Below are 72,089 nucleotides of genomic sequence, written 5' to 3' on the forward strand. Positions count from 1 at the left end.
ACAATTGTTAACCCCACCCCGCGATCAACGTGAACCCGAAGCGTGGCGAGCGCAGCGAGGGGCGGCGGTACGCGTCCTATGACCTTTTCATACCCCCACTATCCACGTCGGCGTGGAGTTGAGAATAGAATAGTGTGGCGAGCCCGAAGCGTGGCGAGCGCAGCGAGCCCTGCGAGGGGACGCGGATACCTGTGAAGCCCGCGAAGGGACGCGTTTACCTGTGAAGGTATCCGCGTCCGCTCGCTGCGCTCGCCACGCTTCGGGCTCGGTGGCTCGCCACACTATTCTATTCTCAACTCCACGCCGACGTGGATAGTGGGGGTATGAAAAGGTCGTAGGACGCGTACCGCCGCCCCTTGCGGGCTCGCTGCGTTTCGGGTTGACGTTGATCGTGGGGTGGCGTTAACAATTGTGGGGGCCATTTCACACTTCAGGGTGCCTATTTGGCCTCTGTGGGCCATTTAACATTGTTTCCTATGGAAAAATCGTGTCAATTGAGGCATTGAACAGTAAAATCGGGTCAATTGAGAAATTTAACATTGATCCCTATGGGAAATCGCGGGCATCACGTCGCACCCGATTTTTAGTGCATTCAATGGCCGCGATGCCCGCGATTTTTTTACCTGCGATGCCCACGATCAAAATCGTGGGCGCCGTGCTAGGTAAAGAGTACCAAAAAAACAACTATTTTTATATCTTTTTTTTTTTTTGTCTTGGTAAAAATGAAGATTGTATTACATGTCCTCAGGATTTTGGCTCATCTAATAAGTATGAGCTTGTGTCTTTAAATAGAAAGGGGTCTTCCAGAGGTAGTTCTGCTTTAGAAGGGGTCGCAGGTGAGCTGTCCACAAACATGTCCGGGATGTCTTTTCCAAAATATATCTTACTGTTTGCAGCGATGGCTTGGTACTTAATCAGTTGCAGATATTCAGGGGTTAATTTCAGCTGCAGCAAAAAAAGGGCAAACAAATTAGTGTGTAGGCCAGGCATTCCAAACCACGGTCCTCAAGGCACACCAACAGTGCAGGTTTTGTAGATATCCAGGCTTGAGCACAGGTGACTTAATTAGTATATGAGGGATTATTGTTAAACCATCTGTGCTGAAGCCTGGATATCACTAAACCTGCACTGTTGGTGTGCCTTGAGGACAGTGGTTGGGAATGCCTGATGTAGGTGAATGGTAACATCATGGATAGCAAAGCAGGAAAAGCAATGACTGAAATCTGGGGGAAGGACAGGAGAGAACCTTTTAAAATGATGTCCTCTTGGCCACATTACCACTGACGCTACCCGCAGAGGGGTTCCAGATGGCTGACCTGCAGTCGGGATTCCGGCAGTCATTACACCGACATCGTAATCCCGACAGACGGGCTGCGGCTATTCTCCCTCTCGGGGGTCCACGATACCCATAGAGGAAGAATAGATCAGGTGGCAAGAGTAGGGAGCCACTGTGCCCGCAGCGAGCCCGCAAGGGGCTTCGTTGCGCTCGCCCTGCTGTCTGAGTCCCGGCAGTCGGTATTGCAATGTTGGACTAATGACTGTCGGAATCCTGACTGTCTGTTTTATACCACCCCCCCTGCAGAGCTGCAACTTAGTGGGTCCATTTGCCCAACTGGACAAAACACTATTACTATACAAAAATTAGGGGTTCCGGACTTCTGAGGCGCGGTATTATTTGACAAGAGTGTAAGGCGTCGGAGTCTCAGTCACTGTTGTCGCCACCTTGAATATTCACTCCCAATATGTTCCCGATACACAGAAAGGACCAAATAAAAGAGGAAACCAACTGTTACATATCATTCCATATGGTTCAACAAAGCTCAAGATGAACACACTGGGAAGGAGAGATAGATGGGCGTACGCCACTCACGGTATCAATGGCGGAGTATAGGCACGTAGCGTGATCTTTATAGTATTAATCCTCTGATGTTTGTCTATTCAATCCACCTTTTGTTCTCCCAGTGTGTGTACATAAAAAATAAAAAATATATTTGTGTAGATTAGTTTTATTAGTGGAATGTCCTTTTAAGCGGACAAGACTGGATTTTATTCCTTTTTATGAGCGTACCTCACTCACCATGTGAAAGGTGGGGGTACACCTATAAAGGTTTCTTTTTAAATGTGACGAAAAAGTGGATTTTGGTCCTACCTGTAAAATCCTTTTTTCTGAATCCATGGTGGACACTGGGACAGTGGGGTGTGGGTGGAGCTTCAGCTACAGGCACCAAGGAGATTATATTTCTTTGAGTGCAGCCCAGGCTCCTCCTCCTCCACGCCCCCTACAGGCTTCAGTTTGTTCAACAGCTAGCCATAAAGGAACAGGAAGAGAAAGAGAAAAAGGAAACCATGCAACCAGAAGGAGGAAAAAAGGTTTCCGAAGGAACCCCCCTATTGCCAGCACTGTGCGTGAGGGTGGGCGCCCAGTGTCCACCATGGATTCAGAAAAAAGGATTTTACAGGTAGGACCAAAATCCACTTTTTTCTATCATACCAATGGTGGTCACTGGGACAGTGGGACGTCCCAAAGCTGTCCCTTTACGGGAGGGAACGCACCTGAGCTGCACTGAGGACACGGAGCCCAAAAGCAGAAACTGCTGTGGCGAACGTGTCAAATTGGTAAAAACTAAGGAAAGTATGTGACCAAGAGGCCACATGACACAGCTGCTCTGCAGAGGTCTCCTGCCGAGCCACCCAACTGGGTTCTCCTGCATGAGTAGAATAGGCCTGAAGAGACCAAGGAGACAAATACGCCTGTTTGATAGAGAGGTGCCGCCAGCGGGCCCAAGTTTGCTATAACTTCAGGCCGCATCATACACCACAAAACAAAGCATTTGAATGCGCATGGCCGCATCAAACAACACAAGTATTAGAATTGCTGATGTCTGTAGTTCGTCCAACGGAGCCATAGAGCTCTGACAACAGTTAAAGAACACAGTTCTGGAGAGTCCTCTGAGGGAGAAAAGGCTGGGGGTACGATTTCCTGATACATATGAAATCGAGCAATAACTTTAGGTAGGAACTCCATGCGGATACAGAGAACCGCCTTATCAGGACAAAAACCCCGATAAGGAGAAGCGTGTGATAGACTTTTCCAAGAGAGCCACTTAAAACCACAGGATCCAGGGGGTCCAATGGAGAGTGCTGGAAGGCCGACAATACTAATCGCAGGCCCCCAGGCTAGATAGGTGGCACAAAGGAAGTCTGTATATGACGCAATTTCTTGAAAAAAAGGTCTGGGTCGGAATCCTTTTGGCTCGCCCGCCTTGAAAGAGGACGGAAATTGATGAACCCTGTACCTTGAAGAAGGCTAATCTCAAGGCCAGATCCAGACTGAACTGTAAAAAGCCAATGCCCTAGACAAATAGAAGTCTTGTGGCTCAAATCCCGTAACTGAACACCAATGGTAAATGGTTTGCCACACCCGATAATAAATTCGGGATGAGGATGGCATTCTTGCCGCGATCACGGTCGTGACCACCACAGGAGGAAGACCCTTAGTCCTCAGGAGTTCTATGTCAAGAGCCACGCCGGTAAAGCCAACCTGGGAATATCCGGGTGCAGGCACAGACTCTACAACAGCACCTCAAGGGAAGCCACTGAGGAGGCTCCACAGAAATGTCGAGGAGGTCTACAAACCAAGCCCTCTGAGGCCAGTATGGGGCCAGGAGAAAAACCACTGCTGATCTGTGATGCTGAAGCCTGCGATTAAATCACAAGGCCATTAGGTCTATCTGTGGGAGGCCCCAGTGATCTATTAACAACTGGAAATTGTCCTTGTAGAGAGCCCACTCGCCTGACTGAATGTGTCGGCTGAGAAACTCAGCTAAACCATTTTCCACTTCTGGGATGTGTACCACAGACAGTGCAAGAAGATGGTGGTCTGCCCAGTAAAGGATCAGAAGCACACTCTCATGGCGGCCATGCTCCCAGTCTCACCCTGGTGAATGATATACGCCACTGCCATGGCGTTGCTCAGCTGGCCTCTCTCTGTCTCGGACAGAACCAGGTGAAGGGCACAGCTCAGCGCCCGAAAAGGGCTAGGAGCTCCATAATGTTTATGTTGAAGCTTGGCTTATTCTCTAAACACCCAAGCCTGCAAGGAGAAGCTACAGAGGAACGCTTCCTAACCTCTAAGACTCGCATTGGTCATTTCAAGTGTACAGTCTTGAATGGAGAACTGACTTCCCTTCCAAAGGATTGGAGGAATAAAACCACCAAAGAAGCAGCTTTTGGGGTTTCGAGGTCTATTGGAGAATGGTTCCAATGGCGGAGCATCTCCAGTTGCAGAGGTGTGTAGTGTAGCCTGGAAAATTCTGTAATTTCACAACAGAATACCAGCTTCCCCAGGACCGTTCTGCATCGGTAAATATATACTCTGCAATGCTTGAGGAGGGCACTGAGGAAGAGCACCACCAGGTGAATCATAGTTTGTGGAGGGACCATGCTGGACTTCTTTATTAGCCAGCCATGGCATTGAAAACAGTTCTAAGGTCAGTTTGTCTGTGAAGAGTCTCTGGAGACCATGCTAAGATTAGTAGGTTGTCCAGATATGGCAATAGATGGCTCGCAAGAACCCTGCCATGATGACTATGACCTTGTTAAAAACTCACGGGTCCGTTGACAGTGCCAAAGGCAAGGCCGTGAATAGATAATGGTGATCCTGGACCGCAAAATGAAGGAACTGCTACAAACTACCACATCCTGAAAGCTGCTTCGGGTTGCGGATGGGCCGTAAGAACTGTCCAGCTCTTTCACGAGGAACAGAATAAAAAACTGTGCCACACTGAGGGGAATGTACCAGTATAATGGTGTCCACTGACAGAAGTGACTGTATCTACTGAGTACGCATGCACTATGTGCATTGAACCAGGTACTCTGAGTATGAGTTGTGGCCCATTACCTGGCCATGACGCCTGGTAATCAGAACCAGTCTATTTGATAGACTGAAAACTAACCCCAAAGCAAATGCTCTAGAATAGGATTTACTGTACTTCCACTAGGTGGAGAGATCAGCAATAAGGCACAGTTATTGTAAACGTTTCTCCCTCTAGGGAGGAAAGTCCGAACCTTAGGTAGCAGGACCAATGTTTACAAAGCAGACTAGACACTATAGGGAGACCCAATACCATCTTGAATTTTTCTGCTGCTCCCAGTGGAGATGGGAAAAAGTGTATAGAGGCATCCCAAGCATTATAGCCAAAGGGGCCTTAAGTGCCTGCCCAAGTCCTAACCGCTGGGACTGAATCGCTGCATCCTGGCAAAGCATATATTAGTAATGCTCACCCAAAGGGACCAACTGTCCCTTGTAAGTAACTACGGAATGGGCAGTTTATCGTCCAACTAAAAAGTAGCATACCACATGTGTGACATGTCCTTTTATATTTTACTATGTGCAACATAGGAACATATAATCCACAATGCAACACAAGTATTACTCTGTGTAGTCAACAGAGCAGACTAGCATAGCCATAGTACATCACATACTCTGTGTACTCTAGGACAGCAGTATACCTCATCTGCAGTACATCATATATTACTTGTGCACTACAGGATAGCAGTGAACTTTTGACCCTTTGCTGCTGAATATGTTTATACAAATATTCAGTAGAATTCACAGCAGCACAGGCAGGGTAAGCAGACTGCCTCAATAAGCCCCTGTCCTATGCTATCCATCCCTATATGGGGGAGGAACAGAGGACTGTAAGACTGACAGGTATATACTGTGTATAAGAACAGTTTACCAGCCCACTAAGATAAGCATGTGGCTTGCAGTCAGGCATGAACTGTGTATAACAGTATGCCAGTACACTTAGGTAAGCGTGTGGCTTGCAAACAGGCATGTGCTGTGTATAAGAACAGTACACCAGTACACTTAGGTAAGCATCTGGCTTGCAGATAGGCATGTACTGTGTATAAGAACAGTATACCTGTACACTAGGTAAGCATGTGGCTTGCAGTCAGGTATGAACTGTGTATAGCAGTATGCTAGTACCCTTAGGTAAGCATGTGGCTTGCAGACAGGTATATACTGTGTATAAGAACAGTATACCAGTACACTTAGGTAAGCATGTGGCTTGCAGACAGGCACGTACTGTGTATAAGAACAGTACACCAGCACACTTAGGTAAGCCTGTGGCTTGCAGACAGGTATATTCTGTGTATAAGAACAGTATACCAGTACACTTAGGTAAGCATGTGGCTTGCAGACAGGCACGTACTGTGTATAAGAACAGTACACCAGCACACTTAGGTAAGCCTGTGGCTTGCAGACAGGTATATACTGTGTATAAGAACAGTAGACCAGTACACTTAGGTAAGCATGTGGCTTGCAGACAGGCACGTACTGTGTATAAGAACAGTACACCAGCACACTTAGGTAAGCCTGTGGCTTGTAATCAGGCTGCCTTTGTGCTTTAGTTTGTACATTAAGAGTAGGCGGGAGAACGTTTGCTGAGAAGCCTGTTCTCTAATGCCCCTTTCAGACCGCACTTTTAAAACGGTAAATTGCCGTTTTTTTACCGTTTTAAAACGGTAATGTGTGCGGTCTGAAAGGTCCAGTCCCACTTAACCGGTTAGAAAATGCCGTTTTTTCTAACCGGTTAAAATGCAGGGTCCTACCCGTTTCTGAACCGGTATTTTAGCCAAAAAATCGGCTCAGAAACGGTATTTAGGACCCAGCCAATGAGCTGGGTCCTAAATTCAGCCCAGTGAATACTTAATGAGCTCATTAATGAGCTCATTAAGTATTCACAGCACTGGAGCCCCCCGCGCGCGTGTCTACACCCCCCGCGCGCGTGTCGACGCCCCCCCGCGCGTGTCGACGGCCCCCCGCGTGTCGACCCCCCCCGCGCGTGTCGACGGCCCCCCCGTGTCGACTTACCCCGTGCCGGTATCTCCGTTGTGGTTCCCGGCACTGCAGCTCAGTATGCTCGGAAAGCACTTATGAAAAAAGTGTCTTTCAGAAAATGGCTGCCCCCATACGGAAGACAGTTTTTTTAAACTGGGTTTCCTATGGGGCAGCCATTTTCTGGAAGACACTTTTTTCATAAGTGCTTTCCGAGCATACTGAGCTGCAGTCCACAACGGAGGTACCGGCATGGGGTAAGTCGACACGGGGGGGGGGGCGCCGACACGCGGGGGTGGGGGTGGGGGGGGGTGGGGGGGCGTCGACACGCGCGGGGGGGCGTCGACATGCGCGGGGGGGCGTCGACATGCGCTCGGTCGACACGCGAGGGGGGGGGGAAGCTGCATGGAGGGGAGTGCTGAAGGCTGCACTGGCTTTGACCCTGTATTTGGAAAGTTTCCAAAAACGGGTCTGCCAGTGTCAAAAAATCGGCACTTAAACGGTAATATACCGTTTAAGTGCTGCGGTCTGAAAGGGGTTTTATCTGGCAGACCCGTTTTTGGAAACGTTTCCAAATACAGGGTCAAAGCCAGTTATGCGGTCTGAAAGCAGCATAATATGCCGCCCCAGATTGGGAAGGAGACCTACAGGATCTGTATTCCTGTGGTCTCTCATCCAAGAACAAACCAGGCCCAACACTGCTTAGCTGTGAGGTTGGGCCAATCCTGGGATCTGAACCCAGTACTGTTTGTCTGCTTTGCCAAGCAGAGATGCTTTTTTCTTTTACATTAGTTAAAAGCCTCTAGGACCCGACACCAACACAAAGGAGTGAGGTGGGGAACAGTGTAACCTGACACCAGGTCAGCGTGACAGAGGGTGCAGAAACTATCACTTCACTCCTCAGGCAAATACTGAGGTAAAAGTTTCACACATATATACACACACTGCTGAGAATACAGCAGGAAGTGTAAAGGCAACACACCAACCCTGTACACACACTGAGATAGTGTGGTAGCAGGGAATGCAAGCCTGGTCCCTGACTGTAAGGTCTGGAGGAGGCCGGGTGCCCTTCTCTCTGCTTGCTCTGACTTGCACCTGAGCAGCATCTCTCATGCTGAGAGGGGGAGGGGGAGAGAAGGCTCCCCTGGCGGGAAAAACCGAGTAGGCAGCCGCCAGGGGGGTTGGGGCGGAGAAAATGGGGAAGCTCCGTCCCCTCCTGGAACCCCAGGGACTGCTGGATCCCCATTCAGCTGAAAATCCCTGGTGGTCTAGTGGGACGCGGAAACGACCGGGTGCCACTGCCAGGACCGCCGGGAGCGCACCAACTCCCGGCGATATAGCCGCTTAAGTGTACCACCTCGCCGGAAGAGTGACTCGCATGCTACAGCAAGCAGTTCCTCCCGGCGCCACGTTCCCTCAGCGCACCTTACTGAGGAGGTGAGGAGGCTCCACTTATCTGACCCCTGCACCGGGAAAACGGTTCCCGGCGCCGCGTGCTACCAGCGTGCTAGAGCCCGGAGGAGTCAGCTTACCTGATCCGGCCGCGGCATGTCCCGGTGTGTTGCCAAGAGGGACGGCTGGCAGGCCTGGCCATGAAGGTCAGCGAGCCGGCCCGGACCAGGAGAGCAGCCTGGTATATTGCACAGGCTTGCTCCAGTAAAAAGAAGAAAATAAAAATAAAAAGAAATTGAAGTACAATCACAGGGCTGAACACAGCCCTTCCTTGGACATCCTGTGCCATGAGGCACCAAGAAAAAACTGAAGCCTGTAGGGGGCGTGGAGGAGGAGGAGCCTGGGCTGCACTCAAAGAAATATAATCTCCTTGGTGCCTGTAGCTGAAGCTCCACCCACACCCCACTGTCCCAGTGACCACCATTGGTATGATAGAAAAATTTTGTATTTTATTTGGTCCTTTCCGTGTATCGGTAACATATTGGGAGTGAATATTCAAGGTGGCGACAACAGTGACTGAGACTCCGACGCCTTACACTCTTGTCAAATAATACCGCGCCTCAGAAGTCCGGAACCCCTAATTTTTGTATTGTATGGTCTGTGAATTGTTATTGGGTGATAACTGTGGGATAGTACAGACTAGAGGCTGCGACAGCGCCAGCAGGTAGCCAGTTCCTATATATTTTTTCTTGTGTATATTGGAAAACACTATTACTGTATATAGGATTAATACTTGATGCTTCAGGAGAATGGGTGGTATACAACGGTAATACATGGGAAGAGCATGAAGAGAAATATTTGCTGGGGAGTATGCAGACAGAGGATGGGAGAGTAACAGAACAGGCAGTAAGTAGACAGAGAGGGATAATAGCAGTTCCCTCCCCCCACATTTGTGCTGCCCAGAAACACCCATTTCACAGGAAGATAGGGCCACTTTACCATCTGACAGATAAACCAGTTTTTCACCTTGTCTGTGTACATATGCCTGGCACAATGCATGCACAGATAGCAAATACCCTGAAGTGGTACAGTGCATGCTCAGATAGATACCCACAAATGGCACGGTGCATGCATAGATAGCAGCAAGTGGTATGGAGCATTTGCACGGTAGCTCCTAGTTTTAGGAGGGGGCTGCATTGGCTGCAACCCAGCACGCTTGGGTTGCACAAAAAAAGCAGGAAATGGTTTCCTACAGGAAGCCAGCTCTCTGCTTATTGCAGCCTTGTCTAGCAGTCTGAGAGGGAGGAGACACCTCCTAATGAGACTGTCTGTAACTGGCAGGTAAGACTTCCAATGGGAAGTCGCTGCCAGTCACAGTGATGCCAGTGCAGTCACGGAGTGCATCTGGCTCACTAACACTGATTGGGGTGGTGGATTTTACTTACTGCAATCCTGTACCCCATTGATAACCTCCGACACTAGTTGGCAGAAAACCACAAGACCCCATTTACATGCTGCTGTTTACACTGGAATGTTGTTAATTGTTCATATTCTACATAGACATTTGATGACAATAAAGATTATTATTATTTGGAATGTGCCCGGGGTGTGCATAGAGGAATAATGAGGACATACTATAACAGGCGTATGTAGATATCGGACCTCATCCTGATTCTGATGCATCTGCAGCTGCCGGTCAGGCTGACAGGGTTTTTTTTGCATCCGTTAGCATTTGTATTGGGACTGACACAGACTCCAGGCTGGGTGCAAACAGTCCATCTGAACCAAATCCCACAAAGGGGATCAACTCCATGTGTCTGCATTGTTGCTGTCATGTTACACACATCTCACCGAAAGAGAGATCCATTTATCTGTCCATTTACAGACTGTTAATTTCATCTGCCCTATCAGTCTCTGTCCCTGAGCGTGTGCATGGAATGACACATACACGGTTTGCAGATATCTGCCAGGCCAAGAGTGCGTATAGAGGAAGAATACTTAGCAGTAAAAAACCAGAGGAGGATAGACAGAAACTGAATTATATAGAAGAGTGTAATAGCAGGCAGTATGTGTAGAGTGCAGAGAGGGAGATTTGTGACATTACCCTATTGAATTATATAGAAGAGTGTAATAGCAGGCAGTACGTGTAGAGTGCAGAGAGGGAGATTTGTGACATTACCCTATTGGCTTCGGTTAATCTATGCGCTGTGTAAAACTCTGCATCAGCTTTTGCCTTCTCCCGAGCCAGGAAAGCAGAGTCTGCAGAACAAAAATAATGTGAAAAGATTAGAGAACAGTAATACAATTAAAATATACTTTTTTCTTGACACAAATCACAAATTTTTAATACAAACATCCAAACCCCCCACTCTTTCATGTATAGTAGATACCTACTATGCTACAAACTATGCCCATAGGCTTGCATAACAGAACACACACAAATTTAATGAACAAGAGAAAGTAGTCTGTTCTATGCAGCCAGGAGTAGTGTACCCCACACGGAGACTACGTACCCTCAATCTCTGATATCGTCTTCTCAGTTTCTTTCTCCATAACTTTCTGACCATATTTGATCTCTGAAACTTGGGCCACTTTCTCTGCCTCTGTGTTTGGAGGAGAGAGGGAAAGATTAGCATACACCAACCATTACTGCTGTGAGGGGAACTGTCTGGAAACGTTGGGCTAATTCAGATATGCATGTAAACCCAGCATAGGTTTGGAGTTAGGTTAGGGTCAAAGGTTAGTATCAGGGCCAGGGATTGTGTATTAGGGTGAGTAGGCTGCCATGGTTACACACAATGTGCAGGGCTGAAACTAGGATCTCTGGCGAATGTCTGTGTGCATGTATATGTGTGGTAGGGAATATAGATTGTAAGCTCCACTGGGGCAGGGACTGATGTGAATGTTCAACTATACTCTTTAAAGCGCTGCGGAATCTGTGTGCGCTATATAAGAAACTGTTCATAAATAAATAAATAATTGAACTAGGCAGAAAACAAACTGTCTTTTATAGTGTAAGAGAGTGTCCATAACTGTGACAGGGTATTAGCCTGAAGCTTTCATAGTGCCGTGCTTTATATCACCCACCAATCAGAGCCTTTTTCCTCTCTGTCTCCGCTTCCTTCTCCACCACCTTCTGCTTCTGGGCAGCGATGAGCAGCTTGGTCTTCTCACTCTCCCTACAGATCAGACACTGACATGAGAAGAGCATAGTGGAGGTAGCAGTAGTTATAATGCACACATACTATTGGTTTTTTCCTAGAGAAGCCCTGAGTAAACTTTCCTTTATTCCTACTAAAGGAAATAACATGAATCAACCCTCAAAATTAAATAAGTTCTGCCAAATCATTTATTGCAGCAGAAATAAAAATACCCTACAGTACTTCTATCTCTATAGCCCCTTTCACACCGCACTTATGACCCGGGTTATTGCCGGGTTGCTAACGTCACGACCCGGGTCAAGGTGCAGTGTGAAAGCACCAAACCTTATAACCTAGGTGGAGCAACCCAGCAGTTCAATGCTTCTACCTGTCAATCAAACAAGTGTTACCTTGTTTTAGTAATATACTCCCCGTTTTTAAGAAAGCATCATCGGCTACTGCAGCGGCTGGATGTACTCTGAGCCAGCTGCCCTCTTTCTGTAATAATAGATGAGAAAGTTTTAGGCCTATCATACCCAGCTTCTGCCCCCAATCTGCTGTTACTAAGCACGTGGAATGTGCCGTGGTCTGTGCCATAAGAAGGGTGCCACATATCTGTCTCACAACATACAATGGACCATTTGAATATAGATTTTTCATACTCTGTTAAAGTGTGCCACCTAGTGGTGAAAAGTGTTCATCTGCATCATTCACTTTTAGTAATAAAACTAATGTACAAATGTGAATGGACATTTATCTTACTCTCTGCTTGAGAGTAAAATACGCTTTTTAATCTCTTTATATTTCACCAACCCTACTCTCATGTCTCTTTGGACCCCAGGGGCCTGTGATAGCAGTGATCTGCAGCCCAGACTCTGGCATACTGTATATTTGGTAATATAACTAAAAAAAAAAAAAAAAAAAAAACAACCTGCTAGGACTATTATCACTATAAAATAACATGCACGAAAGTGAAGTCACTGTAATCATTGTGAGTGATAAGGTCCGATCTTACATCAGCTCGTAGTTTCTGCGGATTGTTTCTGGGATATTTGGCTTTGTTACTCTGACAGCCTGGGGAGCATGAAAAAAACCAAAAAAGTAATTTAACAAGTATTAATTATTTATTAACTATAAAATACAACCACAACACAGAGCGTTTAAGAAAGAAGGAGAAGAAGTTTTATAAATATATATTCATTTAGATCAGTGGTTCCCAACCTTTTTTCTCTCCCGTACCCCTTGATTAGGCTTTTCATTGATAAGTACCCCCTCTCATTTTGAAATATGGACAGTACTTAGCGGTATGCGGATCCTTATATTAAGGAGGAGCGGAGGAGTAGTATACAGCAAGGAATCATGCCCTTCTGTGTCTAGACACTGGTTGTGTATTATCTCCAGGATTCCCACTAACACCGGTAGGATTAATGCCGCTGCTTCGTCCACCTTTGTCAGTGCTGGGCAGATGACTGCTGATGTCTGAGGGCAGCATGGGAAGCTCCCAGTGGATTGCTGGTCAGGCATATGACACAACATGGTTTGTCTCCATGGCAATGGGTCTTCTTCAGCCATCAAAAGACCTTTTCATCGTCCGCCATTACCAATATTATTTTCAAGTACCCCCAACTGGTCTGCAGAGTACCCCCAGGGGTACTAGTACCCCAGGTTGGGAACCACTGATTTAGATAATGATAAATATACAATTGTACGAGCAATGCAGTGTTGTATATATTTCTGTATCTGATAGGGTATAACTGGGCAGCTACAGGGCACTGGTGCATACTGTAGGCAAAGTGCTGTGAGAGGGTGATAAGGGCAGTGCCACTGTTATGGCCCCTATACATGGGGTGATTTCAGGACTTTTTCTAAGCGATCTGATTAGATTCCCCCTTTAGTCCCTACATTGCTCTGTGTGTAGGGGCCATAGCGATGTGTGGCCCCGCGCGCCGCTATTGCCCAGCAATTATTATCCAGCATGCTGGAAGAGAGTCTAGTTACATTGCCGGAGAACACTGGCCCCTGACAGATCACTCAGCACACAGCGCTGACAATCAGCTGTGTGCTGAGCAATCTTGCTGAGTGACTTACATTGCTCAGATCACTCAGCAAAATCTCCCCATGTGTAGGCCCCATTACATACTGTACATTAATTACACTACTAATCTACGTTACCTTTTGCCACTAGAAACATTAGTGATGTCACATAACTGTTCTATTAACTTAAACAGAACTAATAAATACATTCAATATGAGCAGAGGGATGTAGTCAAACGGTTGATATCAAAATATCGACAGTTAAGGTGTCATCATTGTTAAAATGTCAACATTCTCATAATTCCCAAAAGGTCAAAAAGTTGATATTGTCAGATTGCAGACATTAGGGGTAGTCTGCGGGGATGGGGGATAAGCATAGGCACTAGAGGGAGAATTGGGGTCAGGGAAAGCAGAGAAATACTCACCGAATCAGAATCTGACCCGGAAGTTATAGTCACATGACTAACGGGACCCGGAAGCTACCGTTGCTGCCACTGGGATATGGTAAGTCACCTCTGGGCCACTTTTTACATGACAACGGTCGATATTATGAATGTCAACATTTCATGCAACGCTGCAGCATGTCCCAGAGAGCTCCTTAAGTTACGGTTTCTGGTATTCCTCATAGTAATGGCTTAGCTTGTTCCTGAGTCGGAGCCACCAATATAACAATTAAACTGCAGTACCAACAGCTTCCCTACAGAGGGGGCACCACCTGAGTGCTATACTGGGGAGCAGGAGCTACCTAGTAGAAGACATCTGAAGGCCCATACCTGAATGATTAGTCCAGGAGCCATGGAGTTGAGGTCTAGCTGGAGGGCCAGCTTGAGGTTCTCATCTATCTGGTCTGTGGAGGGGATAGCACAACCAAGTCAGAGACGTAAACACCTCGTAAGAGAACAATCACATTACACAGGAAACCGTATTACTATATAGGTTGGACCATAAAACACAAAGCCCCAACACTGCGCGTGCACATTACAAGCCAAAGCTACAAGTGTGGTTTGTACAACAGCAAACTTCCCTGCCTACAGGTCTCTTGTCCCAGCTTTCCTACACTGTAATGAAGTGGTTCTCAAATCCAATCCTCTAGTACCACCAACATGTTGTGCTAGGTTTACACGCTGTGGCTGTCGCTGTGGCTCCCCATTACAGAGTAAATAAACAAATAAGCAAAGCAGGAAACAGAGAATTAAGATGCGTGCACACAGAATGATGCCGGAAGCAATCAGACATCGTTCACGACTGTATCAAATCGCTCATCGTGCGTAAACACGGAACGATTTCATACACTTCACAAAAGATTGTCTATGATCTTCCTGCATGCATGGAAGCTCATAGACCATTGTTAACGATCGGCGGGTACACACATCGATAACGATGCATGGAACGAATTGAACGATTGGTCGTTCCCATTGATCAGGAGCGCCAACATTGTCATTTAAATGATTCACTGTGAACACACCTTTACAGTTGAATATAACAGAGGACAAGTACAGAGTACATAACCATAGCTGCATATGCAGATGCCACAGACGTAAGTATCAGTGTGGCAGAAAACGTCAGGATTTGGTGCCATAGAAGATAGTTTACGTAAGAGAAGGAAAAGTGCATGTGGGAAGAGGGCCCTGCTCGTGAGAGCTTTCATTCTAAAGAATTTGTAAGTAATGGAAATGACCCCTTATATGGGAGTAAACGAGATAGACACAAGAACAAGATATATAGAGCAATAGGCTTAAAGGAGAGATACAAACACAACAGAAACATAAAGGGGGGAAAAAGGGTGACTTAATAGCATGGATGAAAGACAGTGAGACTTGTATAGAACGAATAAAGAGAGAGACAGGAAGAGATAGGGGCCAGATGCACAATGATTAACAACCAACCAATCAGCTCCTGCCTGACATTTTTCAAACTCAGCCTGTGACATCAGTTAGGAGCGGATTGGCTGACTGTTTATCGCTCTCCATTTTATCACTTTTTGAAGCTTAGTACATCTGTCTATAGATTGTAAGCTTGCGAGCAGGGCCCTCCTACATTTTGACTGTCTGTAAATACCCTGTTTTGTTGTATCACTGTCCCCTATGTAAAGCGCAACGGAATATGCTGCGCTATATAAGAAACTGTTAATAAATAAATAAATAAATAAATCTGTCCCAGGGACAGAATAAAGGAGAAAGTATAACAATTAGCTTTATATGAGAATACTGCAGCCTAAAAAAAGAAACATGCACTTTCTCTGCCAGCAACCACAATTATTTTCCCTCATGTATCAAGTGTTCCAACTTCCCTTAGACCAGGCATAGCCTACTTCACCTCGCCAACCATTGTAAAACTACAAACCCCAGTATGCCCTGCTAGATTGTGTAACTTCACAGCTAACAGCTAGAGAGTCGCTGATTGGCTAAGCCTGGATTATACTGTAAGCACATATATTGACACCGTAATCTTGCCTTTAAATGTATGCAATTGTATGTAAATGGTTTGTGGTATGTACAGTGCCGTGAGGGGCAAGCATCACAAGGTTGACAATAATTAGTTCAAAAGTGTCTAGTTCGACTCCAAAACATCAACATGGGTAAAACAGTTGTCATGAGTTTTTCACGATAGAGCACTATTAGTGTATCGCTTAGCTCACCACTTTACTGTTCCCAATCATAGTCAACGTGAATGTAAGATATAAAAAAAAAAGCTTAAAAAATAAAAAGGTGTAGAAATAAAAAAATTGTGGAATACCAATGCCGTTAGTTTAGACCAGGGGTGCTCAAACTATTTTGCTCTGGGACCCTGTCAGACAATAAAAATTATTACAGGACCCCAGCAAGTTACTACTTAATGGCTGCCACCTGTGTGGTCAGTGAAGTGACTGCTTTTGTGACAGAGTCAGTGGGTAATGGGGGGGGGGGGAATGGAAAAAGGTGACAGGGGGATGAAAGAGGGAAGCAGTGGGTGTTTACTCAATGAGTTCCCCCTCCACAGACACATTAGCCTGAAGATAAGCCGTGACCCCATGCTGAGGTGGTCAGGACCCACAGTTTGAGAGCCGCTGGTTTAGACCTTTTGCTTGTGTCAATCTATTGACCTCTGTGATTAAGGTCAGTGTTTTATAAATGAATGATGACATTATTTGTGTGTCTTTATTTGTGAAAATATGGCAATTATTATATAAAACAGGGAATTAAATTTTTCTTAGGTAGTGTAAAAAAATCCATAAATACAGTTAATAACCTAGCCATAATTTTGGCATGAACACCGTATACATTATGGGCACAGGATGTAGAGGTGCAGTTAGGCATTGAGGCAAATTGCCATTTAGCTGATAAAAGCCAAAAGCTTTCTACAAGCAGACAGATCAATGCCAGAAATGGCATGGTAGGAGTGTGCAGATACAATATTTTGTTATGACTACACTAAATTCAGTTTGATAGATTTTACACATACTTTGAATGAGATTGCACTGTGCAGCACTAAGGCAAACAGTGGAACGAGGCCTAATGTCACAGCATACACAAGGGAACAGGTACTTACCAAATAGTTCTATGTACACCTCCTGCAGGGTGTGGACACTGCAGAACTGGTTCAGCTCATGGTGGATCTTGTTGAAGATTAAAGCTTTATCATAATCTGCAGTGTAGTTCTTCACTATATCATACACTAGGGGGCACAACATAGAAAGTAAAGTTACAATTTACTAGAATACAAAATAAACAACAAAGAAGAATGTACTGTAAGACCAAATGAACAAAGGTGTGACCAGTCCTTGCGGAGCAGAGGTAATGTACACGAGAACTGAAGCTTCATGGCTTGTCAGCAATTTTTGTGCCCATGCGTCAGTCATGTGCCAATCATCAGTGCTACCCACGTCTCCTTGCCAACTCCCTGCTGGGTAACACTAATATACTGAGCAATATTGTCAGATAAGCACCAACACTGCTACAATGCTGCCAGATCCCCACAGACAGAAAGACATTCTATCTAACTCCAACATGGTCTAATCATATAATTTGAACATATGTCATGACCATTTAGTCAATATTTTATCCTTCCTGTACACAATGCCCGAGAATCTTTACTATATGTTCCATTAAACCTGAGGGTAACTCCATTCTGTCATTCTGATATTCTGATGACTGGGGGGGGGGGGGGGTAGTAACTATTCTAAGGTGACTTACCTGCATTAGATATAAGAAAATTCACCACTTCTATTCGGTCAAAATATATCATGACACCACCGCTAGGAAAAACAAACATAGTGTTACCTAACATACAACAGATACTACACTCAAAAACAAATATACATTAGTGAGTTACATAAACATTATGGGGCCCATACATCTGCGATAAATTGTGACAATCCTCCGTTCTCAAGATGATTGTCATAATTTATCGGTGTGGGCTCTTCTGGGGGCTTCAGCACATGCCTGGGGTACACTGTATTTAAGGAGGTTCACACCTCCCCAGGAATCCCCGGCATGAGCTGACTAGCTAGGGTGGCTGAATGCTTCAGTCGGGGACCCATGAGGTGTCCCCCCTGACTAGCATTACCTCCCAGGCTAGCTGAGCCCAGTGCTGATTTATAAAATATGAGGAACCCCTAGTCATTATGTCCCCCATATTTTGGGAACCTGTGCTGGATCTAAGAGTCCGGTGCTGGATCCCAAAACAGAGGGGATCCCCACTCATTTTCTCCCCCATGTTCATGCAGCACCACTGACAACAAGTGACAGTTAAAAAGACAATCGATTGAGGTGATGTATGCAAAAAGAGGGAATTGGGCCTTGCTCCAAGGAGCTTACAGTTTAGAGCAGGCATTGCCAAACTTTGGTCCCCAGCTGTTGTGAAAATACACATCCCAGCATGCCTTGCCATAGTTTTAGCATTCCTTAATAGCAAAACTGTGGCAAGGCATGATGGGTCTTTCTGTCTCTCTCAGGTATATCTCCGATGTTCATATTAATATAATCCTCATACTTTACACTACCAGACTTCCCAGCCACAGAGGTACGGTATTGATTATGTAAAAATTCAGATGGTACTACTCCCTACCCCCTAAGACTCCACCCACACCAAAAGGTATAATCAAGCTGTGATAAACACCAGCCCACTACCCCCTAATACACAGATTTTCTATTGGGGAACAGACTTTTAAAAAAAATAAAAAATGTAATGGGTGAAATTCCCATCCCTGCAATAGAGAAATGATACAGTAGAGAAATGATGGACAGAATCTGGTTGCTATGGGCAATATCACCTCTTTACCAGGTAAATACTAAAGATTGCACCAATGAAAGGTGATATTGCCCATAGCAACCAGATTCTGTCAATCATTTCTCTATTGCATAATAGAAAATGATAGTCATGATTTGATTGGTTGCTATGGGCAATATCACCTCTTCATTGGTACATTTTTAGACGTTTTAGTAAATTTACCCTTTAGGAGCTTATGCAAGTTTAGAGTGAAGCAATATAAGTATTAATTTACTCTTTGACAAACCATGCATACAGGGTAAATACTGGATGCTTTTGCATGCAGCCCATATACTTGGCAGCTTTGAACTTACATTGGAATCTAGAGCTGGGGTAGGACTAGGGTTCCCACCTTATCCCTTTAATTCCGGACACATTAATTACACAGGTTCTGTGGCAGTTTAAAACCAGGTGAAATGCAGTCTTGAAGTCAGCCAGCCACAGAACCTGTGTAATTAATATGGGTCCGGAATAACTAACTGTGCATCAGCCTCCTAATGGGCATACTATACAACATGCTGCTGCCAGTGAGCTTCATTCACTTAAATCCATCTACATTGTGCTATGTGCACTAATAAGTAAGAAAATAGCTTGAGTTCTTCCCTGCCCCAGTTGTCATAGGAGAACATATTTACTGCAGTACACTATCAAGCCGATAGCTTGACTTAAAATAATTTGGGTTCCCATCATATATCATGCGTAGGCTTGCCTTAATATCACTATAATCTGGGGCACCTATGATTTACACAGATACTGCGGCTACTTAAAACCAGGAAAAATCAAGGCTTGAGATTTCCCATCCACAGAACCTGTGTAATTGATTGATGTCCTGGATTAAAGGGATATTATGGCAATCCTACTATGATGTACAAATGAAAGAGGCCTATGAGATAGTATAGCGCATAGAGGTCCAGAGGGTCTGGGTTATTGAATATGCCCCTATGGTTAGACATTGTTAGCGCCTCAGAGCAGGGCCCTCTTCCCCCTTGTTGTCAAAGCCCCTTTCTCCTCACATTTCACTTAGTGCTCTCTCCTACTCGGGACCATCTGTGCCTGCATACTCCTGCTGGTAATGGCTCATCTCTACCTATGACCGCCAGCTGTTAGTAGTACGCTGATTACTCCCTTGCTACATACATCTAAGTTGTAATGTGTCTTTAATTGTGGTAATCTTTGTTACCTGTACTCAATTTTTGTTATTTACTGTAATGTTAAGTTCTGTCTCCATGTACTGTTCTATTGTATGCCCTTTGTACAGCGCTGCAAAACACTTGTGGCACCTTATAAATAAAATGTAATAATAAAGTGACCTAAAAGGTGCTTCTTTTGACAACAAAAGTGTACATGCTAGATACATAAATGCAGCAGGGACCCAGTGATGTCAGTGAATGATATTGTTCAGTGTGTATGCACAATATCGTTTGCCCGGGAGTTCAAGGGTTAATAGTTGATATCACTCATAAACACCACAGTCAAGAAGGCCCAGCAGCGGCTATTCTTCCTGAGACAACTCAGGAAATTCGGCTTCCCACAAGAGCAAATTCGTATCTTCTACACGGCAATCGTGGAATCTGTCCTTTGCTCCTCGATCACAATTTGGTATGGAGGGGCACATGAGTCAGACAAATGCAAAGGGTGGTGAAGACAGCAGAGAAGACCATTGGTGCTGGCCTCCCCCCCCCCCCATACAGGAACTACACTCAGCTAGGGTAAAGATGCGCGCAGAAAAGATCGTGACAGACAAGCTCCACCCTGGACACAACCTATTTGTCATTCTCCCATTGGGTAGACGCTTTAGGTAGATCCCTGCAAAGTCATCCAGATCCGCGAGAAGCTTTTTTCCCGACAGCTACCCGCCATTTAAACCACATATGACAAACTAACGCTTACTGAAATGTCCACCTATGCGCGTCTAACTATGCTTATCATTGAAATGTAATAACCCCCACTGTATGTATGGAAAAAAGTTGAAATGTCTTGTATGTCTTGCCTCCCCTTGTGTCCCATGCTTGTAACTGCTCCGTAATCTGCAAAAAATTCCTAGTACACGCGAGTATACATGGCCAATAAAGTTGATTCTGATGGAGCGACTCGTCTAGAGCACAAGTTCTCAAAGTCGGTCCTCAGTGCATGTTTTGCAGGTCTCCTCACAGAGCCACAAGTCAAATAATTTGCTCCACCTGTGGATCTTTTAAAATGTGTCAGTGAGTAACGATTGCACCTGTGCACCTGGTGGGTGACCTGGAAAACGTGAACTGTTTGGGGTTCTGAGGACCGAGTTTAAGAACCCCTGGTCTGGAGTGTATGCACCTATAGTCACATGGGATTAAGGCAAACATCCCCTATAATTTTTTAATGGCTTACATGGACAAGCACCTCAGCCGCGCAGCACTGAAGAACACAACACAAGGACACATTTAGGGGATATATTTAGTTTGTGACAGATTCAGGGGAACTTTACCTTGTACCACACGGAACATTCTTCACCTCGTCGGTCTGTAATGTGCTCTGAAAGACAGATGGATCATTGTTGTAACTCAATATTTACTTTAGCAACTGTAACCAACCTTATCACTATTATCAATAAGCTGTTAACACAATGTGAAATAAATCACACTGGCCATATACAGTATAACGTGAAGAAGCAGAACAGAGCTTTGGCAGGGCTCAACACTGCACAGTTAAGGTCTATTTGTAACTTCACCAGTCCATGAACAAGGACAGCTTGCATGACTACAAACATTGTGCAGATAGAAAGGTCTAACATCAAAAGAAAAAGAAGTTGAATTATTTCTAATGTTAACTTTATGCAAGATTTATTTGAATAACTTGGGTATAGCTGTTCGAAACGGACATCCATGTAGTTATGACGAGTACCATGCCGTAATATACTCAGATAATAAGACGAATAAGATGTGTCCAGCTCTCCTATGCTAAAACCTTAACTGCAATCCCCTGCCTAGCTATGGCCAGTTGGCTAAATACACTAGCACACCTTCCAAAAAAGCTATAAGCTATTGATACTGGGCCTAGACTGTACACAAGCCAGAATGAACCCTTGTGAGGTTACCTTGCACCACAGTATCTTCATCAATGCCTGTCTCTCTGCAGAACAGTGCAATCCAATACATATGGCCCCAGAGCCCTGCAATGTCCACCCTGCACCTAGACCTTGGAGAGCCAACGTGTGCACTCTCTATGGGAGCAGACACATAGGGCCTGATTCAGGTTTGCTTCGTAAGCTGCAAACATCACAGCTTACAGAGACCCTGAGGCACAACCCCCCCCCCCCACGCCTACACCCATTGGTCCCATGCGAGGGGATGTGTAACGAAAACACACCCCCTCACATGCCTCGGCGACCGTCAAATGATTTCTCCTGCCTTCGCAGATAGAAGTCAGTGAAAACTCTTTTATTTGCGTGCGCGTGGAGGTAGACTTCACAGGAGGTCAGCCGCCATGCCCCCGGCCCACCAGCGTACCCATGGGAACGCCCAGCATTTTCATGGGGACGCCAATAAAACGCTGGGCCTTCCCATGGGCTATCCCGTCCTCAGCGCCGTCTACCCCTCCCAGCTGCGAATGGCCCGACGAGTGTGTAACGAGGGACCGAATTCGGGATCACTGCGAGTGATCCATAATCGCCCCACAGTGCCTGTATTTCATTATTAATACATGCATAACTAAAACACATATTGACCAATAATACGCGCAACACAAGCTACGTATGTGCTTACCCATTTACATGTCGAAAAACAAAACATACATAGGGAACATAAATTTATCCTATGTAACACTTGCTAACATGCCTAATACAAAGCAAACCTTTACGTGTTGTGTAGAGGATGAATATAGTAGCAGATGGGGTACAGCATTACCTACCTGTACGGATTTGAAGGACGTTATAAATGGGATCATTAAGTGAAAACCAGGTCCACTTGTTGAAGTAAGCAGCGCTCCCCCCCTGCAAGAGTAAGATTAGTGTATTACTGCTGGCCGCTATCTGTACACTGACAGCTGCTAATGAAATTAAGCATAATAGTGTAATTTATACAAGTGTCTCCTGCTTAGCAATCATTACTGCAAGACTAATGCCATTACTCAATTTTGCTCATTTTAGCTCTCGTAAAAAGGTCCGTACACATAAGACGATCCCCATGGCTGCAGCATGGCCCTCGTTAACGACCCGGTCCCTCGTCCATACATGCAATGACGACAGAGCGGGCTGTTAATGACCCACAGCAGCATGTATAGTCCAGCAGTGGGTGCGCACACACTGGCTGATAAATGACCGATATCGGCCACAAGAACTAAAATGATCGTCATCGGTCATTATATCGTGCAGTGATGCTCGCTCCTGAGGGTCGTTATCAACACGCTTCATCGTAGGTACCCCCCCCAAAAAAACGCTCATCTTCCACCAGGATCAGCAAGTGTTTGCACCCCGCTGGTTCCCCGTGGAATTGGCGGCTGCGGGGATTGTTAGGTGTGTATGCACCTTTAGTGTCAAAATGAAGTGCAGGGAGCGGTTGTACAAGCCCCCCAAATGGTTTGAGAGACAGAAGATATGGCTGGTGTGGTGCAATCATTAGCGTAAATTACAGAGAACGCTGAATTGGGGTAAATGTAGCACTAATGCCCATATAGTAGCTTATTTTAAGAAAAATAATCTGTTCTTTGTTATACACCATGCCAAATTTGGGACAATCACGACCAGAACTGCTAATCTATTCCTGACCAGATATGTTTGGTCCGGAGTCCAACTCTGACTTGGATATTCACCTAATCACTGATTATGTTGGGTCACTAGTCACCAAACCTCACTTTCTATTCATCCACTGTGACCATCAAAGGACTGGATTGGTGCCATCTTGGCCTACCCTTAAGCAGCCAATTTGGCTGCACATTCAGTAGCCTGGCAGCTACGTAGAACATCTACATTGGCAAGTGAAGGCTATAAAATGATAAAACAAGAAGCCAGTTCTGTTTCTAGTATCTTTCATTTCAGTAACCTTGAGATGATCTGTTAATATTGCCATTCGTTATTCTAGTTAAAGGAAACTATCATTTCGGTTCAGTGGTTAACAAACCAGTTGCTACATCTTTCCATTTCGTTTGCCTGCAAACCTTCTAAAGCTATGAATTATGTTCGTTCTTTAGTGAATGTAGGTCAAGTAATTAAGAGCATCGAGGATTCACGTATCGTCTTCAATACTTTTCAGCCTCTCTGGTGACAATGCTGTTATTTTAGTTTTGTTTGAGAACATGTAAATGAGGGCATATAATTATAGCATTTTATGGAACGTGTTGCATGTTGTGCCAGACAAAAAACTTAGAGCTGAGCCAATATCCTGCCGGATCTAGGCAATAAATCTATTCCCTTCACTGTTCGTGACACCTGGCTGTTAAAGAAGGATATTAACCCTTTCAATTAAAGTCAAGAGCCTTATTCTTCTGTATTTCTCTCCAAAATCTTTATAGCCTCAAAACAAAATCTCTTGGATGGCCTTGATTTAAACACAAAGGGGGAAATTTACGTAGATGTGAAATACACTGCACAGGTCATGTTGCTATGGGCAACCAATCAGAAGCTTCTTCTTATTTCTTTTTCACCCTCTAGAACAGTGGTAGCCAACCCTAGCCCTCGAGAGCTACCAACAGTTCACATTTTCCAGACAACCTAGCTGCTGCACAGCTGCACTCATTAATCACTGACACATTTTAAAAGATACACAGGTGGAGCTAATTAGCTCACTTGTGATTCTGGGAGACCTGCAAAACATGCACTGTTGCTAGCTCTCGAGGACTAGGGTTGGCTACCCCAGCTCTAGAAGATAGTAGACAGGATCTGATTGGTTGCAAATAGCAACATGACTTGTGAAGTGTATTTCACATCTTAGTAAATTTCCCCCAAAACCTCTTTCAATATACCATATATACTTGAGTATAAGCCTACTTTTTCAGAACATTTTTTTATGCTGAAAAAGCCCCCTCTCGGCTTATACTCGAGTGAGGGTCCCACTTGAGTCAATAAGTTTTCCCAGTTTTTTTGTTGTGAAATTAGGTGCCTCGGCTTATATTCGGGTCGACTTATACTCGAATATATACGGTAATTACATTTAAAAGCACAGAACATAGCGGACCTAAAGGGGTGTACACCCGGACACAGGCACAGGCAATTTTGACTAAGTCCAAAGGTGATTTGACTAGGCCGATTTGGCCACGGGGCAAATGCGTGGCTTAGTCAAAATTGCCTCGCCTGCACCGTCTATCCTGCTGGGCGATAGCGACGCCGTGGGGCCGGGCATCGCTATCGTTTGCAGCGTACACACGGTGCCGTTCTGGCTAACTTGCTAGGCAATTTTTACTATTTACTCAAAATCACCTGGCCAAATCTCACCATGTGTACACTGCTTAAATTGTTCTAAAGGACAATAGAAATAACTAAACAAGAGAAATTAATGCATTAAGCAAAAAAATGCACAAAACAGCACATCAAAAACTATAAGTAAACTGAAACACCGTAATTTAAAAAACAAAGCAGCTAAAATGTAGGTGTAACAGCCCATTCTGCTTTATTACACTCCAACAATAAGCCATATGGAATGGGTGCTAATTTGGCAAAGGGGCCTATATTTTGGCAATTTTGCAGCAGGATTTAAAGAGGCAGTTTGTTTAACGGGGCAAAGTAGGCAAGGTTTTACCTTTATGTAATATGTAATATATATATATATATATATATATATATATATATATATATATATATATATATATATATATATATATATATATATATATATATATACACACAGAACAGAAACAGAGTGCGCTTAAAGGTGCAAGTACACAACTTTTTCCACAATATAAAAGTTTAATAAAAGCCAACAACACGGGCATTAGATGACTTGATTATCAAAGCTGTAATTGCTCTTATTGCCGTGTCTCAAATTGACTGAACACAGATAATTAAAGTGGATAATGATAATACACCAAATGACAGAGCTCTTGTCAATGTTTGTGGTACATTTTTCAAATATCCCACTCAATTATAGATGCCAGCAGCACAATTCATTCAAAAATCCAATAAGACAGGGTAACCGGAAGCATGCTACACTGTATTCAAACTGCCGAATAGTTTGAATACAGTGTAGCATGCTTCCGGTTACCCTGTCTTATTGGATTTTTGAATGAATTGTGCTGCTGGCATCTATAATTGAGTGGGATATTTGAAAAATGTACCACAAACATTGACAAGAGCTCTGTCATTTGGTGTATTATCATTATCCACTTTAATTATCTGTGTTCAGTCAATTTGAGACACGGCAATAAGAGCAATTACAGCTTTGATAATCAAGTCATCTAATGCCCCTGATGAAGTCACGTGGTTGACGAAACGCGTTGGGCCTGCTGTTGTACTGAATTACCACAGATTCTGTCAAAATTGATTCCAATATATGACCGTACTATCACTGTATTTTTTATGAGCCGTGTTGTTGGCTTTTATTAAACTTTTATATTGTGGAAAAAGATGTGTACTTGCACCTTTAAGCGCACTCTGTTTCTGTTCTGTATCTCTATTTGTTTTGGGTCTCAGCTAACGGGGGACTCTCAGAGTTGCTGCTGTTCTCGATTGGGCGCGGATCTTTGGGTACCTCTGTCATATATATATATATATATATATATAAAGAAAGCACTTACCCAACCTTGCAGCAGGATAAGAGACAGACCAGCACTCAGTAAATAGGTGAAAAAATACGTGTATTGAAGTTGTATTACAGCATGGTAACAATAGGTTATTACAACATCACAGCTGTAACAACCTATTGTTACCATGCTGTAATACAACTTCAATACACGTATTTTTTCACCTATTTACTGAGTGCTGGTCTGTCTCTTATCCTGCTGCAAGGTTGGGTAAGTGCTTTCTTTATGTACTATATTGGATCCTGCACCAAAAACGTCTTTATCAGCTACAGAGTGCCGTTTTGGGAACCCCTTACTATATATATATATATATATATATATATATATATATATATATATATATATATATATATATATATATATATATATATATATATATATATAGCACTGTGAACCACTGTTGGTTCGCAGTGCTATATTTGTTATTCATTTGTACCATGAGGACGGTGTTTATTCCCGAAAGTACTCGGTTTCTCAATACAAGTTTTTGAAAAAATGGTTGTGGAGTGCCTGCCTTTGGTATACAATGGACTTGTAGTGCACCTGACCTAGTTGGCGTTTTCAGTGGAGTGCCGGCATATTGCAAGATTATATATACTTCCCTGTGCTCTTTATTTCATATGCATTTGAATTTTTTTCACTTTTTGGTGCTATATTTAAACTGCGTGTTTTTCTGATTGCAGACCGCAAGCTGACTACAGTGACCCCCCGCAGCTGAAGTTGCCGCTTGGTGCCTCCCGGAATGCGTCCAGATCTGTGACAGCTGACCGGATGTGACGCTCTTCAGTATGTGCAAAGCGGTGACGATTGAGCTGCAGGAGTATTCTTATGGAGTCCAGCTCTGGCGTGCAGGTATTTATGGGAGTATGTTTCTTGTGTTTCTTGTTCTTAGCTTGACAACGGAATAAACCCCGAAACGTTGCTAACAGTACCCAGTGTCTGTTATCCTTCTCAGCAAGTCCGAGTGTGTGCCGCCCGTTCCCCAAATATTACTTGGCCCCAGTACCTATATATAATAATGTACATGCCTCATATTTAGTATGTCTTACCTGTAGTAGACTCCAACATGTCCCTCTTCTATTTTGTGTATGGCTGACAGCAGGGAAGCCGCAGTAAAGGCAACCCCAAGGGCAGCTAATGCTCCAATATGGGACATCCTCACAGTCCTGTAAAAAAAAAAAAAAAAAAACACAACCAATGAAATGGCTGCTCAGAAAGGGTAAGCATGGCCAGCTCTACTATTAGGCAGATGCCTAGGGTGCTAGGATCTGAGGGGACGGGGCTGGGTTCAGCCCCAGTCGCTTAAACAAAGTAAGGGATAACTCAGAATCTGAGAGATACATCCTCATTAAACTTAGTGCAGACAGCGGCTGTTGTTAAACTTCTAAGATGCTACCTACAACTATTGGCCAACATGGTCAAAATGTCGACATGGGTTTTGTAAAAAAAAAAAATGACTTGTTCATACTTTACCATCCACTTGGGCATAGAGTGAAGGCCCCCATGCACTTGTCCTAAGGACATGTTCCCCCAGCAGCTCCCCAAGAGGACTCACATATGAACTGGCACATTATGTGCCATCTCCACATGCGATTTATCGCATGTAATATTGTTTTTTGTGTGTCTAAGTCAACAAAGGTCAACATGGACCACGCTCGACAAACTATTATAAATCTAAAGGCCCCCATACACTTCTCCGATTTGGGCCTGATTTCACCCAATTCCGTGGTCTCGTGTGCATCGGAGGTCGGGGAGCTGCCCGCATGGATGGTAAAATATGAATGTTGTTTTTTAACAAAACCCATGTTGAATGTTTGACGGTCAACCTAGACACTGTAGATCATAATGACTGGATACCTTTTCCCCTGAGGCTTGGAAAAAGATACTGGTGTGGGCAGGGGTGCAGGGAACAATAGGCTAAAGTGTTGTCTAGGGTGCCAAGAAACCTTGCACCGACCCTGAGGGTTAGACTGAAGCACAATATTCTCTATACTTCCTCTTGTATATTATATTTCTAGTATATTTTGTATACAAGTGGAACAATGTGATTAAAGACAGGACAGCCACCCACACTTGTATATTCGGCATTGACCTTTGTATGGTTCACAAACCCATTTAAGGCAAACCTTTGTATTAGTGAAAGCACTCCTTATGGATATACTATATTCTCGTATCTTCTTGCAGAATACAGATGTAGGTGTTCAATCCATGCAGAAAATATGATAGAAGTAAAATGATAGTTTGTGATGTGTTAGCTAGAATGTAAAGAGGCAGGAACTACAGTTTACCCAGAATATGTATTAACATTGAACCAGACACTCCACATGGTGTGTAATCAGGCCAGTTAGTCGCTGAGCTAAACAGCTGTAGGGGAGATGACTGGTGGCGTGGATGCCAGTGTTCAGAATACTGACACTGGCATCCCGATATAGGAAATTCCAAAAGGAGTCAGGCAAGTATAGCTACCCCCCCATGCAGCCTAACCCCCCCTGACCCTAATCCTTCCCGCTAGTGCCTAACCCCCATACCCCACCAGTCAGGGGTTAGTTAGTAGACTATTGACTGACAGGTTCAGTTCAGCTGAATGTGGCAGGTGCGGTTCAGCACTAGGAGAGGTGTGTGCTGAGGGTGTCAGCGGCAAAACAGCACTGGGGGTGGATTGGATGGTAAGTGGAACCCCACCTTCCCCCTTCATTTTCCTATGCACCCCTAGTGCTAAGCTGATACTGACAATGTCAGTCCAGTCCATTTCACCTCCAGTGTTTAGCTGCCCCTAAGCCAGGTAGATCAGGCAAATCAGAATAGGCTATACTTAAAGGGGCATACACACATTGAGATTTTAGCCTATTTTCTAAGCCAGTGGTTCTCTAACTGTGAGTCCTGACCCCAAAGTGGGTCCCGAACTTCTCAGCATGGGGTCGCGACTCCATGTTACTGACCATCAGGCTGATGACTTTTCGAATCTCAGTCAGTGATTCAAGGAGTCTAAAAAATCAGTTGAATTGCCTGTTACTTCAGGCTCCTCCCATAATGTTGTGCCACCACAATGCTGCCATGTATGTGCTGTCTGCTGACTACCCATGTGATGACCTTCTGCAGTAACTTGCTGGGGTCCTATAATTATTTTTATTGTCTGATGGGGTCCCAGAGCAAAATAGTTTGAGGACCCCTGTTCTAAGCTAACTGTCTAGATCACTTAGAAATGAAGCACAAATTGATAGTGTGTACACTCCATAGCGATGCTTGGTCCTGTATGTCACTATCGCTGGCTCAGATCTTGTGTGCATGCAGTCAAAATCTAGTTAGATGGCTTAGCAAGTGTACAGAAACAGCGATGGCGACCTACTATTTAAAATAAGCTTTTATTCTTTTTGCTGGTACACATCATTACATGTGTATGGGCAATCTAGACACCAGGAAGTTGAGGTGAATTCGCCTATATATATTAAATAGCTTAACCCAAAACGTAAGCACAAATCTCAACCCCTTTACCTTCCTGCCCACTGACATAAAGCACTTAACAGTATCTGGTCTTACCCCTAAAGCCCACACAGAAAATTCCCATATGCTGTAACACACACAGGCATCACAAGAGACCCACGCACTGCAATGGAACAGACACCGACCTCACCCGCTCCCCACGAAAAACGAGGACAACACAGTCAGGTAATGACCCCGCGGCCCCCAGCACCGCCGCTTACAAGCTACTGACCTGTCTGGACCTAATCTTCCACCTGCTCTTGCTACTTCCTGGAGTCGCTCGCACGGACGTCATCACGATGCGCATTGACGAGGCAGCGGCCATTCTCGTCATGGGCACGCCCTTGCCCTGAGACTGACTTCCAGTCCCCAGCAGGCGGCGCCACAGGCTGCTGGATTTGGATTCGAAAATGGAGGGGAATAGTCGCTGGCAGCTGCTTTTGCAGGTAATAGTACTGCATGTGTCTGTGCTGCTAATAAGTCAGGTTTGTATAAGCTGCGGCAAAAGGATGCGCAGAGGGTGTGTGCCTCCCCTGTCTGTCACTTAAATGCATTGAAAAACTTTTTTTGTATGCTAAACTTAAATATTACATATATGTAATCAAAGTATCAACACAAAACGAGTCCCCAACAAACACTGCATCATCTGACTTATTTATTTATTTATTGACAGTTTCTTATATAACGCACACAGATTTTGCAGCGCTTTACAGAGAGTAGTTGAACATTCACATCAGTCCCTGCCCCAGTGGAGCTTACAATCTATATTCCCTAACACACATATACACGCACACAGACAGTCTAGGGTTAATTTTGTTGGGAGCCAATTGACCTACCAGTATATTTTTGGATTGTGGGAGGAAACCGGAGTACCCGGAGGAAACTCACGCAAGTACGGGGAGAATATACAAACTCCGCACAGTTAGGGCCATGGTGGGAATCGAACCCATGACCTCAGTGCTGTGAGGCAGTAATCAGGGGCGGATTTAGGGATGAGGGCGCCCCTAGGCACAACAATAATGTTTACTAAGTAGGACAGTTTATAGGGGCAGTATCTGCATGTCCTATCCATTTACACTCTGTTTAAGATGGAAAATAGTACAATACAGTGGATATTTTGCAGTTATTGGTACATTTTGGGCTGACAGTACTATCACAGGCATCCAAGTGCCGCCCCCAAATATGTGCCGCCCCTAGGCCGGTGCCTCACGTGCCTAATGGGAAATTCGGCTCTGGCAGTAATGCTAACCATTACACCATCCGTACTGCGCCTGACTTGACTATAATATTTAATAATAGTAGTGATTTTATTTATATAGTGCTTTTCTCCCGCAGTATGTAATGCTCGCCGTACATTAGACCAGGCATGTTCAAACTGTGGTCCTCCAACTGTTGTAAAACTACACATCCCAACATGCTTTGCTATCGTTTTAGCATTCCCTAACAAAACTGTGGCAAGGCATGATGGGAATTGAAGTTTCACAACAGCTGGAGGACCATAGTTTGGACATGCCTGCATTAGACCAACTTTTATCCAACTACTGTAGTCGGTTGGAAGTAATAAAAATCTGGTACTGGATGGGAGCAAATGTAATTCATAATTCAGTAATTTGCTCCCAAAATCTGGAAACGGACAATACCTGTCATTCAGACAAGGCACTGTAGTTGAGTTTTTTTGATTTAAACAATTTGACTGAATGTTTTAGCCAATTTTCCTGGGTTTGTGAGGAATTTGATTGTTATTTGCTCCCATACTGTACCAGATTATCAGTCCAACCAACTAGTTGGATGACAGTTGGTCTAGTGTATGGTCAACATAAATCACTTTACATACAGTAAAAATATGGTACATAGTGCACATAGGCAGCATTAGAATTAAAACCGAAGTGAAAAACGTACAGCAATAATTAGGAACAGCTAAGCCTAAAGAGCACAATATGCATACTGCAGGTTTGGTGCTGGAATTTGCTTAATAACTCCTACGGATTATATATTACACCTATGAAAGGTATTAGGTGAGGCAGCCATCTTGGGTGCACTGTTTAGGATACACCCAGAAGATGACACAAAGGGCCTGATTCAGATCTGTTTGGTAGGCTGTGTTTTCGCAGCCCAGTGAACAGGAAACGCCCAAATAAATGACTGTTCTGTGAACATTGGGACAGTTGGGAGGTATGACATAACTGTTACATCTCTGTCTTTTTTTTCTCTATCCATAAGCATACCAGGTGAGGCTGACATTTTGGGTGCACTATGAATCTTGGCACTATGAAGGTTATGCTAGATCAACATGTAGCCATAGGTGTTTTTTTTCCACAATGCAACCTAGGCACTTGCCTAGGGCCCAGCAGTTCCTAAAGGGCCCCCTAAAGATATCCTAGCCATCCAAAATGTTCCCAGAGGGAGCATTTTGCATCTATCGTATGACATCATGCAGGGGCGGATTGGGAATTAAAACCAGCCCGGGAAATATCTAGAAGGAGGAGTGTTGTTGTGCGCCGGAGGCGCGGCCAAAGTTTTTTTTTTTTGGGGGGGGGCGGCTATCAATATGGGGGTGTGGTCTATTTCAACGAGGTCACGCCCAATTTTTGCAGCTGTGAGGGCATGGCTAGTGGCTCTCTAAGCTGCTGGCTATGTCCCTAGCCCCTCAGGCTGCAGAATAGGCGCATGCGTACAGCGTTTATTCTGCAGCCTGTGGGGCTGGGGAGATAGAGACGGGGGGGGGGGGGGGGGGGGGGTGACAGGAGTTCTCCCAACACAGTAGAGTGGCAGGGTGGAAGAGGATGCAGGGAGGGGGGGACGGAGGGTGGCATAGAATGCTGGGAGGGGAGATGCAGAGTGGCTGAGAACGAAGGGAGTGAGGACTTACACAGGGTGGCACAGGACGCAGAGTGTGAGGGGGGCATGGTGGCACAGGATGCAGGGTAGGAGGGGGAATGCAGAGTGGCAGGGGATGCAGGGAGGGGAGTCACAAAGTGGTGGAGGATGCAGGGAGGGGAGACAGTGATGCCCATTATACATATGCCACACACCGTGATGCTCATTATACATATGCCACACACCGTGATGCCCATTATACATATGCCAAACACCGTGATGCTCATTATACATATGCCTCACACCGTGATGCCCATTATACATATGCCACACACCGTGATGCTCATTATACATATGCCGCACACCGTGATGCCCATTATACATATGCCAAACACCGTGATGATCATTATACATATGCCTGACACCGTGATGCCCATTATACATATGCCAAACACTGTGATGCTCATTATACATATGCCACATACCGTGATGCCCATTATACATATGCCAAACACTGTGATGCTCATTATTCATATGCCACACACCGTGATGCCCATTATACATATGCCAAACACCGTGATGCTCATTATACATATGCCACACACCATGATACACATATACTGTATACACACTAAGCACAGTGGGAATACTATGCATGACAGTAGCACTGGGCACAGTGGGGATGGCAGTAGCAATTTGCACAGCCGGATGGCAGCAGATATGGGCACAGCGGGGATGGTAGCAGCACTGGGCACAGTGGAAACACTGGGGATGGGACTATCACCAGGCAGAATGGGAACACTATGTATGGCAGAAGCAATAGGCACAGCGAGGATGGTAGTAGCACTTGGCACAGCAGGGTTGGCAGCAGCACTGATCACAGCAGGGATGGCAGCAGCACTGAGCACAGTGAGGATTGAAGTAGACCGGGCACAGTGGGAATGGGAGCAACACTGTGCACAATAGGGAACAATGGAGCTGTATATGTCAGAGCAGGGGGGAGCCCTGTCAGTGGGCGGGCAGCGCAGTCACACAGCAGCATGTACCTGACAGCCATGTTCCAGGAGGAGGGAACCTGCCACTCGGTGCTGGTTACAGAGGAGGAGGAGTGCGGGGGCACTGTTCAGCGGTGTGACCTGATGCTGCTGCTGAGAGCCCGCAGTCATGCTGCGCCTCGTCCCGCTCTTCTGTCCTCAGTCTCTCCACCAATAGGCAAGTGGCGCCGGCCCAGAAGCATTGTAGGCAGCGGGAGGCAGCCCAGGCTAGCTCCGCAAAGGGTCTTGGGAGGAGCTGCGCATGTGCAGCAGCCCTCCCGCGGCCATATTAGATTTGGGCAAAACCACTGTGGTCTCGGCCGCGAACAGCTTAGATTGCGTTTGTGCGGTCCGCGGCCCTCACAGGGGGGAGAGCAGCCAATTTCAATAGGTTAGGGTCCGGCCCACCGGGAAATGGCCCGGTTTCCCGGTGGGCCAATCCGCCCCTGACATCATGTCATCACATGGACCAGCCCACACTCCCAAAGTCCCTTTAATATATTAAACATTTGGACACACAACATGGTTTCATACAATATATATGGGCTGTCAGTTTACTTTAAAAGTGACACAGGTAATAAGTGGTTAGTAGTGTTCATTCTAGCACCCGCCATCTTTGAAAACCCATGCAGTTCCTCTTCCTTGCCTGTGGTGTCGCTGTCTGCTGTGGTGTTTCTAGCACAGGTTTGGTTTGCATATCAGTGCTGATATACAGACCTCACTGTGCTAGAAGCACAACAGCAGACAGCGACACCCCAGGCAGGGAAGAGGAACTGCATGGGTTTTCAAAGATAGCGGGTGCTAGAATGAACACTAGTTATGGTATAACTTACCGACAGTCGGGATTCCTAGTCTTTTCTCCAACATCGGAATCCCGACTGTCAGGAGCCCGACAGGGGGGGGGGTAAACTAATTGAAGCCCCTTGTGGGCTCGCCATGCTGCAGGCTTGATGGCGAGCTGCGCTGTAAGTCAGGATTCCGACTCTCGGGCTCCTGACAGTCGGGATTCCAGTGTCGGAGAAATGACAGTCGGAATCAGACTGCCGGTGAGTCACCCCACACCCATAATAAGCATACTTCAGATTTGTATGCAATGCCAGTGTTCACACAACTGAGCATTTATCGTTAGACTGTGCACGCGCAAAGGTACTTTATCGATGCCGCCTGCAATCAGCAGCAAAAATACAGTGCTATGGTTTGTTTGAGGTGGGCCCCAAAGAGGTGTCTTGTCTAGGGCCCCATGAAGTCTAAATCTGTCTCTGCCTGTAGCACATATCACTCACGGAGGAACCATCTGAGGCAGCCACCTGGGGCACACTGTGTAGGTAGGTGCAGGTAAGTGCAGGTATAGCATACAGTGGGGATACAGTGGGGACGCCGAGATAAGTTAAAAGAAAGCAGGTGATGATCAGAGGTAGGAATACGGAGTTGAAGAAATCGGAAATATCCCAACTGTACAGGAAGACCAGATCAAGCGAGTTTCCATTCACATGATAATGTGCGGAGGTCTACTGGGAGAGATCATGTGAGGATATGAGGGTACTTGTTTAGTTTCACGGCTGCAGCTCGTGCCACTCTAGCTATGAATCTTGGCAGCTTGCCAGACTGCCTTAAGCTATGCTTTGAGCGTAGCGACTGTTTGAATTCTGGCAGCTTGCCAGCTGCTTAGTGTTTAGTTTCGGGACGGCAGCGCGTGCCGCCTTCTGTAATGTACGTTATCAGCGTTGTACGCTGACTTCTCCAAGGCAGCCCAGCGCTGCTACTCCTAACCTCCTGTGAAGCCTAGTGAGTGCCTCACACAGCGCTTGTACCCACATTATATCCTCTCTCCTGTGGAGAGGGGATCATGCGGGTGCCGGCAGAGAGGCACTTCATCTTTGTGATACGTAGGAGCGTCTCAGACACTCCAGCAATGAGACTCCTGCATCTGAGTCCTTCAGATTCACAAGAGATGAATTATTTTATTTTATATTCTTTCTTAGTACTGTTTGAAGTGAATGTGGTGGTGGGTTTAGTTGATGATCTTCCTTTATTTTAACATGCTTTACATTTTAAGCAGAAGTGAAAGCTTTTCAACTTCTCCCCTTCTTCTTTGTATGATGGATTGATGGAACTGATAACAGTGGCGTAACTACCGAGGGTGCAGGGGGTGCAGCTGCTATGGGGCCCGGGGTGTCTCGGGGGCCCGCAGCTCCCCCTGCACTCAGTAGTTACACCAGAGCAACAAAGTGTCAGTGACACTCAAGAGGCACCTGACGCTGCTCTCCCCGTGCAGCGCGCACCGCGCAGTGAGTGATCGGCACCAGCAGGAAGGTGAGGTAAGCACTGGGGGGGAGGAGGACGATATGGCGTCTGCAGTGAAGGAGGACCAGGGGTGCTGGACTGAGCCGAGCGGAGCGCGGGAGGAGACTACAACAGGAAAGGAGGAGAGTAAGTGATTTGAAATCAGGGCAGTGCAGCAGCACGGACGGGACTCCAGCACTCACGACAAGAGTTTGAGGCCCCCGGCGTCCACTGACTGCAGGAGTGGACTTGCTGAGCGCTGGTGTCCCGTCCGGGCTGCTGCCGCTGCCCTGATATTGCGGCAAATCCTTTTTCATGCCCAAAGCGGCATGGGGGGCGGTGGGGTTTTCTTAGGCAATAAATGTGACATCTTATTTATTTTATTGCATTATTGCACAATTATATTTTAGATCTCTACCCCTCAATGTATCTCTCTTCCCATCATTCTCCTTTCTTTCTCTCCCTGTCACTATACTTCCTTCTCTCTTTCTCTCTCTCTCCCCATCGCTGTCGCTCCTTTCCTCTCTCCCCATCGCTATCGCTCCTTCTCCCTCTCCCATCACTTTGCTCCTTCCCTCTCTCTAGCCATCACTGTTGCTCCTTCCCTCTCTCCTATCGCTGTCGCTCCATATCTCTCATGACATTGGCACGTATTTAATGCTGTGGGCGAGCTGCGACAGCGAGCAGAGCTTCCTGCTCGCTGTCACCACTCACCCTGTCAGTATTCAATGCAGCCCCCCCCCCCCAATACGCCAATTCCCCCTCACTCCATTTTTTGAGCGAGGGGGAATTGGCGTATGCGGCTACAGAAGCAGCGAGACTCGCTGCTAAATACAGTGAGTTTTCTGCATTAGCCGCAGGTCTCGCTGTTTTGGGGAATTGTTGCCGTCCTGTGATGGCGAGGATTTCCCCAGAACGTTGAATAGAGCGAGTGGCCGGTGCGGGGGTTAAACAGCGAGGATCGCTGGTTTTCTGCAATCCTCGCTGTTTAACCCCCTCGCCGGCCGCATTGAATACCTGCCATTGTCCCTGGGGGGGGGCCCTTTCAGTATTTTGCTATGGTGCCCATTAAGTTCTAGTTACGCCCCTGACTGGTAACCAATTCTTTTTTGAGGTTCCGGGCTTTCTTATAGATAATGCGTGGTCTGTCTTGGAGAGCGTAAACATACACTAACAAGTTTTTTCTTACAGGTGCTTTTTTCTCCTGCTTTCTCCGCTGTTCCTAATTATCTCTCATCTTACAATATTTTCTAGCGCTCATTCCCCACAATGCATGTTTATTATACCTATTGAGCTGCTTTTTCAAAGTTTTTAGCGCAAGTGAATTTTCCCTATTGCATTTACCCTGCACAGAAACAAAATAACTCACCCAAATCTAAATCTCTTTTCACAAGTTACATCTGTCCCTCCTGCACAGCACATGGTTTTGTCCATTTGAGAAGGAATTTGCCTTTGCGAGTGAATTAGAATATGGGCTATTATTTGGAAGGCAGCGATTATAGAGGGTATAGTGATGGTGCTTTCTTCTGGGCTTCAATAAAACTCCCATCTTTGTACATTTACCCCAGAGTATTGGGGGGTGTTGTCACATAAACAAGTCACCACGTTGCTCAGCCCACGGACCTGCCTAAGCCACCTCTACCCTGCTTTCTTGCAGCTGCTTTAAATCTAATAACTGTGACAATACTATTGGAATACAGGTTCGAAGCTAGCCCAATTGTTCCTAGTGTTCATTCTAGCACCTGCTACCTTTGAAAACCCATGCAGTTCCTCTTCCCTGCCTTGGGTGTCGCTGTCTGCTGTAGTGCTTCTAGCACAGTGTGGTCTGTATATCAGCACTGATATGCAAACCAGACCTGTGCTAGAAACACCACAGCAGACAGCGACACCCCAGGCAGGGAATAGGAACTGCATGGGATTTCAAAGGTAGCGGGTGCTAGAATGAACACTATTTCCATTCCCAGCTGTAATTGTACTAAATCGTTCTGTTTACCCTGTGCTGTCCTATTGTTAGCCGTATGTAAGGCGCTACAGAACACTTGTGCCCTATAAATAAAGTGCAATAAAAATAAGGAAAAATTTTAATTTTTATAATTTTTTTACTTCACAATGTACTCATTATTCTTGATATAAAGGGTTTCCACCAGAAGACATTTTTAATTCATCCCCTTGTTTTATAATTAATTTCACATAGCAATTTTCTCATCAACGGGGGGGTAGATGGATCAGCGGGGTAGATGGACAACCAGTAATTCTGACTCCTCCTGATTGGATCAGCTGCAGATCTCTTCCAATCGGAAGCCTCAATCACGGAATACATAGTAAGCAGAAGTTTCAATCTCCAGCACTGGTTTCAAAGCCAATACTGACAGTGCTCTCCTTTCCCAGCTGTCAGTGCTTGATGTACTGTACGTGGCTGTAGTCCAGTAACGGTTGGTTCCCCGGGCCAGAACTGCTGCCAGAGATTCACATGGCGGCGGGAGATACTGTCTCTAAGTAGCAGAGGTTGCCCAAAGGTGGAAACAAAAGTGAAATAATTTCTGAGAACTAATGGAAACAGGTGGGGCTGAATTGTAAATAATTAAATAGAGGCATTATAAACTAGACGCTGAGCTTCAGTATTAGGTTTGTTTTTAACCTGCACAAAAGTTCACTTCTGTTTTAATTGCAGGATGCCTCAAAGCCAAAATGACTTTGTGAGTGTGTCTGAAGCACTTAAAGGCTAAACAAACGCTGTTTACAGTCCTAGACTACTTGTGTTGTGAAGAAAGGAAGGGAGTAACAGGACTGCCACTACTTACTTATATTATTACTCACTAGATTATATTAATTTAGGTTTAAATTACTCATGTTTACACAAAGGGAGAACCTGACAGATTAATGTCTTCAGTTTATTTAAAGTGGAAATCACAGAGATTTTTTTTTTATTTTTTTTTGTACAGAATGCTTTGTACCTTTTTAGCTCAAAGCTGAATCATATTTCCAGGATATATCTTGCTACGCCCATTGTAAATTGGCACGTGGGGAAATATTTATTTGGCTACCACTTTAGAAATGGGTCAGTTTCTTGGAAACCTTTCTTCATCTGAGCCAGTCAATCACCCAACTCCTTGATGCCCATGTGACCAGTGAGTTGGGGTGGTCAAGTCTTTATGATGTGAGTGTCCAAAACCCTCTACACACAGTACGTGCCACATCATATGTCATGTGATCATGGTTGTAGGGATATTGCATGGCAATAAATCAGTATATAAAATCAATATATAATATATATCAATATATAAAAAGTAAACAATGTGTCTCTATGAAACAGCTATATGTTTGAAAATCATCTGACGTGCTGTGAGTGTGGTACGCCTTTCATCTGATCGAAGTCTAGCTGATGGTAGTTTCACCTGGGAGAAAGATACCTTGATTCTTGCCCCTCATTGTGAGGTGAGCGAGGTACGCAAAAAATAAATCGCAAACGAGAAAATGTTACTGTTATTTTTATTCTCACACTTTATTTTGTTGTAAATGTTTTAAACATATATTTTTTTTATTTGTTTATCATATATTGAGTCGATCTGAGACACAACTTTCGCATTAAAAGTCTTTACAGTAAAAAGAACATTTGGAAAACATTGTTTGCACACATTGGAACTGCATCTATTCAAATAGGACCTTATTGAGATTTTGAGGGACGTTTGATATGTATCATTTTTTGCTATAGTGTAATAATCTCACAGCACCATTGAATTACACTATTGCCGCAAACCCTCCCCCCCCTTTTCCTTTTACCTAAATTTTTAGGTACAAAACCGAGTTCAAATACGTTACTGGCTGGCCACAAGTGTAATATACAGTACTATACCAAAGTTTTAGGCATGTATGTAAAAAGTAAAGGTGCGCACACACGGTTCAATTCCGTTCTCGATTCGATTTCTATTAGATATGGACTATTCGACCTGCTCTGATGTTTTTTCTACTCCTTTTCGATTTCCGCTATTTTCTATTTGAATTTCCATTTGTTGTGCATTAGATTTGCTATTAGATCAACACTGGCTTCAGGCAGGAGATAAACATCAAATCATATGCTGCAGTGAACACCTTAGATTTGCACAATCTACTATTAGAATTCCACTATATAGGCTTGGCAGCCAAGACTATTTTCTATTAGATTTACACTACGCGGGAGCGCGCATTGGGATCGAATCTGCATCGCATGTAGAAAACCATTTGCTGCCCATTTGATTGTTTTATTCACACTATCAGCAAAATCGACTAGAAAAATAGTGCATATCTCACCATGTGTATGCTCTATAACAGGGGTGTCAAACTCAAATTCATCGGGGGCCGCATCAGCAGTTTGGTCACGCTCAAAGGGACTATGTGTCCACTCTTTATTATCATAAATTATTGTCACTGCATTCAATTATTACTGTTTTTTGTAATAATGTAAGTAATAACTAGCAGGGAGATTGGCTGGGGGCCTGGGACAGGGCACAGTGACGTGACATCAGATCGCCCAGCAGGTGACCTGGGTTCGCAGGACTCTCGCTAGAGTTCTGGACTGGTGGTGACAGTGGGACAGATAATGATAATGACCATGGACACAGGCAGCCGCACTGCAGATTTGTGGGCTCAGGCTGCGGCAGTGTGCTGCTGGCCTGGCTCTCTGCCTGCCCGGCCACGGACTCTGGACTGAACAGACTGGTCTGGACAACAAGAGACAACACAACTGTGCCCACCCCACTGCCAAACTTACAGTAAATATACTGAACCAACTGATGCCACTGCTGCGCAGCGCGGCACCACAGGAGGAGCCGGGGAGGAGTCGGGCACGTCACACAGTGACACTAACAAGTCTGTGTCCACTGTCCTCCCTCCTCCTCCTAGCGAGCGCCGCGGCAAAGTGACTGTGTCACCCGGCTTCCTCACGTTGTTAGGTATGTCTCTCAGTCTCGAGTCGTCATGTGAGTGTCACTGAATGTGATGTGACACTCACACTGTGATGGCTTCCCACAGTAATGTAATCGGCGCCAGGCGGGGGTGGGTGGCGGCTGCGCGGGCCACATGACGAGGTCTGGCGGGCCGGATTTGGCCCGCGGGCCTTGTGTTTGACACCCGTGCTCTATAAGAATGCTTTACAAAATAGAAGTGTTAATAGTTTATCTTTATAAGTAAACAAAATAGAAAGTGAATAACCAGAAGAGAAATCTAACCCAGCATCTATATTGCTCAGAAGGTGCAATATGCGTCAGTGATTCTGCTTAGCGACTAAAGCATGGGAGATTTTAGTTAAGCATTGGAATTGTTTTGCATTGGTGGCACAGTGGTGGCCTCCCCCCCCCCCCAAACACCCTCCTGCCGAGCTACTTGCACTGCAGGTCCGGGGGTGCGGCAGGAGGCACACACCACCCTCACCCATAAGCATGCCAATTGTTTAACATTGGTGGCACAGTGGTCCCCTCTCATAGCCACTCCACCCCTAATCAAGCGTTGGGGGTGTATAGTGGTTTGCAGGAGTACTTACCGACACTGGAGGGTTCACAGCTCATGTTCCCTCTAGCAGCAGCGTGTGGAGAATGGAGAGGAGGGTTCAGGGGAGTGTCCAGATGAGATAAAAAGATGCTACACAAAAGGCGAGCGATATGCAGGCTCTTGCTAAGCGATATGACTAGATTGATGGGACATGCTCATTCTTCTTACAGCGATAGCACCGCGCGCCGCCGCACATCTATACCGCTATAGCCTCCACACACACAGTGATGTACGCTTACTTTCTAAATGATCTAGACAAATTGTTCAGAAAATCTCTAAAAATCGCTAAGGGTGCATACACACGGGGTGATTTTAACCCTATTTCTAAGCGATCTGTCTAAATCAAAATATTTCAGGAAATTTCTCTAAAAAGCTCAATAAAGGGTTAAATTATGTGGAGAGGGCTTTTAGATCTGGCAGATAGGAGCTAAAAGTGCTTTTTAAACATTTACAAAAACAAAAAAAATTACAGACAATTTGGAGGCATATTCAATTAGGTGGGGGGTTTATCATGTGGGCAAAAGCTCTGAGTTTCATACCCAGGCCTTTCCAATTATTCAACATTTTCACTGTTTGCTAAAACCTTGGGTCCAAACAGTAACCCATAAATTCTGTGAAAAGTGTAGGACTCTATATGGGTTTCTCTGTGCGTTAAATACCTAGAGTGCAATTTAATACCGACTTTTCGTTTCAGCTACTGGGGGGTGTAAGGAAAAGTGCACACTCAGGGCTTACCACGCAGGGCCTAATTGAATAGGTCAGAGATAATTATCTCCCTTGGGTCTGTGAATACTTTAGTTTGCTTACAAACACGTGCTGCTTATTTTTTCCACCATAGATTTAATCAATATGCAAAATCAGTCCCATTTGTAACCTTTAATATCATCCAGTACTTTCCTTATAGCCACAAATAGCCTTCTATACTTTCCTGTTTCAGCATTTTTTTTCATATACAGTACCTCCGCCAGATCACTTATTGTAGTAAAGATGTGCGACTCACTATTCCTACTTACATTTATTTATTTATTAACAGTTTCTTATATAGCGCATACAAATTCTGCAGCGCTTTACAGAGAATATTTGAACATTCACATCAGTCCCTGCCCCAGTGGAGCTTACAATCTATATTTCCTACCACATATACACGCACATCTTTGGGAGGAAACCGGAGTAAACCCACGCAAGCACGGGAGAATATACAAACTCTGCACAGTTAGAGCCATCAAATTACATCGGTGCTCACATTGCCATGACATATGCAAGTTTGCTTTAGATTGAATTGGTCACTAAACATAAATGGAGAACTCCACCCATGATGTACAATTCTATTAGAATTTGATTCATTAATAAATAAAAAAATACAAAGTTACAAAGTCCACAAAGAGAATTGAATTCCCCCATTGTATTCCTCCCTGCACTGTGGAGATCTTTTGATTGCGCATGTACCTCAAAAGGCTCCAATTGGTGCAGTGATCTTAGATCTTCTATAAGGGTGGACCTATTGGTGCATGAGCACCACTTCAACAGCACCACTGCCAGTCTGAAATAGTCAAGTACTAGTAGTTTGGAGCCTTGTATAGTAATGCTGCAGGAAATGCATGTATAATAGTATTCATATTTATATATCCTTATGTACTTTAAACAAACCTAAGGCACTCTTTATTGTGAGTGTACACAAGCCACGCATCACTGTTGTCCTGTCGCACTCTACATACTGTCAAGGAAGTTTGCCAATTTTTAGCACAGCTTCCCTAAGGATGTCTTCAAGGCATTGTTAATCTATTTTATCTAGAATGATATCTAATAATAATTGTACATTGCCGTTAGACTTATTTTCATGCTAGCAATGCTAGAGATTTCAGCAAGGTCCACTATAAGGCATTGTTAGTTATCCTTGGAACGGGTAAGCAGAATTGACGTCTCTAAAGGATATGCTTTGCTTACATTGTGCTGCCTAAGTATTCATCTAAAAGAAAATGAGCAGGATGTGAGGAGATTACAGCATAAAATACATACTCCGATAGACACGCATGCATTTACCTTGGTTGTAACATTTCCAAGAGGTTTGGTCCACACACCATCCTTTCCAAACCATTAAAAGGCGCTACTCTGCTGTGACTGAGAATACAGCATACAATCCAAAATGTACTGTAGATGCAGGTGCACACTTCACACTCCATAATTAAATATCTGTTGGTCTCTACAAAAATACAGAGATATTTATTGTCTTGTGTCTAAAGCATGCACCTGTATTTTGGATTATTTACTGTACTTTCAGTCACAACAGTCACAAGCTCCTTTTAATTTATTTTAAAACTAGGGTGCGCAGACCAACCCCATTTGGAATGTGGTACCTGGCTTCTTTTTTGCCCAACACTTCCCCATCTATTCTTAAGTGACTTTAATTTAGAGCTCAAGAGGGCATTAATATCGCCACCTAATTGACACCTGTAATTGGCTTGCAGGCTGCCTGCAGAATCTAACTTGCTGCAAGCTTGTATTCTGCAGCGCTTGGTGAATTATACAGCTATCTGGGGTTAAACCATTTATAGAAGTGCAGCATAACTGAGTGCGCCTATCTGCAGTCACCCCTCCCTAACATAGGAACAATGCCAGCCGGAGCGCAATAAACTAGTGGGTTCTTTTCATCATGATCTCGCTGTTCTTCTAATGTAACTGGATCTGGAGAATAGGAGACGGATAGTCTGTGTAGGCTGTGAGCTTAATTCAAGTAGGCCTCTTGATGGTAATGAGTGTGCAAGTCCTATGTTCAATAGTTTCATTGCCATTATTGTAGGCTCTGACAAAGTTACCTTTATATATGTGTCATGTAGGTGTTATAAACCTATGGTTCCCATTTCCCAAAGTGAATTATATTCCCACTTGACCCCTACACTCCGAATAACTACAGGTGTGCAGTGGAGGCTGGAGATGGGGGCTGCAGCACAGTTCCCTGGCAGTTGGAATTTCTTCTCTATTTGAATTCAAACTGTGCTGCAGCCCCTCTCTTGGAGCTTGTCTTGTTTTGTTACTGGCGCTGCTTTCTGGCAGGATATGGCTGATGCTGCCCTCTGTTTGGTGTTAATGCTGTGCTACTGCAGGTTGGTGACTATTTACACCAGGAGTAGCCAACTCCAGTCCTCAAAAGCTACCAACAGTTGTTGTTTTTCATTTCTCCTTACAGAATCATCAGTGAAGTAATTATCTCCACCTGTGGATCATTTATAATGTGCTAGTCAGTGATGAGTCCACCTGTGCCCCAGCTAGGTGATCTAGAAAACGTGAACTGTTGGTAGCTCTGGAGGACTGGAGTCGGCTACCACTGATTTACACCTATAGGCATAAATACCTCCCAACTGCCAGGGTTAGTGAATAGGGGGCGTGACTTGCTGAAAAGGGGACGTGGCCTATAATCGCATCTTCCCATGAGGCCACGCCCCAGTTTTGATGCTGTGGGGGAATGGCCCGTAGGCTCTGTAATCCTCTAGCCATGCCCCCAGCCCCTCCGGCTGTGGGAATAGATGCTGTGCGCATGTGTACAGTGTCCATTTAGCGCTGACGGGGAATTCCTGGCTGCTTCTGGATGTAGCGCAAAATGTCGACCAGCTTTATCTTTACAATGCAATTTAACTTGAGGCAGGCCTAACATATTTGCAGTGTACAGTCAAGATAAATCTTATATATAATATGAATTTGGATGTTTGTCTGTCTGGTCATGCATTCTGACACCCCTGCACCAATTGAGATGAAACAAATGCAATGTGGTCCAGTTAAGTCCTGGCCAGGTTTTAGGGGGGAGTAGAGGGGGAAAGGGTAAGGGTACCGGTCAGACCTCACAATGCTGTAAGCTGGGATCCTGTTCTGGACCTTCCACCAGATGGATTTGTATGAAAACTTCACAGAGGGGTAACAGTGAATACTAGAAGACATACTAAAGGGTTGGTGTCCTGGTTGGAACTACTGTTGGTGTTCACCAGGCAGGACTTTGATCTGGTGAGACTGTTCTGGATGGATTTGGAGAAAAACTTCATTGTGATAACATAAGGTTCAGGTGGACACACTAAAGGGTAGAGGTCCTGGTTAGACCTCCTGTAGATGTATTCCAAAGAGAACTTTAATACAAGGAGCCTGTTCTGGGCCTTCCACTGGATGTAGATTCCTGTGCAGAAAATGTAGGCAGGTGTGGAAAAAAATATGCAATGTAAGTAAGAATGCTTTCAAAAATAGAAATGTTAATAATTTAATTTTAGCAGTTCACAAAATGCAACTTGAACAGATGAGAAATCGAAATCAAATCAATATTTAGTGAGACCACCCTTTACCTTCAAAACAGCATCAACTCTTCTAGGTACACCTGCACAAAGTTAGGGATTTTGTAGGATTATACCCAGATGTATGATTATCTAAAAGGGTGATAATGATTATCATTTTCATATGTAGATTGATACAGTCATTAACTGAAACAGAAACAGCTGTGTAGTAGGCTTAAAACCAGGTGAGGGACAGCCAAACTGCGACTCATGCATCAGCATAGTCTCTTCCAGGCAACGAATTCAAAGCAGACGGGTTTCAAGATGTTCTGTTTGAGCTCTTTTTAAGACGCACAAAGAAGAAGGCAATGTTAATGGGGCCACAGACACAGTTATCCTCCAAGGAAACTTAGTACATCATATGAACATTGTGCTTACTTCCCTTTTGGAAGATGTCCAGTGGTGCCATCAGCTCAGAACTGGCAGAAACCAGTGGGAACCAGGTAAACCCATCCACTATTCCTAGGTACAATAATGAGTCTTCAGACAACAGTAAAGCATGGTGGAGGTTCCATTTCAGCAAATGGAGTTTGGGATTTTGTAAGGATTAGTGGCCTCAACACTGAGAATTGCACTCAGATACTTTTCCATCATGCAATACCATCAAGGAGGTGTTCTAATTGGCTCTAAATGTATTTTGCAGCAGGGCAATGACCCCACTCATACAGCCAATATCATTCCGAACTATCTTTAGCATAAAGAAGAACAAGGAGTCCTGAAAGTGATGATAGGACCCCCACAGAGCTCTGATCCTCAACATCATTGAGTCTGTCTTAGATTACATAAAGAAAAGGATTTGAGCAAGCCTTTCCCACACCTGCCTCTAAACCTTTGGCACAGTACTGTATTTTGCTGAAAACTTTAATAAACTGTAATAACTGACAAATAATTTGGTGATCTGAAAAAACTGACTGACATAACCATAAATCCTAAAATAACTAGGGATGTGCACCAGGCAATTTTTGTGTTTTGGATCTCCGTTCATGCTTTGGATCTGGATCAGTTTTTGACAAAACCTCCCTTCCATGTTTTGGTTTTGGATCTGTATTTTTTGGGGAAAAAAAATCATAAAAACTGCTAAAATTACACAATTTGTTTTTTTTTTTACACTGATTTCCAGTCTATTCTGAACAACTGACAATATTGCTTTTAGGCCAAAAAGGTTGCACCGAGGTAGCTGGATGACTGTTATGATTACATGAGCACAGCCACCTTTCTACCAATTAGTACAGAGATGCCGCCTAGACTTATCACGGACAAAGCTGCTATTGTAGACTGTGCGACAACCCAAAAATAGCACGCAACTCAATCATTTCAGCGACAGGGTCTGCCACACGACTGTGGTTGAAATTATTGGTTTGTTAAGGCCCCCACAAAACAAGCTGCCAATGCTCCAAAGAGCACATAATGCAAAGAAAAAGAGGTGCAAGATCGAATTGTCCTTCTGAAAAAAAGATGTTACTGGTGGAGATTACAGGCACTAGGCAGGAGATAATGGCACTTCGTCTTTGTAGAAGTTGGCAAAGAGGAGGAGGAGGAGCTGAGGAAAAAATGGATGCTCATAGGCTGTGCTGATAAGACATACTGAAGTATGATACGGTCAGGTGTGAGATTAGGTCACCGTGTGGTAGCATAGTTGGTTTGTTTGGGCCCCCCACAAAACAAGCTGGCAATGCTCCAAAGAGCACATAATGCAAAGTAAAGAGGTGCAAGATAGAATTGTCCTTCCACCCTCATGATGTTTTTTTCTCCAATTTTTATTTTTATTTTTTTATTAAATCACTGTATGATGTACAATAAAATACACAGTGTAAAGTGATATTTGCACGGTGGTGTCATTTCCAAAAATAAACCGTATGTTCTTTAAACATGAAGTGCCCAGTTTAATAAACCCATAATTACAGCGAAAGGTGGTTCCCCTGGAAAAGCTTGCCTAGTTCTCTGAAACATAGCTAGCTACAAACATACCATCTCAATGTTTGATGACTTTTAACATTATGAGAAGAAGCAAGAGGAAGGAAGAGGACAGTAAGGACAAGACAAGCTGCCAATAACTCAAAGTGACAAGGAAAGTCTTAAGGCCTTGGCCTGTGTTTATGCCTTTAGTCTTGCTCCAGGATTACAGACCGCATCTTCAGTTAACTTGATGGTCTCCCCTTATTGTCCGGATTGTCCTCCAGTCTAATGCTGGGTACACACCAAAACGATTTGGATTGGATGCAAATTGTATGCAAATCGTATGCAAATCGGATCGTACGATTTGCATACGACCTGATCCCCTCTGTATTCAGATGAATGGATCTTTTACAGATCCTACCTGCAGCAGGTAGGATCGGATTTGGATCCAATTCAGATCCAACCAAACGATTTTGACCAAATCTGCATCCAATCAGTCTGAATTGGATCCAGATTGATGGGATTGTGCCAAAATCGTTTTGGTGTGTACCCTGCATAACTTCACCAGCTAACTAGTTTTTTACACAGCAAGGCAGACAGCCAGGACACCATCACTGGACTTATACGACAGCACAGGGTAGCAGGGCTGGACTTATGCGGCAACACAGAGCAGCACCGTTTGACTTATATGGTGCATAGGGAAGCCCTGCTGTAAAAAAATAAAAATTATCATTTTTTTTTTATAAATCAGCCAATTAGTAGTCCCACACAGCAGTACCCCTATAATAGTCCTTCTATCCTCCTGTAGTAGACCTCCCACAGTAGTGTTCCCATATAACTATAGTAGTGCCCCCATAGTGCCATAGTAGCAGAAAGCACGGAAAATGGCGCCAAGGATCGACAGCTCGAGAGCTGCCTTGGATCAGATTTGTTTGGGTAGAGGGGTTCTCTAGAAATGAACCCACTCATCTCCTAAAATAACAAACAGAAATGGAGGTTGGGACAAAAAAACATTGTGAAGCCAAAAGCCTTGGAAAAGCAACATTAATAATAGAAATAAAACCTTAAACCATCTTGTAATGTAAAAGTGATTATAAAACTGAACAGAAACAAAAGCTGCTAATTATTTAAAATGTTGACAGTTATATCCAAATCGATGATAAGTTAATAAATTAAAAATGTAAATATTGTACTTCAGCTAATATTATATAAGCCAAACAATTGTGTCCTACTCCTTCTCTGCCTTGTTCTTTCTGCTATGAAAAAGTTGTCTATGGACGACGAAATGCATCAGGCTGCACTCTCTTGTTGGACATTGGACTTATTTATTGATGGATATACTTGGACCAGCTCCCATACACAAACCTCCATCTTTGATCCCCATTTTTCAACTGCAATCCAATTCAACTGGAAACATCAACTTGGGACACCACCACCTGCTTATTCTTGGGGCCTACTTTTACTGTGAGTCAGTACCATCTCACACCTGACACGACTAAAAGCAAGGTACAAGGCATCCAGTCAGGTTCATCGACACCCACCATACCAGTTTTCATTCGGACACCATTATTGGAGATTCCTAAAACATCCGGAGGGGAGCATCATAGGAACAACCTGGACTCATAATAAGTATATCTTCCATTGTCCTTCAAAAATTTCACACAGTTGAGTGCATTTTTATTATTATTTTTAGATGTATTCTTAACTTGCTTATAATATGCATTTACTATAATACTAACTATATGTTAGATTAAAATAAATATTTTTATATGTGATAATTGATCTATTTGTATTTTTAACTGTATCTGCAGTATATTCAAGCGCTCCACCACCATTCTTTTTCTCTTTATGCTATGATGCCTTCTTAGGTACAGATGTGTCCAGATCCATCTATCCTTTATGCGATACAAGTTGCATTTTACATAATGAGTGAGCTTTATGTGACTTTGTACCGCTGGGCACCTTTTTTAGCAACTTTTTCTGTTGAATTGCATCTTAATTGCAAAATGGAGCTTCTGCTGAGTAATCTACAGTATTTAGCACATTTATATTCAATGTCTGACTTCCGCTATCTACAGAAGTATAATATGAGGCTTTTGTGTGTGTATATGGATTTTCCACGATAACTCTGGAACACTTTTACTAATCATCTTCAAACTTTGCACACTACCTTATCATCTTAAGGGACGATCTAAGTTTGAAGATAGGTTTAATCGGACGAGCCCTTAAGGGTGCTGTCATAAGGGTCCATGCTATTTCTGTTGTTTTCATGCATTGTGATATGTAGTTGGAAAGCTTATGATTTCCTGAATACAACACAATAAACAGACTTCCCTAAGTGGACAATTTAAAGGCCTATAATGGTCCATTAAATTAAAAACATTTTCACTTTACAAAACTTTTGACAAACTGGAATGAATAAGCGACTCATCGGCAGAGTGGTCTGTGAATCGAACACTGTAGATATCGTTGTGAAATCCATGTGAGATCGATCCCCAGTTAGTTCTTTTTTCTCTTGATTGTTTGCTTATTCATTGAGGGTTTTTGGGATCTTCTGTACCCACTGAATAAACTTTCACCCGTTTGTCGGACGGGCCTCAGGACTAATATCTGCATAAGAAATGGAAGGTTACAGTGTTTTCCTGAAGAAACGTGTGACGTAGCATTTCGTATGCAGATACAGCAGCAGTCACATGATGAATACAGACGTGATGCATATACTTTTAATCAGCAGAAGCTGCTAGTGCATCATGTTCCCTCCATTTTGCAAATAAGATGCTATGCAACAGAAAAAGTCACAAAAAAAAGCCTGGCGATACCAAACTATGGCGCGACTAGAAGGTCTGTCAGTAGATCCAAATTAAAGGAAGAATGTTTCACGCCCAACTAAGTGACATGCAACACAGGGGGGAGGAGCAAGGCCAGTGGCACAATAGGGGGAACAGCAAGGTTCAAATGTGGTAGCCCAAATGTACGCTCGCCATGCTTCGGGACTAGTTATTAAAGGCGATAGATGGTGGTATGGATAATACCACCATCTATCGCCTTTAATAACTAGTCCCGAAGCATGGCGAGCGTACATTTGGGCTACCACATTTGGACCTTGCTGTTCCCCCTATTGTGCCATGCCACATGCTTGTGACGTAAGCGTTCTTTCTCCAACTGGGATCTAGACCTATCCCAGTCAGACACATGGGATGTTTCCTCTGTACCAAGTGCCCTTTAGTATTTCTACCTTCCCTCCAATGGATAACTTCTTTCAGGTAAAGGGCGAAGGTAGCAAGGGTGAAATCAGAATAGAAATGCACAGCTGTAGCAGACACTAAAAAGCAATATGTGTTTTCCATATTGTGTTTGCTTATACAGTATATGCGCCTAATGTGCAGGTGACAGCGTTTATAAATAGTCCTCCCAATCTTTATCTTTGTCGCTCTACTAACTATAGTGGGAATTCATAACTCTCAGACAGAGACTAATAGTCTTTTCAGAAAATAGATTACAAGACCTGTTGAAAGACCTGTCTCATTTAAAATAAAAATGTCATTCTGTACTTACAGGCTGTCTCTCAGCAGAGCCACCACAACCAGTACAAGTAATTAGCAGCGCGAGGTGACTGAAGGCACTGACGTCCTAGAGCCAAACTAATATGACACATCAGGAGTGATATAGATGATTAGCACAGGCAAAGGCATGTTAGGTCTTCTCTGTTGTTGGATACGGCATAGATAAGAGGATATGAATGTAGACAAATGGGTGTCTGTTACATCCTCTCTGTGATATATTAGTGGTAATACAAGAATCTACAGCATGCAGCTCTATTGCACAGAACTAGAAAAGGTTTTTTTTTTTTTTTAAGTATTAATTTTTATTGAACATATCACAAGTTCACATAATCTAGTCAACTATTATTGCAAACAGAATAAAAACAAAGTATCAACATAACTGCAATATACGCATATAACATAATCAATTAAACATGTAAGACTCCATAGATCAAACTTGTATTGATATATGCAAATTGCTTTTTTTTTATTTTGTACCCCGTTCTCTTCTTGAGATCATCAACAGGGGACAATGGGCCTTATTTTGGTTCATTCTTTCAGACAAAATCCTTCTTAGATGGACAAAACCATGTGCACTGCAGGTGGGGCAGATGTTACTTGTGCAGAGAGAATTAGATTTGGGTGGGGTTTTACTTCAAAGTGAGATCTATATTGCAGTGTAAAAATAAAGCAGCCAGTAGTTACCCTGCACAGAAACAAAATAACTCACCCAAATCTAATTCTCTCTGCACATGTTACATCTGCCCCCCTGCAGTGCACATGGTTTTGTCCATCTAAGAAGGATTTTGACAGAAAGAATGAACCAAAATAAGGCCCAATGTGTCAATATATAGAAAACATAGCTGACATCATGGCATATGTAGCAAACAGTGATATAAAGTAACAAAACAGAACAAAAACAGACGATAACAAAAAAATGAAAAATCTATGGGGAGAAGGAGGTGTATCCTGGTCCTCCAAGAGGTAGCTTTGAACCTGTACAGGATATACAGTATAGATTACACGCAAATAACTTCATCCTCCAATAACACTCTGGACCCGTATGTTGGAAGCAGGTCTTAATTTGAAAACATATGGAAAGTGGCAAAGTATCCACATAGCTTTCCCATAGTTCAAAACATATTTTAACCCTATCTTCCCTATGAAGGGATGCCTCAAGCCAGTCCAATAAAAAATAATTTTTCTTTAAAAAGCGATAAACTTGGAGGATCAGGATGAATCCGGTGGCGTAGGATGGCTTTTTTTTGCTGCCCTATCAAAGTTTTAGCATTTTCCTCCATAGAAAACATTTTCTATGGAAAAAAAACAATCAAAACAAAACAGATGGATTGTAAAAACAATTAATTGTATCATTAGAATGGTAGTGGTATTCCTATCTATAGGGAACTGTTTGTTTTTACAAACCGAATTTGCAGGAAGGAAACTACATCATTGGCTCTTTCATTGTCCTCCATTTTGGGACACCCTACACAGCAACATCATGTCCTTTGGTACAATATACTGTACATCTTCACTCGCTCTACTTTGGAATTGCTAAAGGGATATTTTGTTACCACGTGTACAGGCTTTGGCTTCAGGCTTTCTTCTGTGTTTGTCACCAAGACCTATAGATCATCAGGAAGTGATATTTGCAGTTAGAATAAATGCGTCCACTTTATGTAAAGGTCTTGGTTATAACCACATGATCTGAACGATTTTTACCTACAGTAGCAGACAAACCTTGTACTATAGTATGTTTGCATTGCTCAGAGGGTTGTGGTACAAAATGACAATGTTCACAATGTCAACATGGTGTGAGAGTTGATATGACATTTTCTGATGAACCCTAATTACACTCTAAGACTAAATAAATGAAAAGTCCATGTCGTCATTATGAATATCTACATAATAATGGCATTCCGCTGGGAGGTTATTATGATGATTTTGTTTTGGATGGCCCCCGTTTTTAATTATAGTACAGGTGTTTACATGAGGGGGCCTCTCAATCTGCAAGCTTCAGGGGCGGTATTCTACTCCACTGCCACTTACAGAGCAGTCCCCAGTGGGCGACTGACGTCACATGACATCAGTGCCCACCCTGAATTCGGCTGGTAGCGGGTGCTACAAAAGTCAGGCAGGCGGTGGGACTTTGAAACACTGGACGGCCCTCTAATTGGCCGAAGCCGCTGAGACTGAGAGCTTTCTCAGCCAATCAGCGGCCTCACATTCAGGCGCCGCCGCCACCACCAGCTCCGGTCCCTGCTGCCAGCTCCGGTCCCCGCTCCAGTCCCCACGCTGATTGCATTTCAGCAATCGCATGTGGTTAAAAAACCACATGCGATTGCTCATGCGATTCGATAAATATTATGTGCAGCACATATCTATCGATGCGACATTCGACGACGTGCCTGCGCATTGGGTCGAATGTCCCCTTCAAAATGCATGCAATCATTCGATTTATTGGCCAGATGTGGCCGAAATCAAATGATTGCATGCAATATCTCACATATGTATGGGCAGCATATGACTTTGGACAGATAAAACACTCCTGATGGCACTCAGGTTAAAACACAGTGGGGCAGATGTATTATGGGCCCCACACACAGCACAATTTTCAGGCATTTTCTGAGCGATTTTACTAAATCGCTCAGAAAATGCCTGAAAATGCATGTAAATCGCTGTGTATATAGCCCACACAGCGATTTACATGCGCGCCCCCGCCGTTCTGAATCTGCACAAGATTCAGAATGGCCCGGTCAGTCAATTCATAACAGTGGCTCAGAAGCTCCTGCTCATCTCCTGCATGTGTGGCGCGGGGATGAGCAGGGCCATCTGAGCGACTGTCATGCCAGAGCACGCCGCCCAGATGAAGCCCCACTGCCGCCGACCTTGAAGCCCCGCTGCCGCCTGGAAGCCCCGCTGCCGCCGACCTAGAAGCTTCGCTGCTGGAGCCCAGCTGAAGAGACGCTTCCTGGACCTGCCGGGTGCCGCGCCCGCCCTCTGCAGTCAGATGGAAGCTGCAGTGAGAGGACGCAACGCTGGAAGACACCGGAGTTGGTAAGTATATACTATATTTTTTTTACACTGTGCCACCAACGGTTGAGGGGTGAGGGGGATGCCACACTATACCACCAACGATTAAAACTTTTTATGGGGGACACTACCACCAACTATGAAATGTTTGGGGGGAGGTCACTGTTTCACTAATGACTTATATTTATTTTCAGCAGCCAGTATCCATTTATTGTTTCATTATGTGTGTATATATATATATATATATATATATATATATATATATATATATATATATATATACTGTGTGTGTGTGTGTGTGTATATATATATATATATATATATATATATATATATATATATACACACAGTGCAGTTTGATGGCATGTGCGGCTGTGACCGTCGTGACAGATTTGAAATCTCCCGTGCTGAATCTCCCAATTTGAATCTCTGACATAAATCTCTCTGTATGTGGCTCATTGTCTGAAATGAGCCACACAAGTGAAATCTCTTGTGCTGAATCTCCTGTTATGTATCTCTGGCACACATCTCTGCGTATGTAGGGCCCTTTCCCCCCCCATCACATGGCACAATTACCCGCAGGCATGCGAATGGATGATTTCCATAGTCATCCATTCACAGCCTTGCGTGTGGGCACAAAATAATTTGATGGTCGCCGACCAACGAATGATTTTTCAAGTGCTCGCAAATCTAAGACACCTCTTTGGTGTCTTACATCTGCGAGGGCGTCTACGTGAAGTAGTCGGACAGCTGACATATGCTGACTTCAGCTGCCCGCCCCCCGCACCCACGTCATCAGGGAATTACCATGAGAACGCCCAGTGTTTTCATGGGAATGCCCATGAAACGCTGGGCATTTCCATGGGCGAGTCCCCCGGGCCACAACCTCTTGCCCCCCAGCTGCACCGTTGTGTGTGAGTGGCCGGCAAATGATCTATTCGCCGTGGCTGCTCGCACACAGCAGCTGCACATGTGCATAACTGACCATGCGCAGTCGCTAAACATTGCTCTCTGCGCAAAGACGCAGGGAAGCGAATCAATCAAAATAAGGTCCACTGTGCGATTCCTGTTCTATTCAATCGGGATTCAGTTTTGACTATATAGTACAGATCTGTACTATATAGTCTTGTCTGCACAGTCTATTTTTCTAATCGATATAGACTGAATGGGAGCACGAATCGGGATCGAATGCGGCTAAAAAACCATTAGACTTCGATTCGATTTTGATTTGACTATTGATAAGCCTATTACTCAGGAATATATCACTGTACAAGGAAATTACTGACACAGCCTCACTAGCTGTCTGTGTGTTAGATTGGATTGATTTAAATAGTTGAATTGATTTGCCTAGTAACATGTGTCACTTATCCTATTAATTAATGGTGTTTTGATATGTATTGTTCGGCTTTTAAGTTGGCCCTTCTCTCTGTATATTGCTGTGACATCCGTGGCAACTGTTGGACCTTGTCACCGATTCCACTTAACAGTGCAGAATTCCTGACTAATGAGGTTTTTTTCCCTTTCCCCGACATGAGAAATAGCATCAGCAATGCACATGTATAAACAGACACACATGTAACCCTAAACTGAGCAGAGGCTCCATGCTGCCGTCAAGCTTGTCAGGAAAATGATTAATGGCCAAAAGGCTCCAAATTACCTTCATTGTCAGCTCTGTATTGTTAGTTCTGACAACTAATGAGGTCCGACAGCCCTTCCTTTCTCACACAGCACTTAAAGAGCGTGTGATTTCTCTCTCCAACCTTTAACTCGTGTGCAGCCAAAAAGTCAGGACTTGTCTTCACCACTGAAATCTGAAATGTGTGCTGTGCCCTGGCACTGACGATAGAATGCCCACAGCTAGGATGACACATAGCAATGTGCATCATCTTTACTGTACCCTACAAGGGTTGTTTTACATTGGCACACACAGGATTAGTGTTTGGTGCTTTTAAAAGAGCATGTGACTTGCGCTAATAAAATAAGGTAATTCGCTGTCTAATCACAGGGTGAAATATAAAAGTTTGCATACTGTAGTTGCACAGACTTACTAAAATGGAACTCACATAAGTTCTTAGGACACAACCACACTCTGACACAAATGTGTGAATATAAAGGGATAAAAACATAATATAATTTATATACAGATAGAGCAAGCGTCTCACACACACGCTCGTCCCAGTTTTCCGGTGGCGGGGGGATGGAAAACTTGCCACTCAGGGAGACGGTTGGGGTTAGGGGGTGCGAGGAGGCTGCAGACACCGATGGGGGAGCAGCGTGGAGGCTGCGGAGGGCTCCGTCAGAAGCGGGCGCGTGAGCCTTCCAGCAGCTGGTGGAGGCTGGCTGTTGGCAATCTGACTGCCAGACCCCCGCTGAACGAGGCCTGGCTCCATCTGTATGGCCTGTTTAAAAGATATACAGTAAAAGTAAAGCTGCCTTGCATTGGCTGTGCTAAAATATGCAAAAACCACATGAGGCTTTCTGTGGTCTATTGGCTGTATCTGAAGACACAGCATTGGATCTTCTGTGTTAATATCAGGAGACCATAGGACATTTGGGGTAACCCTTTAGGTTACAAAGGATTTTCTGCAAAACCATCCAAGGATGCAGCCACTGGTTTCTGCAAGGCAAGAAAACAGGACCAAAGTGCCCCTGTTCCTGGAAAGTTCTCCATTGCTGCCCCCAAATGCCATACTCATGTTAAGCAGAAACATGTGTAAGTTGGAAGGTGAGGAAAGGCGCAGAAAGATGTTTGAGGTGGAAGGTGAGGGGAGGTTCAGAAACATGGATGAGGTAGAAGGTGAGAAAAGCAGGGACCTGAGTAAGATAGTGAAAGGCTCCGAGGTGTGGGTCAATTATATTTCTAAGGGTGGGAATAGTGGAACAATTTATTTTTTACCCCTGTTCATTACTTATTATTGGGCCACGTTGCCCTGTTCCTGTTCATCTAAAAGCAATTAAATCCATATTTAGTTTTAGCTGGAGAGAAATGAATTGAGTAATTCCTTTTATTGACAGCTGCTGTTTATTTGGTGGTCGCCACAATCATCTAGTCATTAGCAGCTCATTTGCACCTGTGTGACTGATCCCTCATCTGCTCTCCTCCATCATACCTGCAGCTATTCTCCATCTCCATGCAGTAGGAGATTGGAGCTCATCATGGAAGTGCTAAAGGACCTAGAGAAGGATCCTCATTGATTTTGTCTAAAGTTGGTGAACCCTGTCCTTCATCTGAAGGGAATACTGATACTTACTGTAGGTTCTAAGTCATTGTACTAATAGTGGCCTTGTGCTCCTAAATCTGGGATTTAATTACATCCTGTGCACTCTTTTTTTTTTTTTTTTTTTTTTAGCATATGTATATGAATTTGTTTCCTTCCACATCCAAAAATACATATTATACCACTTTCTGTGTTACACCAGTTTAAAAACCCATTCACACCGCAAGCTGGACCTGGGTCTTCTCCTCTGCCGGCACTTTGGAGATGACAGCTTCCCCAATTGCTGGTGACCCAGATCCTGTTCACAACTTACGGATAACTGTGTCACCAGCAGTTGGGGATGATGTCATCTCCAAGGTGCCGGCAGAGGAGAAGACCCAGGTCCAGATTGCGGTGTGAATGGGTTTCAAACCGGTGTAACAAAGCTTGAAACCAGTTCACACTGCCCTGTAACCCAGATCCTTCCCAGACCATCATTGATAGCTACCCAGATTAGATTTTCGAGTACTGTAAAAGCACTTATTTTCGCGATTTTCGCGAGCCTTCCGTAATCGCGAAAATTAAAGCCGCGCGAAATATCCTCCCCCACTACGGGGGTTCTATTTACATCAGGTTTTGTCTAAAGTTGGTGAACCCTGTCCTTCATCTGAAGGGAATACTGATACTTACTGTAGGTTCTAAGTCATTGTACTAATAGTGGCCTTGTGCTCCTAAATCAGGGATTTATTGACATCCTGTGCACTCTTTTTTTTTTTTTAGCATATGTATATGAATTTGTTTCCTTCCACATCCAAAAATACATATTATACCACTTTCACACTGCAATCCTGGGTCGAGCGTGGGTCACTGAAAACTGGTTTCAAGCTGTGTTACACCAGTTTAAAAACCCATTCACACCGCAAGCTGGACCTGGGTCTTCTCCTCTGCCGGCACTTTGGAGATGACAGCTTCCCCAAGTGCTGGTGACCCAGATCCTGTTCACAACTTACGGATAACTGTGTCACCAGCAGTTGGGGATGATGTCATCTCCAAGGTGCCGGCAGAGGAGAAGACCCAGGTCCAGATTGCGGTGTGAATGGGTTTCAAACCGGTGTAACAAAGCTTGAAACCAGTTCACACTGCCCTGTAACCCAGATCCTTCCCAGACCATCATTGATAGCTACCCAGATTAGATTTTCGAGTACTGTAAAAGCACTTATTTTCGCGAGCCTTCCGTAATCGCGAAAATTAAAGCCGCGCGAAATATCCTCCCCCACTACGGGGGTTCTATTTACATCAGGTATAGTAGCAGGTACAGTGGATAATCGCGAAATTTTCAGCTCGCGAAATCGCTGATTTTGTCATCGCGAAAATTACTGCTCGCAAAATTAAGTGCTTATACGGTATTTGGACCTGCGTTATCTCTTTCACGTTGAGTCAAGACCCAGATGTTGTTTCAGTTGTTGTGAAAGGGGTATTTAAACTGATAAAATGAATTATAGTGTTAATGTGCATTTTGTATGTCTGTGGCAGTGAATTTAGATTCACAACAAAACAAAGGGAAAGGGGGGAGGGGAGGGCCGATTTGCACTGGGCTACTTATGACAGCAGGTAAGAAGGCATACTCCAATCAACACAATCAAATCAAATATATAACGTTATAAAGTTGTGGAGGTGCTCCCGGGGAGAAGGGTAAGTATCGAGAAAAGAGTAAGATATCCAAGAGAGGATATCTAAGAAGTCTCCCGGGTGGGGCACAGCCTTCTAAGTAGTAACTGTTAAGACTAAATTTTATTAGTTAAAACATGACCCTCAAATTGGGTCAGGTAAGAACAAAAAAAGACAAAGACAAACAAATAACACCTATAACAATTTCTATATAAGAGAAAGTAGTGAAATATAATAATCTCTGTCTATAGGTTGAAAGAGGAAAAAGGAAAAATGCCTCTAACTATAGGTAGCAGTATATAATATACTTCTTGAGTAGTCCTATCAGACAAGAGAACGCCTCTACTAGCCTAGTATTATCTCAGTGAATATTAAATAATATTTAACAATAATGCTCCCTGTATGGAACAGTAATTTGACTGCTGAATTCCACCAAAGTATCAGTAGATAATAGCAATAGGATAGTTATATAGGAACCCGAGTTGTTGGTTGCTAAGGGAGTGGCTGCTGCCTGTGCATGTGACAGATGTCAGTGAATGCACAGTTGAGCGGACCCCAAGAGCGTCACAGGTATCAGAATATAGGTAACCTATAGACAGAGATTATTATATTTCACTACTTTCTCTTATATAGAAATTGTTATAGGTGTTATTTGTTTGTCTTTGTCTTTTTTTGTTCTTACCTGACCCAATTTGAGGGTCATGTTTTAACTAATAAAATTTAGTCTTAACAGTTACTACTTAGAAGGCTGTGCCCCACCCGGGAGACTTCTTAGATATCCTCTCTTGGATATCTTACTCTTTTCTCGATAGTGAATTTAGATTGTAAACTCCACTGCTTTGGTACCTGATGTAAATACTTGCCCCCATGCCCTGATTATAGAGTCTAGTATGTTTATACTATATAAACAAAGAATAAAAGTGCAATAAGTAAAGGTCGGCTTTATTGGACCGGTGCGCTGACCTTAGTGGCAGCGAGTTCACACCTCTGATTTATGTTTGTTTTTACTGTTTAGAGAAGTTTGTTAAAGACTCATACGGCACAGTGAGGGATGCCAAGGTCCCACAGGTCGCACAGAGTCCCTATCTTTTGTAATTTCCTATCTGACCGCTTTTCCCCCCAAGTTAATTTAGCAGCAAGGAACATCTGTCAAATATGTGAAAAGGGCAGGCAGACAATGAAGTGCCAGGTGTATGAGCAGCCAGCAAATGGGATATATTTGGGGTATGTACATACAGCCCATTTGTTTAGTTAATGGATGGCAATCATTCTTGTCTTCTGTCAGGCAGAGGAAGTGGTTGGGAAAGAGAGCCTATGGATACTGCCTTATCTACCATGGGAAAGGAAGCCAGGGTTATTGTTATCATTGTGTATCTCTGTGCCATTGAGTGTGCATGCAGCACATCGCATGGATAACGTTGCACGCCGAACATCCACGCTAGAAAGCATACTGCCAGACCTGCATCTGGCAACGATTATACCAAGGTAATTATTCTGTCTGACAGTAGTTTGGTTGATCTCTAAGAGAAAGATTTATGCCATCCCTTAGGCCCTGATTAGAAGATATGTCTATAATATGAGTTGGCAAATGATTATATAGCAACAAATAAATTACAATGTCATACCGTGATCACTGAAGTTTGGGAATAAAATGTCATTTAGAGCAGTAATAATTATTAGCAAAACATACATAGAATTAATGAAGAGTTTTTTATTTATTAAAAGTTTCTTATATAGCGCACACATATTCCGCAGCGCTTTACAGAGATATTTGAACAATCACATCAGTCCCTGCCCCAGTGGAGCTTACAATCTATATTCCCTACCACATGTACACGTGCACACAGACATTCTAGGGTTCATTTGTTGGGAGCCAATTAACCTACCAGTATATTTTTGGAATGTGGTAGGAAACCAGATTACCCGGAGGAATCCCACGCAGGTACGGGGAGAATATTCAAGCTCCGCACAGTTGGGGCTATTGTGGGAATCAAACCCATGACCTCAGCGCTGTGAGGCAGTAATGGTAACCATTACACCATCCGTGCTGCCAGTTTTAAGTTTTAGGAGTTTTACGTTATCAATTTTTGTTCTTGTTGGCAACAGTATAATGATATATAAAATATAGGTCAGCACCTTCTGTATAATAGTTAAGCCGACTTTTTCAGCACATTTTTTATGCAGAAAAAGCCCCCCTCGGCCAAAACTCAAGTGAGGGTCCCTGGGATCAGCACTGCTGTAGAGGAGGGGACCGGTGCAGCTGCAGGAGCCTCAGCGATGCAAGAGGAGAGGACCCAGCATGATCGGAAGCTTTCTCTCCTCTCCCCCATCCCCATCCACCCATGAAGCTGTGGCTCATCTCTCCCTGGCCGCCGGAGACACTCCCCCCCCCCCCCCTGCCTACCAGAGACGCAGTGCTCCCTCCAATGCGTCAGAGATTTTCCCCCTGCCCAATGGAAACACAGAGCCTTTCCCCCTGCCTGCCAGAGACACAGCACTCATCCCACAGGGCAGAGCGTAGGGGGGTGTCTGGTCTCTGTGTGTCAGTGTTCCTTTACAATAAGTGTGTGTGCGTGTGTGTCAGTGTGCCCCTATACCCTGTACAGTGTGTCTCAGTGTGCCCCTAGACCTTGTGCGTTTCCCACCCTAAGCTTATACTCGAGTCAATCAGTTTTCCCAGTTTTTTATGGTAAAGTTAGTTGCCTCGGCTTATATTCAGGTTGAGTATATATGGTACATCACATTATGGGGGTGATGGGATCAACACCATGGCCCAAACTGTGTGGAGTTTTTATATGTGTAGCAATGCGGTCCTGCACTCATTCCAATATGTCATCCGCCCCGGTGCCCATCCAATGGAATGGTTAGTTGAAGAAAGAGACTGGCACTCGGAGGTCTTAGTGAAAACGTGTATTCACAACAAGTGAAAACACATCCAACGTTTCGGGGCTGCGCCCCTTTGTCAAGGTGTGTTTTTTCACTTGTTGTGAATACACGTCTTCACTAAGACCTCCGAGTGCCAGTCTCTTTCTTCAACTAACCATTCCATTAGATATAGATATAGATAGATAGATAGAGAGAGAGATTCAAATGAAGACTTTGATCTTTATTTTATAAAGCAGATCACAGCATACCAGACGAATTCCATAGGCAAGCGTAGTTACAGGTAGTCACAGCATAAACAGACTCTTGCAAATGCTCTAGTGTCCCTACCATAGCCCACACCCGGCCTATCGCTTGGGCAGCTAATCCACCATCAAAAGCATTTGCACTCTGCCCTGGAAACACTTATAAAAATCCTCAAGTTAACAGCTTAAAATTCTTCAGGTGTGTGTGTATGTAGGGTTTGCCAATAACTATTACTTCTGTAAATGACATTCTATCCCCAAGATTCAATGCTTCCTACTATGGCCAAAACTATGTGGAGTTTCTATATTTATACCAGGTACCCTGGCTTCTGTCCACAATCCAAAAATATACTCGTAGGTTAATTGGTTCCCAACAAAATTAACCCTAGCGTGAATGTGTGTGCATGTAAAGACTAAGTTGACCTGGCAAATGCCATATCACTTCACTATTACAAATGGGCCTAATTCTGAGTACCACACAAAAGCACACACAGTAGAATGGACTGGTCACCTGGGAATCCCTGCCGACGGTACTCTGCTAGTGCTAAGAAGCCCATTTTAGGCTTGCTGTGCTTGCCACATGTTCTATTATCCTTCTATGGGATCATGGACTCCAAAGAGGGAGAATAGCCCCTGTAAGCCGGGATCCAAATCCCACCACAAACTCTCCTTTCCCTTGTGTACATCCGTGGAAGATCTCAAATGCTCACTTTAGATTTGTGTGTACTTATATGAAACCATGGGTGGCACCATATAAAATTGCAGCAAGTATTGAGCCAGATGCTCGTGGTTTGGCTCATATCCTGGGTTCAATATTGCAGGGTGTCTCCATGTTGGATTGATCAGCTGACTTCATTCTCTCCCATTCACAAGGGGGTAGCTTTCCATCTGACCAGGTGCACCAATGACTGATCAGAGTGCCCTATTTAAACCCCTTACTCCCATCTGCTAATTGCCAGTACAACTTATATCTTACCATTTCCTAGTTCCAGTATCAATAGCTCTTATGTGGCATATAAACAGGGCGATGTGAGGGCTATTTCTAACTAGATTGCTTAGAAATTAAGCATGGATCGCTCCCTGTGTATGCCCCCTGGTGACGGCGATGTGCGTTGCCATGCGTTGCCATCGCCTAATTAGATTTATACTGCATGCAGTATAAATCTAGTCATCGCCAGTGTTCTCTCACCAGAGAACACTGGCCATGATAGATCGCTCAGCACACAACGCTGGTGCATCACTGTGTGCTGAGCGATCTGTGCTTAAATAGATGGCTCAGAACAAAGGCTGACTCGCCCCATATGTATTGGGCATAACAGTTGCTGTTCCCTGCTTCTGTCCTCCCAGCTTGTGCCTGCCAACAGTCCTGTGAAGTCAGTACTGCAAGTGTGCAAAGCTTGTGCAGTCAATCACTGCAGTCCTGTACTATTACATTTTTTGGTACTTGTGTAATAGCACGGCGCCCATCGCATCGCAGACCATATCGCATGCGATACGATGCGATATCGGCCGATGTTCTACAATGTCATACAATTTTAAAATTGTATGACATTGTATATGGCATACAATGCCATACAATGCGATGGGATGATAAGCACCCCCATGCCACCCCCAAGTATAAACGTGAACCCGAAGCGTGGCGAGCGGCGGCGGTACGCGTCCTACGACCTTTTCATACCCCCACTATCCACATCGGTGTGGAGTTGATTTTATAAAGTGTGGCGAGCGCAGCGAGCCACCAAGCCCAAAGCGTGGCGAGCGCACGCGGATACCTTCACATGTATAGGCGTCCCCTCACGGGCTTCACAGGTATCCACGTCCGCTCGCCACACTTTATAAAATCACACGCCGATGTGGAAAGTGGGGGTATGAAAAGGTTGTAGGACGCGTACCGCTGCCCCTCGCGGGCTCGCTGCGCTCGCCACGCTTCGGGTTCACGTTTATACTTGGGGGGTGGCGTGGGGGTGCATTTAAGCATTGTAAGCACCCATTAGGGTGTTTAAAAGCACCCATTAGGGTGTTTATACAATTTAATATCGTATATGGGTCAATATCGCATCGCATGCCATCGGGTGTATGGCATGCGATGCGATAAAAAATCGGGCGACTAATTATCGTGGGCGCCGTGCTAGTACACAAGTACCCTTTTTTTTCCCTGAGAAACTTAACCCATTGAATTGTTGACACTTCTGTATTTGCTATTGTGTTTGTAGAGTAGTAGAAGTAGTAGTAGTAGTAGTAGTAGTAGTATTAACAATCACTGCTTCAAAGAGCAAATGACTAAAAACTTTTTTTTTTTATTGCTTTCACATTAATATTTTTTGTGTGTAAAACTAACACTTCCACACAAAATCACAGTAATTACAAAACCAAATGTGCTAAACAATGTTGCTATAGTCTGTTAATCCCAATTTAGATAATGAAAGCATGAATGCGGTAAATAATTACTCTTTTAATACAGCTTTCTGTGATTTTCATTAAGCATTTAAGTGTTCACTGTTTCAGGTACTGCACGATGTAAGTGAGTCAGCGCAAAGCATATTAGCACTGGGTGCTACATGATTCTAATAGTGAAACTTAAAAAGCCCCATATTTTTTTAAAGAGATTGCTCAATTTGGCCCATTATGCTGCCCATACACTTGTGAGATATAGCATGCAATCATTCAATTTTGACCACATCTGTTCGATAAACCGAATGATTGTATGCACATTTGTGTACGATGAGACGCAATGTGCGGGCACGCCGGACGAATCTCGCGTCTCATGATCTATGAGTCTGATTCGCCAGGTTTTTATGGCGATTTTGTGCTGTAAGGCGAAATTTTGACTAAAACGTTGAATCACCCTATTCAATTACTAGATGGCGAATACATTTCAAGGTTTTTTTCGCCATGATTCACCGAGTAGCAATTGCTATCTTTTTATGGTGAAGTGGAATGTGAACTTTTAAAATAAAGTGTTTTGTTTTTTACATTTGGTGTAAAAAAATCAGGAATTTTATTCTGAGGAGGGGCATGCTATTTTTATTCATGTGCTGTAAGCACATGAATATATATTTAATAAAAAAAAAATATATATATATATATATTTTTTTTTTTTTACACAGACCAGCCAGCAGGGTGCCGGAGACGAGCCGCTCATTAGATATTCATATATATCTAGCCCCTGACTCGTTGAATACTGGAGCCAGGGAGGCTCCGGAACGCAGCGAGCAGTGGCGAATGTGCAGCGAATCCTAAACAGGATTTGCTGCACATCGCCAAAATGCTCATTGAATACTGCCCATAGAATTTGACGGCAGATAAGAACCATTTGGCCCATCTAGTCTGCCCCTTTATTATCCTTCAGGTAATCTCAACCCTTTTTGATCCTTATTTCTTTGTAAGGATATTCATATTCCTATCCCAAGCATGATAAAATTTTTCTACTGTCTTAGCCTTTACCACCTCTGATGGGAGTCTATTCCACTTATCCACTACCCTTTCTGTGAAGTAATTTTTTTCTAACATTTCCCCTGAACCTACCTCCCTCCAGTTTCAGTGCATGTCCTCGTGTTCTATTACTTCTTTTCCTTCGAAGAAAATTTCCCACCTGTACTATGTTAAAGCCCTTGATATATTTGAATATTTCTATCATGTCCCCCCTTTCCCTTCTCTGCTCCAAACTATACATGTTAAGATCTTTTAGACTTTCCAGGTAAGTATTCTGCACATAATATTTATTTTTGTGCGGTTGAATGCTGTTTTGTGTGCATTTGATTTTTCGAACCGCTACATTCGATTCCTGAAGATTTCTGCCCACTCGATCATGCGATACCGTCCGATTTTTTTATTGCAAGGGGCATTTGATAAATTGCATGCTTGTATGCACAATTGTATGCCAAAAAAAAGCATTTTCGATGCGATTTGTCGAAAGGTGAGCTATAAGGGAAATCGAACCCGATATCGCGTCAATTGCAATCGCACAAGTGTATGGATAGCATAAGTGATATCTTCTAAAATTTGTATAGTGGCCGGGTATGCTCAATATCGTTAATGATGCTCACTCCGACGCATTATTAACAATCCCTCCATCGTCTGTGCTGTATGCTCAATATTGGCTATGGGGGTGACATATAAAAACTTTATTTAAAAAACGTTATAGGCAGATTGATACCTCTGCCCCATAGTTACACATGTGGAAAAAGAACTGCAGTCCTGGGACCGGGTACATCCTTCATTATGATTTTCTTGGAAAAACTGGTGAGAGGGAAAGGTCGTACTGAGAACCGTAACACTGTTCTCATCCCTATCTGGTATCGCTCTTAGAATGTTGAAATAAGCCTGTCGTCTTGCCAAGAAACCAAAAGATTTGCAAATGTAATAAAGTGATATGGGCTCTTCAATGCATGGAGAATTCTTAATCCCCAAGAATGTACTCTTCTCTGCCTCATGGCCTCCATCGTTCTCATACAGTCTTCATTTAGGATGCCAGGATTTCTCATGGATCAAATGCTCACGGTAAAGCTTGATACACTGTAATCTTGAGCTCTGTGAATGGAGGCAAACAAATCTATACTTTTAAAACTCCAAAGAAAATTATGGCAACTGTGCAGTCTATAAATAGGCACTTATTCTAGTTCACTTGCAAGAGCAAATTCCTTCTCAAATGGACAAAACCATGGGCACTGCAGGTGGGACAGATGTAACAGGTGCAGAGAGAGTTGGATTTTGTTTCTGTGCAGGGAAAATACTGGCTGCTTTATTTTTACACTGCAATATAGATCTAACTTTGAAGTAAAACCTCACTCAAATCTAATTCTCTCTACACAAGTTACATCTGCCCCACCTGCAGTGCACATGGTTTTGTCCATTTGTGAAGGAATTTGTCTTTGTGAGTGAATCAGAATAATGGCCATAGAACAGTTTTCATGTTGCATTCATTCTCCTATATACCCCTTACGCCTATATGAAATGCTCATAAGGCATTGCACTAATGTGCAAGCAACTACGGTAGTTTAAAAAGAAGGGTCCACCAATACAACCAAAAAGGCTGACACTCTAATGATACCAAGGATTGTAGATGAAATCACATCAGTTCCTGATGGGGACAGATAGGGTTAGGCTGTGGTAGGGGAAAGTTAGGGTTAGCTGTGGGAAGAGTAGGTTATGTTATGGATTAGGGGTAGGGTAAAAATACTTACTGGGATGTGTTTGGGATTATGTTTGTTTTAATCACAACTGATGGTATTTAATAACCAACCCTGCTGTATATATGTGCACTTTTTAAGTTAATAATATTAAATACAGGTATAGTATCCCTTATCTAAAATGCTCGGCACCGGAGGAATTTTGGATAACGGATTATTCCGTATTTCAGAATATTTTTATATTTCAATGATGTATGTTACATTCATGTTGTACAAACACATCAAACACAAGAAATACACACAAATATATTTTATTTGTGCATAAAACAAGGTTTCAAAACATGAAACAAAGTTTGTGTACTATCTCAGACACTGAATTTGAATGCCAAGCAATCATGTCCTTGCACATATTTAGTGCCAGTTACAGATCATGTCCCTAGTAGTACCAGTTGCAGATCATGTCCCCAGTAGTGCTGTTATTGATGTCCCCAGTAGTGCTTTTACCAATGTCCCCAGTAGTGCTTCCACTTTCTGGAATGTATGGTTTTCAGAATAATTTGTATAATGGATATTTGGATAAGGGATACTCAACCTGTAGTAACATTGTGTCCTGTTATTGCTTGATGATGATGATGATGAATAAATAATAATAATTTATTATAATATTTATTACTATATTACTTTTTTGTAATCAAATCAATGTATACAGATGCTTTATTATTTACTGGACAGTTGGGCATACTAACTTGTTGTAAACTAAACAATCTATTCTTTCAATTTATTCTAGTTAATAGTTAAAAAACAAAACAGTTTTTGTGAAAATACTTTCTCCTCCTAATACGTTCTCATTAAATTTTATTGTCTGTATTCCTTACAGCCCAAGGTCAAATGTGTTTTGTTTTGAGAAGTAACAGAAGAACCTTTGAACATTTGCCCATAATCTTTATTTTTTTTTTTTTTTTATAAATTCAGGATTTCCTTTAAATTATAAAAGCAAATTGCCAAATTCATAAAAGAGAATCATCTAACACATGTGTTAGCCTTCACTCTCTCTTTTAGTATGTCGTCTTTTGCTTGTAGACATTTTATATATAATCTTTGTTTTTTGTTTTTTTTCAGTTGTTTATATTTTCAGATGTTACTGAGATTATATAACCGGGAACAAAATTTAGGAAAAGATATAACAAAACAAGTATGGGTAAAATAAACTGAGTGAAAAAAATGTATTTAAAGTATGAGTTTTAACTCTTAGAACCTTTTGGCCCTTTCATAACAAAAAACCTAATGGTTTTTTCACTCGGCAGACAGGTGATATGGGCTGGAAAATGAGAATTCCAATTTAAGTGCTGAAGTCAGTAAAAAAAAAATGACCTTAGGACACATGTATATATCTTCATCTATATCCTTTTTGCCCATTGTCTTTGAACAAAAAAAAAGGGTCATAATGTTACACATATTTAGATATCACAACAGACTGGGGTTTTTTTGTGTTGTTTTTTTTCTGAGTTTTGACCTTTGCCCCTAAAGGTTAACAAATTGTAGAACAGCTTTAAAAAATATACTAATAATAAAAAAGTAATAGAGAGTGAGCGTCATGGTGTGGTAATATAATATATGGTAATATATATATATATATATATATATTATATAGAATCTTTCATTCTTCCAGGCGCATTAGCCGATTCGCTCGTTTCTGTGGACACATGACGCAAAAAAAAAAACATAGGCAGAAGAACGGTAGTTACAAATGCTAACGGCCGAGAGAGAAAATTCTTTAGAAAGCTGAGACCTCGAGGCTGGAAATAAATTCTGACCCAAGTTCAATACAATTACTGCACCTGACTACGCTACTTAATGATTCTTTCTTAAAAGGCATTTTAGCTACACACTTTGAACCTGGACTCCATAGAAATCCATCTACTTGTCCACAGGCATTTCGATCTCAGGCGGAAAATAAAAACTGGTCAGTGTTTTTGAACAGCTAATTAATCAAGCTCATTATGCTCCTCACGTAAGATCTGTTTGTATACCTGTCTTACACTGATTCCAACCATATGTTTCTTGGTATTATAAAGCAATCATACTGTATATGGCTTCTGTAAAAGGAATGTGACAGCAGAGGTACTTTGTTGCATGCTGTGAACAGCTTAGACTTTTGTGACTTTGGAAAGATTTATCAAACCTTTTGAGAGAGAAAGTACCAACAAATCAGCTTCTAACTGTCTGATTACAAGCTGTATATACTGTGCTTTAAAATCTTCTGTGTGTGTGTGTGTGTGGGGGGGGGGGGTGTTGCTGAATGGGTGCAAATTACTCAATAAAATTGTGTACAGGAAAATATAGTATTTCTGCATAAACATAGATCTGTATACTGTACCTCTCTAATGAAGTCTGAATCTGCATGAACAGCATATGCTCTTGGTTTACTGAGTGCAGGGGCACCAACAGCTCTTAGGAGACCAGGTACTGGGAGGGGGCATGGCCAAAGCAGGGAGGTGTGGCTAGCCCGCCTCCTTAGGAAATATTAGTAATTGTACATGTAGGTGTGGGTGCTGTGCAGCTGAGGGACACATTTCAGCTGCCAGCCTCCTGAGGTGGAAGCTAAGATGTGTGAAAACAAAGTGGTTTGGGAGTTTAAGCCCTAATCAGACATGTTTAGACTAATAAGAGTGCACCCAAACAGGGAAGTAATTAAATAGCTCTTGTGGGTGCCCATTATGGCCAATCTATATATATATATGTCTCCTGCTCCAAATGTTCCCAGCAAAAGGTGAACCATCATTCTCCTGCTGGACAATTGATACCTCTTTTAGTACCTCATAAGCCTTGGACTCACTTGTCTATGGACTTTGTTACAGACCTTCCTGAGTCCAATAGATTCAATACCATCTTGGTGGTGGTCAACTGGTTTACCAAGATGGCTCACTTCATCCCTCTCACTGGTCTCCCATCAGCTTCCAGGCTGGCTCAAATCTTCATTCAAGAAATCTTCAGACTTCATGGACTGCCTCTAGAGATTAACTCTGATAGAGGAGTACAGTTCATTGCCAAATTCTGTGCCATCCTCCTAGTCAAATTTAAGTTGTCCACAGCCTATAACCCTCAGATGAAAGGTCAGACTGAGTGGGTAAACCAGGACTTGGCGTAATTTCTTTTTACTTTCGTATCTTCGCAAGACAACTGGGCTCAATTGCATCCCTGGGCAGTTCTGCCACAATGATCAATATCATTCTTCATCTACCTCCACACCTTTTGATGCTAATTATGGATTCCATCCTCGAGTACCCAAATTTAAGCCTCTACCAGCTTCATCTGTACCTGCTCTGGATCTCACTCTTCAGCACTTCTCCAAAAATGTTTCAAATATTTACTCTACTCCTCCGTCAAGTTTTGAGATTCGCTGATAAAAAGCACACAGTTGTTCCTGTTCTCAAGCCAGGAGACTGTGTCTGGCTTTCTACCAAGAACTTAAGACTCAAGGTACCCAACATGAAATTCACTCCTTGTTTCATATGTCCATTCCAGATTGAGTAAGTCCTCAACCCAGTTGCATAGAAGCTGAAACTGGCACATTTTCTGAAAATTTCCAGGACGTTTCATGTGTCTTGATTGAAACCTTTAGTCCTAAATCCCTTTCATGTGAACCTTCCAAGGCGTTGAGTACGAATTTGTCAAGATTCTTGACTCCCGTTTCCATTGGCTATCTTCAATATTTAATTGACTGGAAAGGGTATGGGCCAGAGCAGAGATTTTGGACAAATGCCTCAGATGTCCAAAATGTCTGATGCCTTCCATGAAAGGTTCCTCTAAAGCCTAAGAGGTGTCCTAGGGCCACCCATGGGGGGGGGGGGGGGTTGGTACTGTCACTATCTGGGTATAAAAGCACACCTATTTACCTTTTTAAGTTCCTTCACATGCCTGTTTCCATCTGCGCTGCCTGGCAGGTGGTGCCCTCCATGTCATCTCCTCAGACCCTCTCATGTGTTCCTGGTGTTGCTGTGTCGTGGCATCTGCTCCGCCTTCTCCCTGTCCTACTGGATGTCCTTCCCAGTCTTCCGCACTGTCTATCGCCGCCATTGCAGTAGGCCGCAGCCATGCTGCATACAAACAGACAGCTGCTGAAGCTGTTTGCTTACTGGTTAATTTGGGCACATGGTAGTTAGTTAATAGGCAAACAGCTTCACCCGGGATACTGGAAGTAATAATACCTTAACAGCAGCTCAATATTTAGCTATTACAATAATAGTAATTTCTGCATGATTTATATTGTGTTATTTATGTGTTCTAAAGTTTAGTACTATCTGCAACTCTACACTTTGTGCTCCTGAGGAAGCCGGAGTACATCCGGGGAAACGCGTTGAGCTACAACTTGGAATTACCCCCAACTGGCACTATCATCCACTGCTTGATTGTCACCTAGAGTCGTGAGCTACCACCTGGAATTACCCCCAACTGGCACTACCATCCATTGCTTGCTTGTCACCTAGAGCCGTGAGCCACCACTTGGAATTACCCCCAACTGGCACTACCATCTATTGCTTGATTGTCACCCATAGCTGTGAACTCCGACTGGACATTCTCTTTTGGGACATGGCATCTGTTCCTAAACCAGCCTGCAGAGTTCCATTGGTAGAAATACCCAGAATTTCCTGGCATTTGTCTAAAAAGACATCTATGCAGATATAAGG

The 72,089-nt window shown here is 43.7% G+C and overlaps 1 protein-coding gene across 3 annotated transcripts; it reads right to left on the reverse strand.

The window, feature by feature from the left end:
* Nucleotides 1-523: 523 nt before the first annotated feature.
* ERLIN2 (ER lipid raft associated 2) lies at nt 524-30,170 on the reverse strand. 3 transcript variants are annotated; one of them, XM_083184479.1, is made up of 12 exons: nt 30,074-30,170; nt 27,411-27,527; nt 22,540-22,621; nt 21,119-21,165; nt 17,583-17,644; nt 16,939-17,064; nt 14,184-14,257; nt 12,392-12,450; nt 11,324-11,415; nt 10,750-10,839; nt 10,416-10,495; nt 524-945 (listed from the first exon to the last, which is right to left on the reverse strand). In XM_083184479.1, the coding sequence occupies exons 2-12, from the start codon at nt 27,515-27,517 to the stop codon at nt 745-747; spliced, it is 1,020 nt and encodes a 339-aa protein (XP_083040605.1). In that variant the 5' UTR covers nt 27,518-27,527; nt 30,074-30,170; the 3' UTR covers nt 524-744. The 3 variants fall into 3 exon arrangements, with proteins under 3 accessions (XP_083040605.1, XP_083040606.1, XP_083040607.1); XM_083184480.1 differs by lacking the exon at nt 30,074-30,170 and adding an exon at nt 29,988-30,062; XM_083184481.1 differs by lacking the exon at nt 30,074-30,170 and adding an exon at nt 29,899-29,922.
* Between the last annotated feature and the right edge of the window lie 41,919 nt (nt 30,171-72,089).

The sequence above is a fragment of the Crinia signifera genome, chromosome 4 (assembly GCF_055691185.1).
Source record: "Crinia signifera chromosome 4, ASM5569118v1, whole genome shotgun sequence".
In the NCBI taxonomy this organism is placed as follows: domain Eukaryota; kingdom Metazoa; phylum Chordata; class Amphibia; order Anura; family Myobatrachidae; genus Crinia; species Crinia signifera.

What these genes read in the sequence shown, in the direction of transcription:
- ERLIN2 (XM_083184479.1), bottom strand. Translation starts at nt 27,517, where the DNA reads ATGTCCCATATTGGAGCATTAGCTGCCCTTGGGGTTGCCTTTACTGCG. An exon ending in CGTCCTTCAAATCCGTACAG is followed by an intron (nt 21,166 to 22,539) that starts GTAGGTAATGCT and finishes TCTGTCTTTCAG; the next exon opens with AGCACATTACAGACCGACGA. An exon ending in AATGTTCCGTGTGGTACAAG is followed by an intron (nt 17,645 to 21,118) that starts GTAAAGTTCCCC and finishes TGTTTTTCCTAG; the next exon opens with CGGTGGTGTCATGATATATT.